General features: G+C 39.4%; 1 protein-coding gene across 1 annotated transcript; it reads left to right on the top strand.

Annotated features, from left to right (window-relative positions):
- The first annotated feature begins 39,501 nt into the window (after positions 1–39,501).
- Positions 39,502–40,122, top strand: LOC138870519 (uncharacterized). The gene has a single exon (XM_070148330.1). It carries the CDS (start codon positions 39,502–39,504, stop codon positions 40,120–40,122), a length of 621 nt encoding a protein of 206 aa, XP_070004431.1.
- The last annotated feature ends 31,967 nt before the right edge of the window (positions 40,123–72,089 follow it).

The raw sequence follows: 72,089 nt of genomic DNA, 5'->3' as shown, positions 1-72,089 counted from the left end.
GTGAGTATGGGGACTTTGGCATATATTCTAGTTGGGGAGAGACCACTAGCGATTTATGTTCCGGCCTTGGCCAATCGGTTCGTGAGGTTGGATATTTTGGAGCCTAGTCGGGTATTGGCTTGTGTGGTTTCTCGGTTTTCCTTATACGATCGAATCAGAGAGCGCCAGTATGATGATTCGCATTTGCTTGTCCTTAGGGATAGAGTTCAGCATGATGATGCCAGAGATGTGGCCATTGGTGATGATGGGGTGTTGAGGATGCAGGGCCTGATTTGTGTGCCCAATGCGGATGGGCTTCGGGAGTTGATTTTGGAGGAGACTCATAGCTCGCGGTATTCCATTCATCCGGGTGTTGCGAAGATGTATTAAGATTTGAGGCAACACTATTGGTGAAGAAGAATGAAGAAAGACATTGTGGGATTTGTAGCTCGGTGTCTCAATTGTCAGCATGTGAAATATGAGCATCAGAGACCGGGTGGCTTGCTTCAGCAGATGGTTATTCCTGAGTGAAAGTGGGAGAGGATCACTATGGAATTTGTGGTTAGACTTCCATGGACTTTGAAGAAGTTCGATGCTATTTGGGTAATTGTGGATCGGCTGACCAAGTCCGCGCACTTCATTCCTGTGTGTACTACCTATTCTTCAGAGCGGTTGGTAGGGATCTATATCTGAGAGATAGTTCACTTGCATGGTGTTCCGATTTCCATCATTTCAGGTAGAGGTACTCTGTTTACTTCGCAGTTTTGGATGGCCATGCAGAGAGAGTTAGGTACTCAGGTGGAGTTGAGCACAGGTTTTCATCCTCAGACGGACGAGCAGTCCGAGCGCACTATTTAGATATTGGAGGACATGTTGCGTATTTATGTCATTGATTTCGGAGGGTCATGGGATGAGTTTCTACCGCTTTCAGAGTTTACTTATAACAACAGTTACCAGTCGAGTATTCAGATGGCTCCATATGAGGCTTTGTATGGGAGGCGGTGTAGATCTCCAGTTGGTTAGTTCGAGCCCGATGAGGCTAGGCTATTGGGGACTAATTTGGTACATGATGATTTGGAGAAGGTGAAGGTGATTCAAGAGAGGCTTCGTACAACGCAGTTGAGGCAAAAGAATTATGCTGATAGGAAGGTTCGAGTTGTGTCCTACATGGTTGGCGAGAAGGTTCTGTTGAAGGTTTCACCCATGAAAGATGTTATGAGATTTGGGAAGAAATGGAAATTAAGTCCGTGGTTAATTGGGCCTTTTGAGGTGCTTCGGAGGATTGGGGAGGTGGCTTACGAGCTTGCTTTGCCACCCAGCTTGTCAAGTGTGCATATGGTATTTCATGTTTCTATGCTACGGAAGTATATTGGGGATCCCTCTCATGTTCTGGATTTCAGCACGGTTCAGTTGGATGATGATTTGACCTTTGATGTGGAGCCAGTACCTATTTTGGGTCGTCAGGTTCGGAAGTTGAGTGAAAAAGATATAGTTTCAGTGAAAGTGCAGTGGAGAGGTAGGACCATGGAGGAGGCTACCTGGTAGACCGAGTGGGAGATGCGGAGCAGATATCCTCACCTGTTTGAGACTTCAGGTATGTTTCTTGACTCATTCGAGGATGAGCGTTTGTTTAAGCTAGGGAGGATGTGACGACCCGACCAGTCGTCTCATGAGTTACCGCTCCGTTTTCCCTATTTCTTCTTTCTTATGCTTCGTTATACGTATTTTGTGGTATCGGGTTGGTCGGATCGAATCCAGAATGATTTTGGTAAGGTTTGAGTCACTTAGTCTCTTTTAAGGGAGTTTAAGTTGGAAAAGTCAATCGGATGTTGACTTATGTATTAGAGGGCTCGGACGTGAGTTCCGATGGTTCGGTTATCTTTGGGAGGTGATTTGGGACTTAGGAGTGTGATCAGAATTGGTTTTGGAGGTTTGGAGTAGTTTTAGGCTTGAATTGGTGAAGTTGATATTTTGGCGATTTTCGGTTGATAGGCGAGATTTTGGTATAGGGGTATTCGGTGAGTTGCAGTAGCTTCGTTGGGTCAATTGGGTTGTGAGTGCAAATTTTCGGGTCATTCGGATGTGGTTTGGTTGGGTTTTTGATCAAAAGCGGAATTTGGAAGATTTTAGAAAGTTTGGCTTGAATCCGATGTGTTTTGGGTGATTTAATGTTGTTTGAGGTGTTTTGATGATTGGAGTAAGTTTGAATAAGGTATTAAGATATGTTTGTGCTTTTGTTTAAGGTCCCAGGGGCTTCGAGATAATTTCGGGTGGTTGACGAAGGAGTTGAGATGTTATTGCAGTTGCTGAAATTTGCAGCTTCTGGTGTTTTCGCACCTGCGGTTTGGGGACCGCAGGTGCGGCACCGCAAGGAGAGCCGCAAAAGCGGTTTGGGAGAAATTGTCAGGAACCGCAAATGCAGTTGTGGGGTCGCATCTGCGGAGCCGCAACTGTGGAGAGTTGACCACAGATGCGGGTTTGGCCTATTTAGTGATTTCCGCAGAAGCGGGGGAAAGGCCGCATATGCGGTACTGTAGAAGTGGTTATTGTGCCGCAGATGCGGAACAACTGGGCAGAAGGTATAAAAAGGGTCTTTCGCGATTTTTGGGTTATTTCACCATTTTTGACTTCTGCCTTGAAGCTTTTTGGGCTATTTGAGAGAGGGATTTCAAGGAAACTCCATTGAGGTAAGGGATTTGGACTTAAAAGTCATTCCTATGCTATCATTTCATGGATTGGAGCTAGAAATTATGGAAATTAAGGGTGAAATTTGGGGAAACTAGGGCTTAGAATTAGAGACATATGATTGAGGATTTAATGGACCATTTGTGTTTGGATTTCTGAACTTTTGATATGTATGAACTCGTGGGGAGATAAGGAATCTATTGGTGTGAAAAATTCTGAATTTCGTGATGTGGTCCTGGGGGTTAGGTTTTGGTAATTTCGGAATTAGTGCCCTTTATTGATTGTTTTCGCTTGGGCTTTGTTCCCTTAGCATATTTTGACGTCCTCGTTCTGATTTTAGATAGATTTGACGTACGTGGAGGCCGATTCGAGGGGCAAAGGCGTCGCGAGCTAGAGTTTTAGCCGGTTCGAGGTGAGTAATGATAGTAAATGATGTTCTGAGGGTTTGAAACCCCGGATTGCACATCATAGTGCTATATTGAGGTGAGACACACGCTTGATGACGAGCGTGGGTTCGTGCACTATCGGGGATTGTGACTTGGTCCGTCCCGGTTGATGATTTTTACCGCGTATATGACTGAAACTTATTTGCTATCATCATGATTTGGGCGGAATGTCATATTTGGGCTTCGTGCCAACTATTTGAACCCTTCGAGGATTTTTATTACTATTTCCTCACTATTTTGACTTATTACTTGAACTCAGTCATGTTATTTTTCACTGCTTTACTACTCAACCATGTTCACTCAGTTTTAAGATTAAATGATATTTTAAATGATGTATGGGCTGAGGAACACTGTTTTACTATTGCCCGAGAGGCTTGTGATGATTTTTGACTGAGTAAGGCCGAGGGCCTACGTTGTGAGAAAACACTGATATTGATTTGAGGTCGAGGGCCTAAGATATGTACACCACGAGGTGGCTTGATTGATATGAGGCCGAGGGCATAGTTTTATTCCACGAGATGGCTTATTATTGCGCTTGGGCCGTAAGGGCCCCCTCCAGGAGTCTGCACACCCCGAGTGAGCGCGAGTACCCATTGTGATGTAAGATTGAGCCCGATGGACTGGTACTGTTCTGAGATGTTGCCCGAGGGGAGGATTTGTTGATACTGTGCCCGAGGGGTAAACTTCTATTTATTTACTTTCCTTAACTACTTATCAAATTACCTGTTCACTTGTTGAAAAAGGATTTTACTAAACTTTTCACTAGTTTACTGCTTCATTATAGAATGCCTTGTGCCTTACGTGTTTTCTTACTTTCAGTCGTTATTTACATTTGTTACTCACTGAGTTGGAGTACTCACTTTACTCCCTGCACCATGTGTGCAGATTCAGGCGTAGCTGGTTCCGCTCTCGAGTGTTGATTCCTCCAGCTTCAGGCAGGCGTTCGGAGATTACGAGATAGTTGTTGACGTCCGCAGCCCCGTGTCTCTACTCCTTTATTGCTTTTGCTCCTTTTCAGACAATTGTACTAGTTTATGGATTTAGCAAGATTGTAGTATGACTTATAGATGCTCATGACTAGTGACACCCCGTTTAGGGCTGTGTATGGGTGTTCTTCCGCGTATTTATGTTATAAATTGTCATTTAGGAGTTATTTTATCATGTTTAGACTCTTCTTAATGCTTAACTGCTAATAATTGGAAAATAAGTAGTGTCGGCTGGCCTTGTCTTTACGAGAGGTGCCATCACGACCGAGTCTGGGTTTAGGGTCATGACAAATTATTCCGGCTAATAAAGCTTCAATCTTGTCAAAAATTATAAATCAACCCAAAAGTCGACCCCTGGGCCCGCACCTTGGAACCCGACAAATTTCACAAAATTCGAACACCTATTCCGATACGAGTTCAACTATACCAAAATTATCAATTTCCGATAGCATGTCTTCCCTCTAATCATCATTTTACATTTTGAAAATTTTCTTCAAAATCCCCATTTTTCCTCAACTCAAAACACAAGTTTTATGATAAAAATAAAGATAGGATCATGGAATACAATAAATTCTAGCTGAAGAACACTTACCCAATTGATTATCTTAAAAAAAACCATGACGAATCACTCAAAACCGAGCTATAGAACTCCAAAAATGTTGAAAATGGCTAACCCTCTGAATATCATACTATATATTCTGCCTAGATGTTAATGCATCGTGATTGCGGAACATCACTCGCAGTCGCGAAAAAGAAAAATGAAGGCGGCCAAAATTGTGCAACGCGAATGCGATAGCAAGCTCACGAACATGGTGAACAAAACCTAGAACTTTCGCGAACACATATGTGCACACGCAAATGCAAAGAGAAATTGCATGATGCTCCAAATCTGCCTTAACTCTATGCGGCCGTGGACTCATTTGCGTGAACGTGAAGGCGAAGATTTTCCAACCTTCGCGAATGCGAGCCCCCCTTTGCGAATGCGAAGGGAAAAATGTTGTATGTCTCCAATAACACTATGCGAATGAGATTGCTTCATCGCGAACGCAATGAAGAACACCAGACACCAGCATATCGGCAGTCCAAAAATAGAAGGAAATGGTCCATAGCCCATCCAAAACACACTCGAGGCCCCGCTAAACACACAACAAGTTCCATAACCTAACATGGACTCAATTGGGGTCCCAAATCACATCATAAAATGTCGAAACTACGAATCGAACTCATGAACTTTCAAATCATCCAACTTCTAAAATTCGCGCCAAAACCTATCAAATTAACCCGGAATGGCGTCAAATTTTGCAGGCAAGTCCCCAATGATATAATAGAGTTGTTCCAACTCCCGCAATCATATTCCGACCCCAATATTACCATAGTCAAATCTTTGTCAAACCTGTCAATCTTCTCAAAACTTCAACTACCCAATATTTGCCGAAATACTTTAAATTACCATACGGACCTCCAAATCTAAATCCAGATGCACGCCTAAGTCCAAAATCACCATACGAGCCTATCAGAACCATCGAAACTCTAATACGAGATGACATAATCAAAAGTTAAATCTTGGTAAATTCTTTCGACTTCGAGCTTCTCAAATGAGAGTCACTTCTAAAATTCCTTTCAGAACTCCTCAAAAAACCTGAACCGATGATTCACGCAAGTGATAATACAATTGTGAAGCTACTTGTGACATCAAAGTGCCAAATCTGATGCAATTACTCAATACGACTAGTCGGGTCATTACATTCTCCCCCACTTAAACATATGTTCATCCTCGGACGTGCCAGGAGTCATTCCAAAGCTGTCAAATCACTACATAAGCTCACCATACATAGAACACAGGGTTATTCCCCATCACCCACACCTATGTAGGCCTGAAAATGCAACTTAACTAATGGTCTCACTTCATCCTTACTTCATAACCTTAGGACAAAACCTAACCCTCAACATCTGAATCTCATCATAGGATCCGAATCTCACATCCTCACACTGTATAAACATGAATAAGCTGAATCGTGACACAAATCCAACCCAAGGTACAATCACGTGGTGTTTCACAAAAACTCAATTGCCCGTAGTAATATCTTCTGACCACCATAGCTTCCCAAAAACATTTTCGATTTCGGCAATACTCTTCACATTGAATATAACCTTGTTTCGGGCCTCCACAATGCTGTCCAAGATGCAAGAAACATACAGAAACTCATTACCACACATGAACTTAACAAGCCAAGCAGCTTTCTCGTCCATCAAGGGCTATTGCCCAAATCTGAGTGGAAATAGCATCATCCTTCCAAATGCTCCTCACCCCAGTACGATAGTGAAAATCTCATGTCTAAGAACCTCATCTCATCCAATACAAGTAGCCCAACTAACAACTTGTCACGACCCTAAAATTGACCCGATCGTGATGGTGCTTGTCGTGAAACTAAGCCAACCGACACAACTCCCGAATTAACCATTTAATCAATAACAATCATTTTTAAGCCTTTAATTAATTAGATATCTCATAAAGTAAGTCTAAATGAATAGTGCAGAATAAATACACAATCCCGACATCGGGGTGTCACAAGTCACAAGCATCTACTAAGGTCTGAATACAACATGAGTCTAATAATGTACTAAATACAATCTAAAGAAAACAAGAGGGAGAAAAGCAGTGATGCGAACATCTGGCAGCTACCTTGCTAACTCCAATAACTCTGCCATTGAGCAATCAACACCCGCTACCGGGTTCAAAACTACCTGTATCTGCACACAATGTGCAGGGAGTAATGTGATTATGCTAACTCAGTGAGTAATAAGAGTAAATGAAAGCTGAGCAGTAAGGAAACACGTAATCCACGTCATAACACTACAACAAATGTAGATCATTTTCAAAGTAGTACACAAAATCATCTACCTCGTAAATCAAGCTTAGTTCCAGTAAAAACCTTTTTAAAATAACTTTCAATGTTTTCAAACGGCTGATAAAAACAGTGAATAAAAATGATAAAATATAAACAGCTTCTCGGGCAAAAATGTACCATCAACCGCCCTTCGGGCATAATATCAACAGAACCAGCCCATCGGGCTACCTCACAATCACTCGTAATCAGCCCTCGGGCATAACATGATTCAAGAACCTTCCATTGGGCAACATGGATCAAGAATAGCCCCTCCGGCTTCAATATGAAACAACAATAACCCCTAGGGCTACAACACATCACTCACACTAGGTACCCGCGCTCACTAGGGGTGTACAGACTCCAGGAGGGGCCCCTTACGGCCCAAGCGCAATATCAAGCCATCTTGTGGCATAATCAATAGGATCTCGGCCTCATATCAAGTCACCTTGTGGCGTACAACTCAAGCTCTCGGCCTCATAATCATGAATCAACTCAATACCGCTGCGGCGCGCAGCCCGATCCCATAATAACCTGACGACACAGGCCCTCGGCCCTACTCAGTCAGAAATCTCTAAAAGCCACTCGGGCATAGTAAAATATGATGCTCATCTCACAATATCATTTAAGATGTCAAAACAGTATAAACATGGCTGAATTATAAAAATAGTAGAATATAGCATGACTGAGTACAAGTATAAAGTCAAAATCATGAGGAATAGTAGTAAAAATCCCCTAAGGGTCCAAAATAGTTGGCACGAGGCCCAAATATGGCATTCAGCCCAAAACATGATTATAGCAAATAGTTTTCAGTCTAATACGAAGTAAAACAGTCATTAGGGAAGGACTAAGTCACAATCCCCAACGGTGCACGATCCCTCGTTCGTCATCTAGCGTGTCTGTCACCTCAACATAGCACAATGATGTGAAATTAGGGGTTTCATACCCTTAGGACAAACATTTACAATCATTACTTACCTAAATCCGGTCCAGACTCTAGCCCGTGATGCCTTTACCTCTCGACTCGGCCTACGAATGCTCCAAATCTAGCTAAAAGCAGATTCATAACATCAACATATGCTAAGGAAACAAAGCCCACTCGAAAATATCCAATTCACATCAAAAATCTCGAAATTGCTCAAACTTGGCCCCCGGGCTCACGTCTCGGAATCCGATAAAAATCACATCAATAGAATTATCATCCTCTCACAAGTCTACCCATATCAAATTCATCAAAATCCAACCTTAATTGCCCATTCAAATCCCCAAAAGAATTCTCAAATGTTTCTTCCATTTTTCCCCAATTCCCACTCTAATTTCTCAAATGAAATGATGAAATTCGAGACTAAATCATGAAATTAAACCAAATATGAGTGAAGAATACTTACCCCAATTGCTCCACTGAAATCTCCTCAAATTTCACCTTCTCCCGAGCTCTCTAATGGTTTTGTGATATTGGACTTAAACCCTTGATTTTGAACTTAAACATTCTGCCCAGATATTTTCTTCATCGCCAACGCGGCAACACCCTCGCGTTCGCAAAGCACAAAGCTTCACTGACCAAAATTCATTCTACATGAACGCAAGGACCCTCTCGCGAATGCGATGCACAACTAACTCACCTCTTCGCGAACGCGTAGAACAAATGCCTTGGTTTCCCAGCTATTCCACTTCCTTTACCCGAATGCGGCAAAACCCTCGCGAACGCGATGACCACTGACCTTAGCCCTTCGCGAATGCGGGACCACCTCCGTGATGCGAAGGCCAACTCCACTGCCTCACATATTTCACCTTCGCGAATGCGGGACATCCATCGTGAATGCAAAGGTCAAAAACCTGCAAAACGGATATTAGTTTTTTCTGCAACTTTTTCCAATATGAAATGATCCGTTCAACCACCCGAAACTCACCTGAGGCCCTCGAGACCTCAATCAATCATGACAACATATCTCATAACATCATTCAAACTTGTTCCAACCTTCAAAACGCTCAAGACAACATCAAAATACCAAAATTACATCGGATTCAGGCCTAAGAATTCCAAAAACCTTCAAATTCTTCTTTCGAACAAAAAACCTGTCAAAACTCGTCCGAATGACCTGAAATTTTGCACACACGTCACAAATGACACAAGGGACGAACTCCAACTTCCGAAATTCTATTCCGACCCCTATATCAAAATCTCACCTATTAACCGGAAATCGCCAAAGTTTCAAATTTGCCAATTCAAGCCTAACTCTACTCCGGACCTCCAAAACACATTCCGATCATGCTCCTAAGTCCCAAATCACCTAGAGGAGCTAACCAAATCATAAAAATTCAAATCCGAGATCATATACTAACAAGCCAAAACTTGGTCAAACCTTTCAAATTTTAAGCTTCAAACGGTGAACTGTCCTTCCAATTCCATTCCGATTACCTTGAAAACCAAAACTGACGATTTGCATAAGTCATAATACATCACACGGGTCTAGTCATGCCCGATAACTAGCGAACGAAGTGCAAAAGTTCAAAACAACTGGTCAGGTAGTTACACAACTCATCATGGAACAACACGAATTCTCACATAACACGGTCTGTACACCAAACGGGCAATAACCCAGGTATGTAGCAAAAATAGAGGGGAAAGCAAGGTATGAGGTTATATAACAAGTAAAACAAATATAACAACAAAAGTACAACTTCATTAGTTCATCCAACAAAGGGAAAACAAAACAATAAATAAACACAAAGAAAGGGTGTCCCACATAACATCCGTTGCGGTGTGTTGCCCGGTCCCAAATATTTCAATCCACAAAGGGAGTTGAAATTTGAAGACCAATAGAACAATATCATCGGGACATGTAGCGCCACCCCATAACCAGGTTGCGCTTTTGAGTTTAGAGCCTTCATATTCGCTAGACAATTTGTTACTTGTAGCTCATACTCTGTGAACAATTTTGGAGGCAACAAAGTTGTGCGTGGCTCCAGTATCAACCATGGTCACGACACTCTTTTTTCCGATTTTTAGATCCACATACATTAGTGTGGAATAAGCATTAGCCAAATTATCCCCCGTTGCATTCACGTATGCAACTTCTTCCTTGGCAACATTTTATTCATCATCCGTCGTAGTTACATTCCTTGGCGACAACTTCCTGTCCCATTCCTTATTTCTCCTCCTCAGCAAGAATAACATTTATCTTTGCTTGATTTGGATAGTTTCATGCATGATGTACAGGTTTGTGACATGTCCAACAAACTTTTTTTATCACCTGTTAGCCTATTTGTTTCATGACGAAGAAGCATCCATCTTCCCTCTGCATGTGTCATTTCCATCTTGTCTCCGATTGTTCTTCTTCCAGTCCTTATAGTGTGAGATGCAATTCTAAGAGAACATGGTACATTCTTTATCAAGAATATCATACAAATTTTTCCCTACTTCGATCCGTCATTACATGTTTTGTCGCAATTTACATGTGTTAGAGGGATTGTCATGAGAATCGGCTCATGTATGTTAAGACTATCCTTTCTTTCCTTTTGGCATGATTCATACTATACAAACAAAACGTGCAAATGTACAGCTTTCATAAATACCTCTATTCATAGAAGCTCTTCCTTTGCTCTTGATTCCCTATGTGTCTTATTATTTTATCTTCTGTTCATGGTTTTTAGAAAAATACATCGTTCATAAAGTTTATCCGAACACATATTAATCTTATGACATTCTGAGAAATCTTATTAAAGTACTTCTTATATATTTCATTTATTTATACATGTACATTGAGTCATGACCAAATGGCGTTATCTACACATATATTATATGTATATGGATATGGAAAAAGGATACAGTGTTATATACACACCACCACCTGATCAGTTGGTGTACATTGATGATTTCTCCCACAGAGGCCGAGATGATATGATGGGATGCCCTTAGAGGCTTGATGATATTATGTACACCTATACCTATGCCTGATACGACATTTATAAGCACATGCATGACATTATAAATGTTTTAGGATTCACAAAGTTATTTAGACTTACATGCAAATTCCTTTACTCCATGTTTCTTTTACGTCTTTCATGTACTGATTTTCATGCCTTACATACTTGGTACATTATTCGTACCGATGCCCCTATATTTCGGGGCCTGCGTTTCATGCCCGCAGGTGCAGGTAGACAGACTTATGGTCCCCCTCTTTAGGATCCTTGATCAACGAGAGTTGGTGAGCTCTACTTGATCTGGAGCTGTTATTAGTTCTAGTAAGCTATTTTTGTATGCAGATATGGGTACGACGAGGCCCAGTCCTGTCTTTTATACAGTTGTACACTGTATTAGAGGTCTGTAGATAGTGATGTATAGCTAGACAGTATATGGCATTATCGGCTTCCGGTTTTGGGTATATAGTTATCTATATCATCCTTGCCAGATCACCCTACCGTATTTTGCATGTATATGTATATATGTCTTTTGAATATGTTCTCCTTACACACATTATTCACGTAATTCAGCAGGTTATTGACAGATGTTGTTCATAACCAACCCTTAATTCATGTTTATATCTTAGACGCATGCTTAAGGATGTTCGACAGGTAAGACTTGGGCATTTGCAATAGACCATCGATTTGGGTCGTGACAACATCGACCACTTGAGAGAAACCTTTGATAAACTCAGATGATATAGAATGAAATTGAACACCAAAAATTGTGCGTTCAGCGTGGCCTTAGGAAAATTTCTAGGCTTTTTGGTATCACAATGGGGGATCGAGGTCAATCATGATCAAATCAAAGCCATCGAGGCAATACCAAAACACTTGACCACCAAAAAGCAACTTCAAAGGTTGACTGGCCGTATCGCCGCCCTATCAAAGTTCATCTCATGATCATCGAATAGGTGTCACAAATTCTTTGGCATACTTAAGAAGGATAATGGTCTTCAATAGACTTCTGAGTGCGTCCAGGCCCTGAAGGAATTAAAAGCATACCTGTCATCGACACCATTAATTTCAAAACCAGATCTAGGGGAACATCTACTCGTCTACCTCGATGTATTCGAAGTAGCTGTGAGCGCAGTCATGGTTCAAAAAAATAAAGGTACGCAATCCCTCATCTATTACATTAGCAAAACATTAGCCAACGTCGTGATGAAGTACCCTCACCTCGAAAAACTGGCTCTGACCTTAGTCATAGCATTGCGAAAGCTTAGACCGTATTTCCAATGCTACCCCATCTCGGCCGTCACGACTTTCCCTCTAAGAAGCATTTTACATAAACCTAAGCTATCGGGACGACTGGTCAAATGATCCATCGAGCTAAGCGAGAACGATATCATGTACCATCCAAGAACAATGATAACGTCACATGTTCTCAGCCACTTCAGCGCAAAAGTAATCCCCGAAGTTGAAAGACAAGCCGCCCAAACACAAGACCTATAGGTCCTGTACACCGATGACGCGCCAACGCATCATGGTCCAGACTGGGACTCGTACCCGAAGTCCAAACTGACGAAGTAATTTTCCAGTCCATAAGGTGCCTGGGTATGATTAACAATGAGTCGGGTTTGAGGCCGTAATTACAGGTTTGAGGCTAGCACTCAAGTATGGGGTAAAACGGTTAAAACTACGTTGTGATTCCCAAGTCGTAGTCAACCAAGTAATAGGGACTTTCCAAATAAAGGAATACAAATTGCAAAAATATCAGACTGAAATATGCAAGTTTCTACCCGGGTTTGACAAATGTCAGCTCGACCAAATTCCACGAGCAGAGAAGCTAAGGCAGATGGCCTCGCTAAGCTAGCCGCAACCACCATAAACACTACAACCGGAGATAGAACCATGGTCCACCTCCTCAACTCGTCGCTAGACCAAGTTGAGGTAAGAACTATAAACTTAACTTTGGATTGGTGCAATCGTATTATTAGATACTTGCAGGATGGCATATCCCAAATGACACAAAAGAGGCCAAAAAACTGAGAATGCAAGCGGCTAGATACATTATCAACCACAATGATCAGTATAAAAGAACTTACCTCTAGCAAAATTGTTGGGCCCAAACCAAACTCGACGCATCTTTGAAGAGGTCCACGAGGGCCATGGTGGAGCTTACTCCGGCAATCGGGCTCTGGTCATATGCCTTATCCGGGCAGGGTACTACTGGCCCACCATAAAAAAAGAGGTCGCACACTTCGTAAAAAGATGCAATCAATGCCAAAAGTAGGCCCAATGATTCACCAGGCGGGTGATCACCTCCACTCGGTAACCTCACCTTGGTCGTTCATCAAATGGATAATGGACATCATAGGACCCCTCCCGGCAAGACGAGGTAATGTACAATTCCTTTTGGTTTTAACATACTACTTGTCTAAATGGGTGGAAGCAGGAGCATTCGCCCAAATATGGGAACAGTAAGTAATCACCTTTATGTAGAGGAACATCATACGCAGAATCAGCCTCCCCAAAGAGATTAGGTGTGACAACGGACCCCAGTTCAAAGGAAAGAAAACCGATGTGTTCTTTGAGAAATAGAACATCAAAATGATACTCTTAACACCATACCACCCCGCATGCAACGGGCAAGCAGAGTCCTTTAACAAGTCGATACTGAACATCATGAAGAAAAAGCTTGAAGACGCCAATGGATTGTGGTCGAAAATATTCAAAAACGTACTGTGGGTTTATCGAACAACTCCGAAAACGAGCACAAAAGAGACACCCTACTCTTTGGTCTATGGGAGCGATGCAGTAATACTAGTCAAGGTCAGAGAACCCAGCCTAAGGTACTCCCATGAGAGCAATACGAGCAATATCGAAAGCAAAAGGCGGAAGCTTGACAAAGTCGAAGAGCAAAGAGATATGGCCTATTTAAGAATGATCGCATAGAAAGAACAAGAAGAATGGTATTATTGCAAGAAAGCAAAGGTCAGGCCGCTCAAAGTCGGGGACTACGTGGTAAAAGCTAAAATACAAGCGAGTAAAGACCCATAGGAAGGCAAACTAGGAACAAATTGGGATGGTCCGTACAAGATCACAGCGAAGGCAAATGAAGGATCATTCCAATTAGAAACATGGAAGGAAAATTACTACCAAATAACTGGAATATTAGCCTCCTCAAATACTTCAACCTTTAAAAGATAAAGCATCCCATAAGTCGTACTCTTTTTCCCTCACTTGAGTTTTGTCCTAGATGGGTTTTCTTAAGGAGGTTATTAACGAGGCGACGAAGGGAACACTTTAAGACAAGGTATGTGAGGATGACACCATAACTACTAATTCATTACTCGACCTCTCAAGCACTCTCCAAGTCAACCAATGAAGCGACTAGATAGACTGGGACAATGACTGGAACGCCAGCCAAAGCTCAAAGAACTTGTAAATCTCTCTAAGTCTGTAACCAAAGAAACAATACAGAGGCAATAAACTTTACGGTTATCAACATATCTTTCCAAAATCCAGGATATGTTCAACCTTATTCAAACCAACACCTACTGACCATCAGCCATAATTAAATGTAGGTTATGTTCGACCTTGTTCGAACTAACATCTACTGGCCCTCGGCCATAATTATATGAAGGTTATGTTCGACTTTGTTCGAACTAACACTTATTGGCCCTCGACCATAATTAAATGTAGGTTATGTTCGACCTTGTTCGAATTAACACCTACTAGCCCTTGGCCATAATTAAATTTAGGGTATGTTCGACCTTGTTTGAACTGACACCTACTAGCCCTCGGCCATAATTAAATGCAAGTTATGTTCGACCTTTTTCGAACTAACACCTACCGGCCCTTGGCCACAACTAAATTCAGGCTATAGCCGACCTAGTTCGAACTACCATATACCGGCCCCCGCATTCTTGAAAAACGACCATGTTCGACCTCGATCGAACAAATGCCTATCAACATTTTGGCCGCAACTCGCCATTAAGTGATCGTAGCCAATAAAAAAACAAGACAACCAAGTGATGGAATCAAAAAACATACAAATACAAAAAACAAACCACAAGAAGAAAAGCATATGCAAAACAATGAAGTTGGTATTTAAAACTTGAAACATTCTTTGCAAAGGCTCATGAAGATTCCACCAACTACAAAACAAAAGTTAACCAAAAAAGAGAAGAAAAGAAAAAATACTAGTCACCACCATTAGGGCCTTCCACGCCTCCACCAACCTGACTATCGACGTCCTCGCCATCTTGATCACCCCCGTATACACCTCCCACGCCATCGGTATAAGAAGTATCATACCAAGCATATTCTCCAAGATGGTCCACGACTTTATCATCTCCCTCTTTATCGACCTCAAGAGTAGCAGGATCATACCCCCAAGCGACTCGAGCTTCACAGGCTTTAACACAAGAGCTGCCTTAGAAATGGATCTCGCCTTATATAGATCTTGATATACATCCAATTGAGCTTCGGCATGAATCCATTCCTCATACTTGCCCGAAGAATGATGGGAAATCCCAAAGTATGGGAAGAAGAGGGATGCGCAAGCAGTTGAGCCTTCTCAACTTCCAATGCGACCACTTGACTAAGAAGGAAGGCGTTATCTTTCTCCATCTCTCTGACCCTTCCCTTTAATCGCTTCTCTATAGCTTTCACCATGGATTGGTCATTCTCCCACTCAGCATGAAGGGTGTTGTTGTCACGACCCAAACCGATGGGCCGCGATGAGTGCCTGAGTCCTATCTGTCGAACAGCTTTATGTATGAAACTAAGATATAAACTTGAATAATATCTGCTGAATTATGAGAGTAACATGCACGAGGAAAACTTGTCCAAAAGACATATATACATATACGTGCTAATTACAGTAGGAGAATCGACAAGGCCGCGATAGACAACTATATACCAATAACTGAAAGCCGGCAAGGCCACATAGTATCCAACTGTACATAACTTCTACAGACCTCTAGTAGAAATACAATTGTTCAAAGGTGAGACTGAACCACGTCATACCCATATATATAAGCATATCGTACCAAAATCAAACACAGCTCTGGATCAAGTGGAGTACTCCAACTCTCGCTGATCAAGGGTCCTATAAAGGGGGATCTTCGGCTTGCCTACCTGCACCTGCGGACATGAAACGCAGGCCCCGGGAAATAGAGCATCAGTATGAATAACGTACTAAGTATGTAAGGCATGAAAATCAGTACATAAAAGACATAGATGAAACATGGAATAAAGAGATCCATCTGTAAATATGAATAACTTGGTAAATTTTGAAACATTTATAATGCCATGCACATGCATATAAATGTCATGTCATGCATAGTTATAGGTGTACATAACATCATCAAGCCACTGAGAGCATCCCATCATATTGTCTCGTCCACTATGGACAACATCATCAACATATAACAACTGCTCATGTGGTGGTGCGTATATAACGCCGTAACCTTTTTCCCATATCCCATATACATAAATATATACATATAAATATGTGTATATAATGTCTTCTGGTCATGGGTCAATGAACATGCATACATGAATAAAATGCATGAAAATATGTTAAAAATCTCAATATTCTTTTCGGATAAGCTTTATCAACATTATTTTGAGACGCATGAATAGAAGTTATAATAATATGTCACATGGGAAATCAAGAACACAGGGACCCCTAGTATTTATATGAATAGAGTCGTTTATGAAAACTGTGATTTTGCTAGTTTCTTCTGTATAACTTGGATCATGCCAAAAAGAAAGAAGGGATGGCCTTAACATACCTGGAGTAGGAAAAAATCCTTATAATATTCTTGGAAAAGATTGCACCGTACTCCTTTAGAACTGCAAAAATTTTACATTGTTATGGTTCAAACAATTCTTGTTATAATTGTTTGCAAGAATTTCGTTGGAGGCTTTTTCAGTTGAAACATAGCGTCTGTGCTTGGATATTTTGAATTAGGAAGAACAAATTATAGTTCAACTTGTTATTCTCTGTCCAAATGATCCAAGCTTTTAAAAGATACCAGACATTTAATATACACCTTGAGTGTTTAAAGGTCTTACACGTGATATTAGATAGCCACAAATCTTAGGTGACTACTTAGTCATTAGTTTTGTTAGCTCCCTTTGCTGCCACATCTTATTCTCCTAATTTAATAATTAACTAGGTAATATCTTATTACCCGATAATTAACCAATTACCCGTATAATTAAGAATTATCTCAAATTTCTTAAACCACTACTCATTTTTAATATACTTGATACATCATACTATTACGGTCATATGATACCTTGTATGGTACTACTCCATAAATATCGAGTATTATAGCTCGGACCGTATTTTATCCTAAATCGGCTACCTTCAACGAAACTCGTTTTCTTTAATTCGTGTACCCTTTATCCTTCATGACACTTACTTATCGCTTGTTATAAATAGCATAAATATGTTAATCTTAAGATAATCTCATCCCCGAGTCTATGTCGATTAACTGAAGACGAAACTTTAACGTACGAAAATGCGAGATGTAACATCCTTACCCTCTTAGAAATATTCATCCTCGAATGTTTAACTCTCCGGGATCTATATAACCTTGGCAGATTCTCCTTTGTGACAATACTACTACCAACTTGTTGCTCCCAAACGCACATGCAAGTATACGTGGTCGACAAGTAATATAAGATTGTAAGTCCAGATATCGTACCCATAGGGACTTGTGATTAACTATAAACTAAATTAAACTAAGACAATTAATCTATTCAAGCGATTTTTTAAAATGTGATTAATTAACTACAACTAATCTAGAATAGCAAACAAAGAGATTAAAGGAACAAATTGGCAAATTACGGAGACGAATTCAATGTGAGTGAATATTCTAGGGCAATGGGTTAGCTAACAATCTAATTGAATTATTCACTTAAATAGTCTAATTAATTTATCTAGTTTATTGGTTGAGAGGGTTAATATTGCTCATAGCCTTCTCCCGAAGTACATCTCGCCTATTCAAGCTAATCTAACGCCTATATTCCTATGGAATTAGAATTAACAAGAACACATTTATAATTCCCGTATAGTAACCAAGCAAAGCGATTAAGTATATTCCTATCCTAACCGCAACCCCCCCTCCCCCCCAAGAGTTAAGATCTTGCTCTACTCAATCTTATATGTAATCTAGAATTCCCTCTCCCGAATTCAACTGGTGATCAAGCAATTAAATAATTAAGAGCAAAATTGAATAAATAAACCAATTTGATAAAATAATAAAGAATAAATCAAGCTTTAAACTACAATGTTCATGTAGCACCAGAAATTCTAGAACTAATAAACTATGAAATAAAAGAAAGAGAAGAGAAGAGAAGAAAAACTAGTTACAAGCCTCCTCCAAGAGTCGTGTGTCTTCCCCCACATGAATTCTCCTTCAAACTATGTTAGATATCTCCAAAGTGGTGTCTCTCCCCTGACAAATAAGTTTAGTCTTGCTTTTATACGTGCTGGGTAGGTCTAGGGCCGAAATAACCATGTCTCAGGCAAATTTGGAGAACTTTCATGTCACTGGAGCCCTGGCTGGCGCCAGGCGCCCTCCACAGCGCTCTAATATTTTTGATTCTTTTTCTGGCGCCACAGGTAGGGCTGGGTGCCACCTGTGGTGCTAAAATATGCCCTTTCCTTGTTTTCGGCCGTTTTGGCTCTAATTTTGCACATTCCGCCCCCGATTGCTCCCGGATCATTCCTACACATGAAAACACATCAAATTAACATAAATCAACACATTTCACATCCTAAATCCATGAAATAAAAGCAAGATATGAGGTAATATCCATACAAATATATATACTTTATGCACAACATCAACACCTCACACTTGGACTCTTGCTCGTCTTCAAGCAATGGGACTATAAAATAAACCCCAAACTACGTACAAGTCTCAATTATGGAGGAGCACTTTGACTTTTAACCACACACTATACACTTGACTATGATCAATACCGGCACACGAGCATGACCATATAAAATTTCACATTCTTCCCGTTTAAGCATGCCTAAGTATAATATTTCAATTCAATCAATTGCAACAACCTATTTGTTACCAACCAACATCAAAAGCCAACTTGTAACCACTAAGAACCCTCAACTCATGCACTCACCCAACAAAAAAGTTTACAACATTACCAATCATTCATGATATCATGTTCCCTTGCCAACAAATGAAAGAGTGAATATATACTAGTCCACACATTCAAATGTGTTTTTGATTATAGATTAAGGACATCACACAATTGAACAAAATTCGCTCACTCTCACAAAGAATTCATATGCATCCCATGGTTGTATCAAAAGCTTGCATGTAGTGTATATCTATACTAGTTTAAGCTAGCCAAATCTAGGGTCAATTAGGACTTTAAGGTTGTAATGTAGGCTAAGGGATGTTGATACCCAATTTTTCCCTATATATTTTCAATATGTAAAATAACATCAAAATAGCATAAATATGCATATATAAGCATGTCCAAGTATTTTATTATTTTTTCATAACTTTAAAAATTTTAAATTGATTTATTTTCCCCCTTTTTATCCATAAAATTTCAATAATTATTTTCAGAATTTATTATCTTGACAATTCATCTATTGGATTTTTTATATTTATGCGAAAATATGGCTAAGATAATTTTTACATATTTTTACAATTTTATTTAGCATTTTAAAGCTAAATTGCACATAATTGCAGTATTAGCCATTTAAAGATTTAATTGCGTTTTATATTCATAACATTGAGTCTTGTATTTTTATATTGTTAATTAGGTATTATAAATAATTTTAATACGTTGAATTTATTTTCAGAAAACTATTTACTATTTTTATAAATTAAAAAGGGGAAAAGCTGGCTATTTAAATAGCATCCCATTTGTATTTCAATTATAGCCTAAATTAGACCCCAAATTTCCCAACCCAATTCCAATTAAAACCCGCCCCTAACCCAATCAAATGCTATCCAAACCTGGATCCCCACGTACCCCTTTTAATCTAGGCCATTGATCAATAAGATCAATGGCCACCATTTCACCTTACCCTTTTTAACTCAAAACGACCACTAAACCTAAATCATTTTTACCAACCCGCCGCCCTTGAATCCCTTCTCCTTTCAAACTCTCTCTGGAACCTAAGGCTAACCCTAGTCGCCGCCAATACAATCCACCCTAATCCCCTTTGATTCTCACCTAATCCATGGACTCCCAAAGCTGTTTGAGAAGTGTATCGGTCTCCTATGGCTCCTGGTTGTTTGTTTTCGTGATTTCATGGACAGATCTCAAAGAGATCTAGTCCAGTCTTGGCTCAACTTCTATCCATGGCCTCTTTTTCGGCCATCAATGGCTGTTCAAGTTAGATCCTTGACTTTTTCGGCTAGATTGGTAACTTTTCGAAGTCTTTCTCATTTTTCTGGGTTCTCCAAAACCCTAACCTTAAAGGCTTTCGATTTTTCTTTCAGATCTGTCTTAGATCTGTGTATGTAATGAACCTATTAAATTTCTTCCTTAAAGTTGCTCTGATTTTTCAAAGTGACTCTTCGTTTTCAATGATTAGGGTTTTCTCAACCTCTTTTAGAAGATCTCTTCTCTGATTTTCAGTATTGTTTTATGATTCTACTATGTTCAAACGATTTGTTTATGCGTTTCTTCTACTTGATTCAGCATGTTGAAAACCCTAAATATTTTTGGTTTTATCCGAGTTTTGGAACTGTCTTTGTTTGTCGTGTATGAATACTGGTTTCGACTGAGTTCTTTGTGTTTAGATCCTTTTCTTTGTTTAACTTGACAGATTCTAAAGTTCTTACCTTTTTAACTCTGCTCTGTTAAAAACCTAATTCCTTATAAAATGTTTTCTTCACTTATTGCTATGAGTTTAAAGACTTTTCTTGTTTCTGTGTGTTGATCTCTTTTACTTGTTGCTATGTGCTAGACTATCTCCTTCATTTTTTGGTTCTATGGGACTACTTGACTTTGTCGACTACTACGCTTCGAGTAGGTTTCTTTTACTACTGAATCCTAGCCTACGCCTGCTACTACTGTATGTTTGTATTGCTTTTTTGGCAATATGGTTGACCTTGTAGGTCTGATACTCTTGTTCATTCTTCTCTATTTATATAGCAAAGTGCAGAATCATGATTCTTTCTTGATTGATCTTGATTTTCTCAAGTTACGACTGATTGCAAATATTTTCTCATAAATCCCTGGTTTCACTCGTTTTGTTTAAATCGACTGATTCCTTTCCTTTGCTGTGTTGTTTTACCTTTGGTGAACCCTTTCCCCAATTAAATATATTTTGTACTTAGACTCAATTATATACTCTATACTTTTACTATCCCTATATGGTCAGAAATCAATCTTTCTCAAATTGATTTCCTTTCATTAATTACCCCTGTTAGTATCCGTTTGAGCAGTAATTCCTTTATTAAAAGGAAATACTTGTATTAATGGGATTTTGATTGTGATTATTTCCATATTTGTGTTAAACCTTTACTTGTTACCTTATTTTTCAACTTGTTTTCAAATCTATAAATACCCTACCCTCTTTAATTTAAAGACATGAACAACTGAGTTTAGAACACACACTTACACACTCAAAGCTCTCTATTTCTCTACTACTACATGTGCTACTGCCTTGTCTAGCCGGCTAAAATCCAGAGCTGGACTTTGGAACTCTGATTACTCTTCTTTTCTGCACTTTGCTTCTTTAACTGGTATGTCCTTGTTTAATTTTAAAGCTCCAACAATAACATGCTGCGTTATTTGTTTCAGCTTCTTTCATTTTTGGTCGACTTCTTCTTGTGGTTCTATTAAGATGCATTACTAGCATGCTATAATGTATCCCTTTTCCATTTAGATTAATGCACTTCCCCTATGTGTATTTCAAGGCATACTTTGTCAATCACTTATTGTGTACTTGCTATCTTATGAATCCTAAACCCCTATCCCCTCTATGTGTTTGTGGTCTTTTGGCTGGTTTGTGATCATGCCAATATCAGCTATTGTTGTGCATGTCCAAACTAGACCCTTGTTGGGATCATGTGCTTACAGACAAATGTCTCCCCAAAATCCCTTGACCCCCCTTGTATGACTACTGATTCTATATGTGATCCCATCTTGGGAGTTTGAGTTTTGTTTACTACTACAACTGCTTTCAATCCCCTCTCTTACTGATTACTTTCAAAATGGACATGCCAATCCAGCTTTTTAAAAACAAACTCTTTTTGAAACTATGTCAAGCACTCTCACCTACTCTTAAAATCTAGGTTCTGCCCCTCTTGTGTGACCCTTGCTTTGTAACCCTTGAGCTCCCTCTGAACTTGGACACATAAAAGTTGGCCCTTCCACACTGCACTCATTCTGTTTGGTTATGCAAATCTGGGTGTAAGCACTGCCTGGGATCCCTTGAGGTCCTTAGGGAACTCTAACATAACCAGATATGAGAAAGGCTTTGGGACAATATTGGCTTTTGAGGTGGTTCATTACATAACTCAGAGAGGAATTCAAGATCAGGCTTCCTATGGTTGTAACTTCTTATTTTTGCACCTCTTCTTGTAATTCAACCATTTGGTGTGTAATAATTTGTAAACAATTATGGGCTTGGCTAGTGAAAAGGGATGAGAAATATGCATGCTTTAGCTATCAAAAGGGTAGAAAATATGTTACTAGGTTTACATTCCTACTTGTGCAATAGAAACCATGCCTAGGACTCATTTCATGCATTGGAGATCATGCTCCTTAGGATTTACACTTACTATTTTCAGCATGTCCATTTCGCTATCATATCACTTAGAAATTCCTGCGCTAAATGTGTTAATAACTAGTGTTTCTGCGATCATGCTCCTACTGCTATGCACACTTAGACATCCTATTTTAGGCTAAACAACACTAACAAACATATCATCTCTGCATATTCTGGGACACCTAGAATAGTAGAGCAACTAGAACAGTATGTCTTAGCTAATAATAATCTCCAAACCGTCGTAATGATTCTGAACAACTATTGGGTACTATTTACGCCCAGGCAAGCCTTAGGTAACAACTTAAATAAAAATTGGAATTCCCTTTTTTGATTCAGACTTCTTTTTTGAGTTTCATATTGAATTTGGTTCTGACTTGAACACCATGCTTTAGGATTTTTAAAATTCAGATCTTAATTGTGTTTAAGTCATGCTATTTATATGCATTATTTGTGGAGGTATACATGAGCCTTCTAATTGCTTATATGTTTCCCCCTCTAAATGTAGTCCAACTTGTTTTGTATGTCGCCTTAGCATTTTACCTTTAAACCTAAGAGTCAGCCTAGAATCTTCCTTCTTATAGGAATATGAGTCCCAAATTCCTCTGGGACTAATAGGAAAGGGACGGGTAATAGCATGCAATAGAGGTCGAGACCAATCCTTGCTTTAACACTTTCACGGGGTGGAAAGGGTAGATATGGATACGATGACTGGTGTGCTAATACCATGTGTATTCCCTCTTTTGAGGAGTGTCATACCGGGTATTGTATTGATGTGATCCATATTACGAACAAACCTAGGACACCCCTTTTATTTTTATGCTTAACTCTTTTCAAAACCTTACTTTTATTGCTTTCAAACAATTGTGTATTTAAACTCAAAATCCCCTCTTACTTGAGCCTTATTTGTTTACTTGCTAATTGTACAAATTCATAAAAACTATCTGGCCGGGAACCATACTAGTGGACCCTGAGGGATGCCTAAAACCTTCCCCTTGGGATAATTTCAAGCCTTTACCCTATCTCTGGTTATCAAAAATACTTGTAGTTGAACGTTATAGCTGCCCTAACGCACCTTAAAATCGTTAGGTGGTGACTCTTCAAATACCCAATTCCCAAAAGGAAATGAGTCATTACACCCCATGAACGTCGAAACCTGGAACTCCTCTCCGATGGGAGTAGAAAAAGCGGGCGCGACAGCGTGGCGACTCAGCTGGGGAGTTTTAGGATTTTACCATTTTAGATTGTTCTTGTGAATTTGTACCTCCCTATGTGCAATTACTTGTTTAAATTTATTTAAGCATTTAATTTTTTTTAAAAGTGAAACTGATATATCTTCTTTGTTTCCTTCATTTATTGCTGCTTTAAATTATAAAATTGTTGTATTTATCGCTTTCTTAACTTGCAAATACATGTCAACATGCTTTTAATTATTGCATAATCATGCTCAATATCATACTCCACTCATTCCAAACAAATACTATAGCAACGCTTTTAATGAGTGGTTGCGCTCTTCCTATATCATTTCCCCTAAATTCGGAAAGGCATATTTGTGGTAAAACTAGTCGATCAGCGGTGCAGTCGACAGTTCTGTGCCTTCCCCCTTGAGTTGTCTGCTCAAGGGTACCAGTCTTAAACCTCATAGAAACCTTACTCTATTTAAATTATGCATGCAACATGGTCAAACCTAGCTGGGTCAGTTATGTTGTCCACATAATGATCCTTTAAGATAGCCCTGTCCAAAGTCCACTGGGTTTCTCTAAACCCAAACGCACATCATCATGTTATGTTCATTTATTTGGAGAACTAAATGCTTCATACTGATTGTTGGTATTAAATAGTCCAGTCTGGTGGGGGTAAGGGCCTAACCTTATTTGTCTTGCAGAAATATAAGACACAAAGTCCCCAGACTCGGCATGGTCACCAACATCCACCCGAGATTGCTAAGCTGGTGGAGAGATTTACACTTTAGTGAGCAACTCTCGTCAGAAAACATCTGGGAAATCTACCATCCCTCATGGAGATCCAACCTAAAAACATGATCATAGAAGATTCCATATTGTGAAAGTGCCGTGTTCCGCTTTGGGGACATTGAAATGACACCTTTGCTAGAGGAGATAGGAGGACTGACCGGTCTAGTGTGGGAAACTCCGGGTTTACTGATGCTTGAGAACCGCAAAGGTAGGGGTTTTCTCAAAATAATGGGTTTGAAGAAGAATACAGAATTGACATGCCTAAAGGAATCATACATCCCTTTTGACTACCTGTATAAAAGGTACGATCACAACAAATCCTATCGTACCTACCCTTTTGAGTTTTCCATTACATCCTTGGGACACATACATCGTAGGGTTTTCTTCTTCATGATCTGTTTCCTAGGTCTGATTGTGTTTCCAAAATTAAGAAAGGGAGAATTCATACCAGGCTGGCTATGGTAACTAAAAGCCTAATGGAGGGGATTGGTGGGCAGACATTCAGCATTATGCCCATGATCATTGCAGACATATACCGCGCATTAGAGAAGTGCCAACGAGGAGCAAAATACTTCGAAGGCTGCAATTTACTACTTCAACTCTGGCTCATGGAACATCTTCATAGGGAATACCGACAAGAAGTTCAGCGAAGGGACTGGGATGATCAGATCGGTTTCCACCATCCAAATCTAATGAATTATATCCCTGACATGTTTGCTCAGCCTGAAAATGCCAAAGAATGGGTTGAGCTTATTTGATAATTTGACCAAAGAACAGGTCCAGTGGATGTTCGAATGTTTTCCGACAAAAGAATTTATCGCCCGATCCAGAGATGCACCTTTCCTGATACTGATTCGTCTGAGAGGAACATACCTTTATGTCCCTCTTCGAGTTATGAGGCAAGCTGGTAGGAAGCAAGTTGTAGCCAGGGTCGACCAGATGAGCCATTTCCGAGCTGACTTCCAAAATGATGACAATCCCTACAAGTGCCAAACCTAGCATATGTGGCATTGCAAGATCATAATGGGAGAGAGATACCGTCAAGCCAGACAGGTATCATGCTAGTTGTGCTCCTTTCTACTCATGTTGGTTGGAAGACAATCATGATGGTCTAGGCCAGCCAGGGTTTGTTCGAGGTCACAGAATTATAGATGAAAAGGCCGAGGCGCAAGTCAAGTACAACCAGCTGCGCAAAAGGATCCGTGAGTACGAGAGCGAACAAGGCGAGATACAGGAGTCCAACCAGAAGCTGATTGAGGAATGGAAGGACATGGCTGTCAGTGCTAACAAGAGGATAGGATACTTGGAGCGAGGCATAGTAGAATTGGAGAGAAAATTTCTCAAAAGGGTTGAAGATTATCAAAATGTTGAAGGGACCAAAGGCATACATCTAGCCAGAGCGTACCTGTTGCTGGGACATCGCGAGTTGGGGAAGCTGTTCGACAGAGCCAATGATGCTGAATCTGGGGAAGATCCTTCTGCGACTAAGTAGATAGGGGTTTGTCTTTTCACTTTATAAATTTAATAAGGCTAATGGCCATTAGTGACTTTTATTTCTTGTTTGTTTAGTGTTGATTTGGGATTCGTCTATTTTTATCAATAAGATGAGGCATTTAGCATTCTAAGTTCTCCAAATTAATTTGTTGCTAGGCCTACCTCGGGCACAAAGAGGTTCCCAAATTAGGACACATTTTGCATTCTGCACTATGTGTTTAAATACTGCAATACTTTTTATAATTCTCACTAACTTGATTACCTTTTGTTTTTATTTTTTATTTTTATTATTCCCCTCCCCAAAGGTTAGTTCGTGCACTTTGGCATCATCATCTTATTCCACGAGATCCATGGGCCCTCCACCCACTCTTCCTTTTAGTCCTGTTAAGAGCAAGAACAAAGGCAAGATGGATGATTTGAACAACGTCAGGAAGGAGAACCCAACTTCACGGGTTGAGGCCACTGATGGCCATAGTATTTAGGTTCCCAATGAGAATGTATCACAACTTGAACAGAAGCTACTGAAATTTCAAGAAGAGCTCGATCAGGTTCGAAATCTGGCAAGACTATCATTTTCCCTCAGCACCCGAGATATCAACTTCCCCAACACTCAAAACCCTGCACCTCCTCAAAATATCCCAAAGAAACAAAATCATCCCGCTCCACACCATCACGCTATTCCAGCAAAGACCCAATGCAGCACCTGCCATCCCCCAAACAACACTCCACTACTCATCCCAGAACCCCAAAACTCCACAAATGACCATATTCACACCTACACACCAGGCCACCATAACACTCCCATCTACGTGGAGACCATGCCACACTCCACCTAATCTATCTCAAACACACCCGAGTCTAATGAAAAGGATCTTCTTATCAGGAACCTGGCTAAGGAACTTAAGAAATTGACTAGCCGGATTTAGGGCGTTGAGGGAAGCAAAGGAATAGAAGGGCTAAACTGTGAGGATCTTTGCATACAACCTGATGTTGAACTTCCCGAGGGGTACAAACCTCATAAGTTCGAAATGTTTGATGGTACGAGTGATCCGAGGGTCCATCTGAGGACATATTGTGGCGAGCTAGTTGGAGTAGGGAAGGATGAAAGAATTCGCATGAAGCTGTTCATGAGGAGTTTGAAAGGAGATGCACTATCTTAGTACATCAGCCAAGATCCCAAGAAGTGGTCAAGCTGGTTAGGCATGGCGTCTGACTTTATGGACATGTTCAAATTTAATACAGAGAATGTGCCAGACGTATTCTATATACAGAATCTAAAGAAGAAGCCCATAGAGACGTTTCGCGAGTATGCTACTCGCTGGAGGTCCGAAGCTGCTAAGGTCAGACCTACCTTAGAAGAGGAACAAATGAACAAGTTCTTTGTCCGGGCTTAGGACCCACATTATTATGAACGGCTGATGATGATTGAGAACCAAAAATTCTCCGACATTATCAAACTGGGGGAAAGAATTAAAGAAGGTATCAAAAGCGGTATGGTTACAAACTTCGAGGCCTTACAAGCTACAAATAAGGCCTTACAGTTTGGTGGTGTGTCCAAGAAGAGGGACGTAGGGGTCGGGATGGTTGCACAAAGGACTGAATCTCCCCTTAAATACTAAACTTACCCAACATCTCCACTCGTATATCAGCCAAAGCCAAATTACCAAGCACCCTCACCTTCCTACCAAGATCCGCCACCAACTTATTAGTCACCTCCACCTCCTATATATCAACCTACCTCACCCAGATACTCCCAACCCACTCATGTCTAACAAACCTATAATGCTCAACCATCTCATTATCAATCACCTCATGCACGTAAAATGTGGCAAAAAAGCCCACTCCAAATGTTCGCAACAACCCTCTGCCAGACCATAAGGGTGGAGGTATCCACATGATTGAAATAGAAGATGACTGGGATCCCGAGGGATCAATTGGTTTGATCGTAGAAGGTGATCACCCAAAGAAACCAGCAATTACTCTAGATCCAATCATAGTCCAGATTCAACCATCTGAGGATGCTGAGGTTAATATGTCTGTACCACTTGAATTTGAAGCAACATCATCCGCAAAGACACCGGCACCAATTGAGGTTGAATTCGTGTCTCCAGCAAATGCACCCGCACCATTTGAGGTTACAGTTTTGCCGCCCAAGGCACATGTTCCATTCGGAGTAAGGATAGCCACACCGATACCAGTGGCGATGTCAACCACGACACCATTCCATACAAAGTTTGTACCCTGGGACTATACAGCCGAGGCGAAGAGGAAATTCAAGGTCAGAATCGAGGAAACTGTCGCAACACAGGGTATGACAAGAACTGGTAGAGTCTATACCCCTAAACCCCTAGCTGAATCTAGCAAGCAGACCTCCAATCGGACACCCCTCATTGAGACAGGTCCGGATGACATTTGGAGGAAAATACAGTCCAAGGAATATTCGGTCATCGACCAGTTAAACAAGACGCCAACACAAATATCCATTCTCTCTTTGCTGCCGAATTCTGAGGTGCACAAGAATGCTCTGTTAAAGGTGCTGAGTGAAGCATATGTACCAAGTAACATCACTGGCGGGGAAATGTCTAACATGGTAGGACAAGTGCTGGAGAGCCATAAGATTACCTTTCATGAGAACGAGCTGCCACCTGAAGGGTTGCAGCACAACAAGGCATTGCATATCACTATGCAATGCGAAGATTATTTAATCACTAGAATTTTGATCGATGGAGGTTCCAGTGTCAATATTTGTCTACTGGCAACACTCAAGAAGCTGGGTAAAGGACTGCACGAGATAAAAAATAGAGCTATCAATGTGAAAGCCTTCGATGGTTCTTAGAGGTCCACCATTGGTGAGATTATTTTATGCTTGCAGATGGGACCAACATGGTTCGATGTCAATTTCCAGATGATACACGTGCCAACATCTTACATCTTATTGCTGGGACGACCATGGATTCATGCTGCTGGGGCCATAGCATCAACACTGCATCAGGCAGTAAAATTCGAATGGAATCACCAGGAAGTGATTATTCAAGGCGACGATAGCAGCCCTATATATAGTCGCCAGACCATTCCGGCGATCGAGGGGAGAAGAAAGTTAGGTGGAGAAACTTACCACCACATCGAACGGGTCAACGTTGTCGACAAAGACAAATGGTGGGATAACAAAAATCGAGAGTATACTGAATTGCAGTGGGTATGAACCTGGCAAAGGGCTCGGCAAGAACCTCCAAGGAATCTCTAAGCCCATAAAACTCAAGAAGGATGGCACTACATTCGGTCTGGGATATGATTACAGCTGAGAGGAATTTAAAAAATGGTCGCCTCCATGGCGCGGTCCTTACTATCCACTAGAGCATCCAATACCGCATCTGGAGAGGACTTTCCAACAAGCTGACATTATTTATGGATCAGATAAAGAAGAGGCACTTGCAGTGGTGAAGAACTTGTTCCTAGAAGAAAATGACATGGACTGTTGTTTTGTTCTCGAGGAGGGGGGGGAGGAAGGCCCTTCCATACAGGCTATGAGAAGAGGGGCACTTCTCAATAATTGGACCATCAGGATAACCAAAGCTCAACAAGCTTCAAGGTAGCAAGGCTAAAACAAGCATCATTCACTTTTTTTATTTACTAAATAATTTTCTTTTAGCATTATCAATTCCCGCAATAAGATCTTCGATGTTCAAAGTAGTTTATCAAAAGCATTTCTAATTTTTCTTATGAATTAATATTTATTGCTATCTTTTTCTTTCCCTACTTTACCAATATAGCATTATTATTACTTATCTTGATGAACTAATGACTGTGACATGCAATGAGACAACACAACAAACGTACATTGATTCAGAAGAAGATTACATACCTGACGAGATTTTCAAAGAAGTTGAGAACTTTGAGAATAGACCTAAGTCCAACCTGGATGAGACCGAAATTGTCAACCTAGGAGATGCAGAAAACATCAAGGAAACAAGAATCAGCGTTCACCTATCGCCATCAGAAAAGAAAGAATACACAAAATTTCTATAAGAATATAAGGACATATTCGCCTGGTCTTATGATGACATGACTGGTCTAAGTACGTCAATTGAGTCTCACAAACTGCCAACCGATTCGACGTGTCCACCGGTAAAGCAAAAGCTCAGAAAGTTCAAACCTGATATGTGTCTGAAAATCAAGGAAGAAGTCACCATGCAGGTCAAAACTAAGGTTCTCAGGGTAGTAGAATACCCGACATGGTTAGCCAACATTGTTCCAGTGCCAATGAAGGATGGGAAGGTCAGAGTCCGTGTCAACTACTGGGATCTCAACTGGTCTAGTCCGAAACACGACTTCCCTTTGCCGAATATACACATCCTGATTGACAATTGCGCCAAGCATGAGCTGCAGTCATTTGTATATTGCTTCGTTGGTTATCATCAGATATGGATGGATGAAGAAGATGTTGAGAAAATGGCTTTCACTATGTCGTGGGAATGTACTGTTACAAGATGATGTTGTTAGGCTTGAAGAATGCATGGGCCACCTACATGAGGGCCATGACTACCATTTTCCATGATATGTTACACAAGGAGATAGAGGTATATGTAGATGATATTATCATCAAATCTAAGAAGGCTACTTATCACATGGAAGATCTGAGTAAGTTCTTCAATAGACTACGGAGGTACAACCTGAAAATAAGCCCCGCAAAGTGCGCATTTGAGGTTCCTGCTGAGAAATTGCTTGGGTTTATTATGAGTCGCCGAGGAATAGAACTGGACCCGTTGAAATTCAAAGCTATTAAAGAATTACCACCGCCAAAGAACAAGAAGGACGTGATGAGTTTCCTAGGAAGTCTTAACTACATTAGTCGATTCATAGCACAGTTTACAGTTATTTGCGAGCCAATCTTTAAGATGTTAAAGAAGGATGCTGCTACCAAATGGACCGATGACTGCCAAAAAGATTTTGATAGAATCAAGGAGTACCTGTTAACACCACTAGTCCCGCCCGATCCAGGTAGACCCTTACTACTCAACCTTGCAGTGTTAGATGGAGCTTTCGGCTGCGTTCTGGGACAGCATGATGAAACGAGGAGGAAGGAGCAGGCCCTTTATTATCTCAGCAAGAAGTTCACCCCGTACGAGGCCCGATATTCTCTATTAGAGAACACATGTTGTGCTTTGACTTGGGTAGCTCAAAAGTTAAGACATTACTTCTGTGCCTACACTATATATCTCATATCAAGGATGGATCCTTTGAAATATATCTTTCAGAAGCCCATGGCCACCGACAAACTAGCCAAGTGCCAAATCCTGTTGAGTGAGTTTGATATTGTTTACATAACTCAGAAAGTAGTCAAGGGACAAGCACTGGCAGACCACCTCACTGAGGATCCCGTGGATGGAGAATACGAACCCCTGAAAATGTATTTTCCTAATGAAGAGGTATCATTCATAGGAGAAGACATCGCAGAATCCTATGACAATTAGAGAATGTTCTTCGATGGAGCAACAAACTTCAAAGGAGTTGGCATAGGAGCAGTCCTAGTATCAGAAACCGATTAGCATTATCCGATGTCTGCCAAACTAAGGTTCTCGTGCACCAACAATATGGCCGAGTATGAAGCCAGCATCTTAGGACTCAAAATGGCCATTGACATGAACGTTCAAGAGTTGCTAGTGATTAGAGATTCAGACTTGCTTATACATCAGGTACAAGGAGAATGGACAACCAAGAATTCCAAGATACTCACGTACCTGCATCATGTACAGGAATTGAGAAAGAGGTTCACCAAGACATAATTCCAGCATGTTCCCAGAATCCAGAATGAGTTCGCCGACGTATTGGCTACCCTATCATCTATGATACAGCATCCTGACCAAGAATTTCATTGATCCTATTCCAGTATAGATACATGATCAGCGAGCTTACTGTGCCCATGTTGAAGAAGAAGTAGACAGAAAACCTTGGTTTCATGATATCAAGGAATATTTGGCAAAAGGAGATTACCCAGAGCTTGCAAATCCTACTCACAAACGCACATTTTGGAGATTGTCCAACAATTTCTTTCACAGTGGAGGAATCCTGTATAGGAGTACACCCGATTTGGGACTATTAAGATGTATTAACGCAAAGGAAGCCTCCAAGCTACTAGAGGAAATTCATACTGGGACCTGCAGTCCACATATGAACGATTTTGTCTTAGCAAAGAAAATACTCCGGGCTGGTTACTTTTGGATGACTATGGAAACGGATTGCATCCAGTATGTCCGGAAATGCCATCGCTGTCTAATTCATGCAGACATGATAAAGGTACCTCCAAACGAGCTCAACGCAACAAGCTCCCCGTGGCCGTTCGTCGCCTAGGGAATGGACGTTATTGGACCAATCGAGCCTGCCGCTTCCAACAGACACAGGTTTATCTTAGTAGCCATTGACTATTTCACCAAATGGGTCGAAGCAGCATCTTACAAAGTAGTAACTAAGAAAGTTGTGGCAGACTTTGTCCGCAACCACATTGTTTGTCGATTCGAACATCTAGAGTTAATCATTACTGACAATGGCTCCAACCTCAACAACGACTTGATGAAAGCTATGTGTGAAACTTTCAAGATCAGACACAAGAATTCCATTGCCTACAAGCCTCAAATGAATGGAGCTGTAGAATCCACCAACAAGCATATCAACAAGATATTGAGGAAAATGATAGAGAAGCATAAAAAGTGGCACGAGAAATTATCATTTGCTCTATTGGGGTATCGCACCACAGTTCGCACATCAACCGAAGCAACCCCCTATATGCTGGTCTATGGTACAGAGGCTGGCATTCCCACAGAGGTAGAAATTCCTTCCCTAATGATCATACGAAAAGCTGAGATCGATGACGCATAGTGGGTGAAAAGTCGTTATACGAAACTAGCTCTTATAGATGGAAGAGAATGAATGCAGTTTGCCATGGTCAACTCTATCAGAATAGAATGTCCAAAGCCTTCAACAAAAGAGTCAAGCTGAGACAGTTCACACCAGTGCAGCTGGTGTTAAAGAAAATTTTTCCGCATCAAGACAAAGCCAAAGAGAAGTTCTCTCCCAACTGGCAGGGTCCATACATGGTTCACCGGGTTCTCACAGGGGGGAGCCCTTATACTTGCAGAAATGGATGGAGAAGTCTGGCCAAAGCCGATCAATCAGATGCAGTTAAACGTTACTATGTGTAATCTTTATGCTTCCCTTATATATGATGTAAATTGAACTATGCCTGACCCGATTTCCATTTAAGAGGGGATACGTAGGCAGCCCTATGGGTTCGGTCACAATTCAATACAAATTTCATTTCCCCCGCAATGAAACTGGGGTAGAATTTTGAGGACACGAGCAACAGTTAGAAAGGTCAACCCATCAAACTGCGATAGAATTTTGAGGAGGACCCTAAAAATTCCATTAGCAAGAGATGTTGCAATGTCTTGAACTATTTCGCTGTCGTCGGTTCATCTAAAAAATTATTTTAATTATACACTAATGTCATATCTTTACAAAATCATGCATGATTACTATTGAAATTTCTTTGTTTAATAGTGCTACCTCAATGATATAGACGATATCACCGGATCAAAGCCGAGCAAGTCAAGCAAAGCCAGCCGGGATACGAACTAACCTTCCCCCTTACAAAACTCACAATTTTTCTTTGGATGCAGGCACTAGGATTGCAAAATCATTAAACATTCTATACGCCCATGAGTACGACTCTCCGAATCATCACACTTGCCGACATTTGCTACCAGCACACACAAGTAATGCTCCGTAGTCATAGTGCTCGTAGTAATTACAATGTTGCAATCTGCTATCAGCTAAGAAAACTCTACTATCATTCTTTATTTTATTTTCTTGAATAAGGCTACCATTCTGCCTTCCGAGACTAAACGCTGTCTTTATCTGCGTTCCTACATAAGGCTACCATTCTGCCTTTCGAGACTAAACGATGTCTCCATCTGCATTCACATTGCATAAGGCTACCATTCTGCCTTTCGAGACTAAATGTTGTCTCCATCTGCTTTCACATTGCATAAGGCTACCATTCTGCCTTCCGAGACTAAACGATGTCTCAATCTGCATTCACATTGTATAAGGATACCATTCTACCTTCCGAGACTAAACATTGTCTCCATCTGCATTTGCATTCTTGCATAAGGCTACCATTCTACCTTCCGAGACTAAACGTTGTCTCCATCTGCATTTGCATTGCATAAGGCTACTATTCTTCCTTGCAACTTGCATAAGGCTACTATTCTGCCTTCCGAGACTAAACACTGTCTCCACCCGCATTCACATCTGTGGATAAGGCTGTCATTCTACCTTCCGAGTCTAAGCTCTGCCTCCAATTTTCTTCGAAACTAAGCGCCATCTCAAGCACTATTTATTTCGCTTTTTATGGGCTAAGCTCTGTCTTGTCCACATCATGTTACTGCATCTTTCGTGGGCTGAAATATCGCCAATTTGTCCAAAGGCATCATCGTTCGGAGGCACCATCTTCATAGCCAGAGAACACCATGTCATGTCCTGAGGATGTCTTTCAATCTTTTGCATATCATTATTCAAAGTCATCATGGTTTGAAGGAACCATCCTCACAGCCCGAGAGCATCATTTCATGTCCTGCAAATCCTTTATCATACGCTTCATGGACCAGGACATCATGGTCTAAGGATGTTATCCTAACCGTCCAAAGACAACATTCATGGTCCGACGAAAATTTGCATCATGTTTAAATTTATGCACAATATACGCTTGTATTATTTCTAATTACAGGTAAACCGGCGAGCAACAGCCATCCCGGCAGGAGCTATCCCGCTCGAGTTCCCGCATCCATACCAAACCTGACAATTTCCGTAAACCTGCCACTCACCCCACCCTAGATATTGTTTCCGTTTTTGAAATATCTTCATCAGCACACTCCGCAGGTGAATCCTGAACTACATACGGCCTAATTCCTATAAAAAAGGGATATGTAGGTATCTCAGAAGCCAGGGTGCGGCCTAAACCTGTTAAAGCCATTTCGCTCGGTCAAAATTGGTCATCATATCTTTACCTGACAACTCTTTCATCCTTTCCAGGTAAAGAGGGGCAGCTGTTGATACCCAATTTTTTCCTATATATTTTCAATATGCAAAATAACTTCAAAATAGCATGAATATGCATATAGAAGCATGTCCAAGTATTTTATTATTTTTTCATAATTTTAAAAGGTTTAAATTGATTTATTTTCCCCATTTTTATCCATAAAATTTCAATAATTATTTTCAAAATTTATTATCTTGACAATTCATCTATTGGATTTTTATATTTATGCCAAAATATGGCTAATATAATATTTACATATTTTTATGTTTTTATTTAGCATTTTTAAAGCTAAATTACACATAAATGCAGTATTAGCCATTTAAAGGTTTAATTGTGTTTTATATTCATAAAACTGAGCCTTGTATTTTTATATTTTTAACTAGGTATTATAAATTATTTTACTACTTTGAATTTATTTTCAGAAAACTATTTACTATTTTTATAAATTAAAAAGCGGAAACTGGCTATTTAAATAGCAGCCCATTTGTATTTCAATTATAGCCTAAATTAGACCCCAAATTTCCCAACCCAATTCCAATTAAAACTCACCCCTAACCAATCGAATAATGGTCTTTACCCGGATCCCCACCTACCCCTTTTAATCTAGGCTGTTGATCATTCAGATCAACGACCACCATTTCACCTTACCATTTTTAACTCAAAATGACCCCTAAGCCTAAATCATTTCTACCAACCCTCCCCCTTGAATCCCTTCTCCTCTCAAAATCTCTCGGGAAACCTAAGGCTAAACTTAGTCGCCGCCACCCAAATCCACCCTAATCCCGTTTGATTCTCACCTAATCCATGGACTCCTATAGCTGCTGAGAGGTTTACCGGTCTCCAATGGCTCCTGGTTGTTTGTTTCCATGATTTCATGGACAGATCTCAAAGAGATCTAGTCCAGTCTTAGCTCAACTTATATCCATGGCCTTCTTTTCCGGCCATCCATGGCTGTTCGAGTCAGATCCTTGACTTTTCCGGCTTGATCAGTAACTTTTCGAAGTCTTTCTCATTTTTTTGGGTTCTCCGAGATCCTAACCTTAAAGGCTCTTGATTTTTCTTTCAGATCTGTCTTAGATCTATGTAAGTTATGAACCTATTAAGTATCCTCCTTAAAGTTTCTCCGATTTTTCAAAACAACTCTTCGTTTTCAACGGTTAGGGTTTTCTCAACCTCTTTTAGAAGATCTCTTCTCTGATTTTCAGTATTGTTTTATGATTCTACTATGTTCAAACGATTTGTTTATGCTTTTCTTCAACTTGATTCAGCATGTTGAAAACCCTAAATATTTTTGGTTTTATTTCTAGTTTTGGAATTGTCTTTGTTTGTCTTGTATGAATACTGGTTTCGACTGAGTTCTTTGTGTTTAGATCCTTTTCTTTGTTTAACTTGACTGATTCTAAAGTCCTTACCTTTTTATCTCAGCTCTATTAAAAACCTATTTCCTTATAAAAAAATTTCTTTTCTTATTGCTATAAGTTTAAAGGCTTTTATTATTTCTGTGCATTGATCTCCTTTACCTGTTGCTATGCGCTAGATTATTTCCTTCATTTTTTTGGTTCTATGTGACTACTTGACTTTGTTGACTACTATGCTTCGAGTAGGTTTCTTTTACTACTGAATCCTAGCCTACTCCTGCTACTATTGTATGTTTGTGTTACTTCTTGTGGCAATATGGTTGACCTTGCATGCCTGATACTCTTGTTCATTCTTCTCTATTTATATGGCAAAGTTCAGAATCATGATTCCTTCTTGATTGATCTTGATTTCCTCAAGTTACAACTGATTGCAAATATTTTCTCATAAACCCCGGGTTTCACTCGTTTTTGTTTAAATTGATTGATTCCTTTCCTTTGCTGTGATGTTTTACCTTTGCTGAATCCTTTCCCCAATTAAATATATTTTGTACTTAGACTCAATTATATACTCTATACTTTTAATATACCCTATATGGTCAGAAATCAATCTTTCTTAAATTGATTTTCTTTTCTTAATTACCCCTGTTAGTATCCGTTTGAGTAGTAATTCCTTGATTAAAGGGAAGTACTTGTATTAATGGGATTATGATTGTGATTTTTTCCATATTTGTGTTAAACCTTTACTTGTTACCTTATTTTTCTACTCGTTTTCAAGCTATAAATACCCCACCCTCTTTTTTTTTAAAGACGAACAACTGAGTTCAGAACACACACTTACACACTCAAAACTCTCTCTTTCTATACTACTACTTGTGCTACTGCCTTGTCTAGCCGGCTGAAAGCCAGGGCTGGTCTTTGGAACTCTGATTACTCTTCTTTTCTACACTTTGCTTCTTTGACTGATATGTCCTAGTTTAATTTTAAAGCTCCAACAACAACATGTTGCCCTATTTGTTTCAGCTTCTTTCATTTTTGGTCTACTTCTGCTTGTGGTTCTGTTAAGATGCATTACTAGCATGCTATAATGTATCCCCTTTCCCTTTAGATTAATGCACTTCCCCTATGTGTATTTCAAGGCATACTTTGTCAATCACTTATTGTGTACTTTCTATATTATGAATCCCAAACCCCTATCCCCTCTATGTGTTTGTGTTCTTTTGGTTGGTTTGTGATCATGCAAGTATCAGCTATTGCTGTGCATGTCCAAACTAGACCCCTGATGGGGTCATATGCTTACAGACAAGTGTCTCCCAAAAATCCCTTGACCCCCCTTGTATGACTATTGATTCTCTGTGTGATCCCATCTTGGGAGTTTGAGTTTTGCTTACTACTACAACTGCTTTCACTCCCCTCTGTTACTGATTACTTTCGAAATGGACTTGCCAGTCTAGTTTTTTTAAAAATAAACTCTTTTTCAAACTATGTCAAGCACTCTCACCTACTCTTAGAATCTAGGTTCTGCCCCTCTTGTTTGAGCCTTAACTTGGGACCCTTGAGCTCCCTCTGAACTTGGACACATAAGAGCTGGCCCTTCCACAGTGTACTCATTTTGTTTGGTTATACATATCTGGGTATGAGCACTGGCCGGGATCTCTTGAGGTCCTTAGGGAACTCTGACACACCCAGATATGAGAAAGGCTTTAGGACAATTTTGGCTTTTGAGGTGATTCATTACATAACTCAGAGAGGAAGTCAAGATCATACTTCCTATGGTTGTAACTTCTTATTTTTGCACCTCTTTTTGTAATTCAACCATTTGGTCTGTAATAATTGTTAGGTCCAGTTTTAATGATGCAAATAATATACATGTGCAGGAAATCAATTACAAGGAATCAATAAAATACTACAAGATCGTTGGAGTCAATCTTGATGCCTAAAGAAAAGAAATCAATCAGCAAGGATTACAATCCAATCAGCAAATCTGGATGCCCAAGGAAAGAACTCGTAAATCTGGATAACTAAGGAAAGAGCTCAATCAGCGACCAGCAGCGATAGAGAGAATCAAGCAAGCCCAAACTTAAGGCATGAATCAAGGCCAACATCCCGGAATATCAAAGATCATTACGCGACTAATTTGGGAAGAACCAACAATCAAGGAGCAAGCCTTCATTACATATATCTGCTGAAAGAAGGAAATCAAGGAAAAGCAATGACTAGCTATCTTATTTTTGGAAAGAATCAATCTCTTTCCAAGGATCAAATCTCTTAGGTTGTCAAGCCTCGACCTTCATCAAAGTATTTATACCCTGCCTTAAACCTTAGTCAGATATACTTTTATCGAAAAAAAAATACCTCTCTTTGTTCTACTGCAAACAAACATTGTAATTCACTAAGATCTGCTGTGTAACAAGTCAGAGAAAAAAAGAGTATAACACTGGTGAGGCATTGTATCAAAAAGAAACGAGTGTTAGAGAAACTGTGCTATCAAGTCATTTCAACTGTACTCGGAGAAACACATTCACTAAAGAGAACTCACTTGCAACCCAAAGGGATTGGACTAGGATTCACATTGAATCCGAACCAGTATAAAATTTTGGTGTCTTTAATTCCTGCATTTACTTTCTGCATCTTACTTTCTGTTATTATAACTGTTAGGTTATTATATCTAGTCGACTACTCGATTAACTAGTCAACTAATAAGTGATTAAGTTTAAATATTACAATTCACCCCCCCCCCCCTCTTGTACATTCGAGTGGTATCAGAGCAAGGCTCACATTCTACTTTTGCTTAACATCTTGTGAGAAAAGATCATGGAAAATCAAGTTATCATAGGAGCTCTCTTTCAGGAAGGAACTTCACAAGTTAGACCCCCATAATTCAATGGACAACACTTCTCCCATTAGAATGTGCAAATGGAGATCTTTGCCAAAGCTTATGACGTCAAAGTTTGGAGAGTCATCAAAATGGGAAACTATCCCTTACCAGCTGCCACTCCATCACTTGCTGATCCTGAAGATATAGATTCATATACAAAAGATCAAATGGAAGTGGTACAAGTTAACAACAAAGCGAGAAATTTGATCCAAAATGCTATAAGTGGTGAAGAACATGAGAAAATCTCAAGTTGTGACACAACCAAAGAAATATGGGACAAGCTTGAGGTCACATATGAAGGAACCAGCAAAGTAAAGGAAACACATATCAACATGCTGGTCCATAATTACGAACTTTTTTCAATGAAAGAAAGAGAATCTATTAAAGAGATGTTTTCCAGGTTTAGCAAAATAATTAGCGATCTAAAGGCATTTAGCAAGCCTTACACCAGTGGTGATCAAGTTAGAAAAATTCTCAAGAGTTTGCCAACCACTTGGCAGACCAAAGTAGTCACACTGGAATCTCAAGATCTAAAAAAATTATCCTATGATGAACTAAAAGGAAAACTCATTGATTTTGAAAAGACGCATCTCAAGAAGACCAGTCAAGAAGAAAAAAAGAAAATAGTCACATTCAAAACCTCTACTAAAATAGTTTAAAACGAAATTGATGATGATCCTGAAGATCTGCAAGAAGAGATTGCTATGCTATCAAGAAACATGGATGGATTGATGAGAAGATTCAAGAACACAAAGAAAGGAAGAATTCCACCAAGACGATCCATGCAATACAACGAACCGGACAAAAATGATGGAAAGTGCTATGAATGCAGAAGATTTGGGCATATTCAAGCGGAGTGCCCAGAACTGAAGAGGAAGATCTCTAGAGGCTTCAACAAGAAAAAATCCTTCAGAAGCTGGAGCGATGAGGATAATTCATACCATGAAGAGATAGCAAATCTCTGCTTCATGACAATTCTGGAAAATGAAATAAACAAATCTTCAGGATGCTGGACAGACGAGCACACTTCAGATGAAGAAAATGAAAACTGTTTCTTGGAACGAGGTGAAACTAGTGAGGTAAGATCTTATAACTGTGAAAGATGCAATGAATTGCAGGATATTCTTGATTTAACTTTGAAAGAGTCTCAAAAAATGATGAATGAGCTTAAGAGACTCACTAAGGAAGTTAAAGATTGGAAACTCAAACATGAAGTATGTGAAATTGAAAATTAAGTACTTCAAGAAGAGTTTGAGGAATTGCAAATGCAACTCAATGGCATGCGCAAGTCCACCAGTCACAGTTCTATTAGGTCAAACCAGATGACTTACAAGTCAACTACAAAAGGACTAGCCAGAACCAAGTCAACTAGTACTAACACTAGTGAAAGACCTAAAAGTAGGTCAGAAGTTATGTGTCATTACTATAACAAAAGTAGGCATAAATATTCCTTTTGTTATTTTTGTAAAACAAACGTTTCAGGATGGGTTTGGAAACCAAAAAGCAATTTTTGAACCTGGTAACACTAACCCTACAGGTCCCAGGCAAGCTTGGGTACCTAAAAGAAAGTAATCATCTTGTTTTGCAGGAACACCATAGAATAAGCCCCAAAGAAAAATGGTATCTAGACAGTGTGTGTTCCAGTCATATGACATGTGACAAAAACCTGTTCAAAGAAGTTACAAAAATTGATGGAGGAAGTGTTAAGTTTGGGGATGATTCAAAAGGTAAAATAATTGGCACTAGAATAATTTCCTTCAATAACAATTGTGACATCACTGAAATTTATCTTGCTGATGGCCTCAACTACAATCTCTTGAGCATAAGTCAACTCTGCGACTCAGGATATGATGTAAATTTTAAGAAAACATGATGTTATATTGAAGATGAATCAGGTAAAATAGTCCTTCCTAGAAAAAGGTATGGAAATGTTTATATCCTTGATAGTTTTAAAAAGATAGATTGTCATATTTGCTTATCCTCTATGTCTGATGATCCATGGTTGTGGCATAGGAAACTTGGTCATGCTAGCATGCATTTCATAGAAAAATTGTCCAAACATGAGTTAATTGTTGGTCTACCCAAACTGAATTTTTCTAGAACTCATATTTGTGATGCATGTCAAATGGGTATGCAGACTAGAAACTCTTTCAAAAATAAAGATATAGTATCTACTTCAAAACCTTTACAATTACTTCTTATGGATTTATTTGGGCCTACTAGAATTGTTAGTATAGGAGGAAAGAAGTATGCTTTTGTTATTGTTGATGATTATTCACGTTTCACTTGGGTAATTTTCTTATCTCATAAGGATGAAGCATTAAGAAATTTTGAATTTTTCTGCAAAAAGCTTGAAAGAGAAAAAGGACATCTGATTTCAACAATTCAGAGTGACCATGGAGGAGAATTTGAAAGCAGAGTATTTGAAGATTTTTGTAATGATCAGGGATACACACATAATTTCTCTGCACCGCGCTCACCACAAGAAAATGGGGTTATAGAAAGAAAGAATAGAACCCTCTAAGATATGGCAATAACCATGTTACTAGAACATTCACTGCCAAACCACTTCTGGGCAGAAGGTGTAAGTAAAACATGTCACATTCTCAACCGTTGCCTCATAAGGCCTATTCTGAAGAAGACGCCATATGAATTATGGAAAGGTAAACATCCTAGTATTAGTTACTTCCATCCCTTTGGAAGTAAATATTTTATCCACAATAACAATAAGGATAATCTTGGAAAGATCGATCCAAGATGTGACGAAGGTATTTTTCTAGGCTACTCATTAAATAGTAGATCTTTTAGAGCCTATAATAAACGCACATTATGTGTGGATGAATCTGTACATGTTATATTCGATGAAAATAATCCCTTGGTCGAGAAAGGAATTACTGCAGTTGATAAAGATCAAGCTCAATAAACTCAGGAGACAAGCAAATCTCAAGAGTCGACTAATATATCTGTTGCGCCAGATTCAACTAGTGAAGACATGAGCAATGTACCAGATCAACCAATCGAGTCAACTATGAATGTAGCACATCCAAATGAATGGAGAAACGAGCCTAAATATCCTCAGAAATTTATTATAGGGGATCCAATGAAGGAATGAAAACCAGGAGAGCTCTAAAAAAGAAAGTAAATATTGAATTAATCTTTTAGATTGAGACAAAAAAGATAGAGGAAGCACTAAAAGATTCAAGCTGGGTACAAGCTATGCAGGAAGAGTTAGATCAGTTCAGTAAGAATCAAGTATGGAATCTGATACCCAATCTTGAAAATGTGTCTGTAATCGGAACAAAGTGGGTTTTAGAAATAAATTGAACGAGGATGGAAAGGTTATAAGAAATAAAGCCAGACTAGTTGCTTAGGGATACTCACAACATGAAGGAGTCGACAATTATGAAACTTTCTCCCCAGTAGCTCGTTTGGAATCTATACGAATTCTTCTGTAATACGCACCATTTAAAGGGTTCAGGCTATTTCAAATGGATGTTAAAAGTGCCTTTTTGATTGGCTTTATCGATGAAGAAGTATATGTGAAACAACCTCTAGGATTTGTAGATTCAAAATTCCCATACCATGTATACATGCTCACTAAGGCTCTGTATGGGCTAAAGCAAGCTCCATGTGCTTGGTATGATTGACTGAGTTCATTTCTTGTTGATCATGGCTTCACAAGAGGTAAAATAGATACTACCTTGTTCATTAAGAGATCATCGGGAGGTAACCTCATTATTCAAATTTATGTTGATGATATTATATTTGGTAGAGCTAACCCTCTCATGTGCAAGGAATTTTCAAATCTTATTCAAAGCGAATTTGAAATGAGTATGATGGGTGAGCTAACGTTCTTCCTTGGACTACAAATTCAACAATCTGAAGAAGGAACCTTTATATGTCAGACCAAATACACAAAAGACCTGATTCAAAAATTTGGTATGAGCAATGCAAAATCCATCGGCACTACAATGAGCCCTTCTACAAATCTAGACAAAGACGAACAGGGTATTCATGTTGATGAAACTAAATATTGTGGAATGATTGGATCACTGTTGTATCTGATAGCAAGTCAACCGGATATTATGTTCAGCGTATGTTAATGTGCTAGGTTTCAGTCAGCTCCTAAGATCACATTTGACCGCCGTAAAAAGAATCATTTGATATCTCATTCGAACTGTATCTCATGGACTATGGTATCCTCACTCTAACTCTTTTACATTAGAAGGTTTTTCAGATGCTGACCTTGTAGGTGATAAGGACGATAGAAAAAGCACAAGTGGTACATGTCAATTACTGGGAAAGGCATTGATATCCTAAAACAGTAAAAAATAAGCAACAATTGCATTGTCTACTACTGAAGCTGAATACATTGCTATTGGACAATGCTACACACAACTACTGTGGATGTTTCATCAATTGGGTGACTATGAACTTTCGTTTAAACCTATACAAAGTTTTTGTGACAATTCTAGTGCTATTTGTCTTTGCAAAAATCCTGTGCATCATTCTAGAGCAAAGAATATAGATATCAAGCATCATTTTATTAGAGATCATGTTCTTAAGGGAGACATAGAAATATCTTTTGTTGGAACCACTGATCAGTTAGCTGATATTTTCACTAAATCTTTATTAGAAGAGAGATTCTATGATTTAAGAAAATTACTTGGTATTACTTGCATTACTAATAACCCTTAGGGCCTATGTGTATTGTTAATTTTTTTTGTAATGATTGTCCTTTACTCATGCATTAATTACGCCTCCGTTTTCTCTCTCTTTTCTCTTCTTTCACATCAAATCGTCGTTTAAAGTTGGAAAGCCAATCATCGCATCCCTTCAAGTGACAACTTTTTCTTTTCTGTATTCAACCATCAGAAAACCTCTTCTTAAAGAGGAGAACCCTTTTCAATCACTTTCATTTTTATCTCCTCTCCAAAGCTCCGATCAACCTCCTTCCATACAATGGCCAAACATCCTAGAAATCCCTTGGCCTCTACCAGAAAAAGCACTCGTTCCAAAGCAAACCCACTTCTATACCCCAGTACAAGTAGACCTAGGGTCTGATCACTCTGAGGGTTTTGCCTCTTTTCAGGGAGATTTCTCTAAACACTCTCAACTCTTAGGAGAAAAAGATTTGGGAAAGCGTCCCATGGAAGAACCCCCTATTTCGTCCACCCCAAATAAAATCCAAGGTTGATTTCTCTGACTCTCTTAAATCTGACCTCAATTTTTGGGGTTCCCCAAATAGGGATTTCTTCATTGCTTTGGAAGACAAGCCCATTGCTCATGGAAGGGTTGTCGACCTTGACAACATGGAAGCCCTCAATTGCAAGGTCAAAGAACTTTTCTTTCATCAAGGTTGGGTTAAGTTCTTCTCTATTCCTATGCCTAAGGTATAAGAACCCCTAGTAAAAATGTTTTATGAAGATCTTCGTTCTAGTAAACCTAATAGGTTGGAATCTTTAGTGTTAGGTAAGCGTATTGTTCTTGACTGCGCCCTATTCTATTTAGTGTCGTTGTTCTGGTTTTCCTATGCTGTTTAAAAACACCTGGCCTGATGACTTTGAAATTTCCTTTGACCAAGCCAAACAGTGTATTGCTCAGTGTCCCTCTGACTCCCTTCTAAACCAGTTAGGTCCCAGTGATGTCGGTTTTGAAACTCGGGTTCTGGCCCACATTGTAGCAACTACTTTGCTTCCCCGTATTGGTTCCTTTTCAACCTTCTCTTAAAAAGGCACCTTATTCGTCTATTGCCTCGTGACCAAACTCAAAATCAAGCTTTTCTCCTGGGTTATCAATTTCATGATCGAGAGTGCTGAATATCCCACCAGTCTACCCTCTGGCATGGCAATCACTCACATTCTAGAAGCTCATAAAATTTCCTTGTCCAACTATCCCTTCATCAGTGTCTCTAAGTCTTACAATTCTAGAGCCTTTGCTAGTATGGGATATGTGAGTTTAAAGGGCTCCTAGGTTAAGAAGCACGATAGTGAAGCAAAGCATGACCCTATAGAGCCCAAACCTTCACCCTTTGTCCCTCATTCCAGTCTTAATAGTTCTGATCTTGGTGACAAGCTTCATGACATAGACTCTCAAATCTTTGAAATCAAAAATCTTCTCACAGCCACTCAATCTACTGTTGGTGACATTCATGCCATTTCCAAGGAAATAGGGTCTGATGCCTCTAAAATTAGTGTTGTTGTTCTCAGAGTTAGGGAGAATGTTGTCAAAGCCTTCAGGGAGATTCATGATAGCTTGGATGGAGTGAGCATCTCAGCCAATGCAATCTTTGAACAATTGAAGGATGCCATCTGCAACACCATTACTTATTTTCTGCACTGTTACTGTGGTTTTTCTAAGACAATTTTTTTTCGCTCTGCTGGTTTTGGGTTGTGTTTTCAACCTTTGGATAATTTTTTTGTTGTGCTATTTTTGTGGGTTGTTTTCTCAGCCATTGGATGCTTCCTATAACTCTCCTGTTTAAATGTTATATATTCTATTTAGTTCTTTCTTGTTCCCTCTTTGCTAATGCCAAAAGGGGGAGAAAGAGTATATGTTATATCTGTATAGGTACAGCTTGTGGCAGGAGTCGACTCTACCGGAGACTACCATAGACTAGTCAACTGCATACATTGAGGGAGAGACTACCATAGACTAGTCAACTGCATACATTGAGGGGGGTATCATGGACTAGTCAACTGCATACAATGAAGGGGAGTAAAACACAGGGAAGTCAACTGGTGTTTATATTTATATATTATTTTATCATCATCAAAAAGGTGGAGATTGTTAGATCCAGTTTTAATGATGCAAATAATATGCATATGAAGGAAATCAATTACAAGGAATCAAGAAGATACTACAAGATCGCTGGAGTCAATCTTAATGCCTAAGGAAAGAAATCAATCAGCAAATATGGATGCCCAAGGAAAGAACTCGCAAATCTGGATAACTAAGGAAAGAGCTCAATCAACAAATCAATCAGCGGCCAGTAGCGATGGAGAGAATCAAGCAAGCCCAAACTTAAGGCATGAATCAAGGCCAACATCTCGGAAGATCGAAGATCGTTACGAGACTAATTTCGGAAGAACAAACAATCAAGGAGCAAGCCTTCCTTACATACATCTGTTGAAAGAAGGAAATCAAGGAAAAGCAACGGCTAGCTATCTTATTCTTAGAAAGAATCAATCTCTTTCCAAGGATCAAAGCTCTTGGGTTGCCAAGCCTTGACCTTCATCAAAGTATTTATACCCTGCCTTAAACCTTAGTCAGATATACTTTGATCGAACCAAAAATCCCTCTCTTTGTTCTACTACAAACAAATATTGTAGTTCACTAAGATCTGCTGTGTAATAAGTTAGAGAAAAAAAAGAGAGTTTAACACTGGTGAGACATTGTATAAAAAGAAACGACTGTTAGATAAACTGTGTTATCAAGTCATTTCAACTGTACTTGGAGAAACACATTTACTAAAGAGAACTCCCTTGCAACCCAAGGGGACTGGACTAGGATTCACATTGAATCTGAACCAGTATAAAATTCTGGTGTCTTTAATTCCTGCATTTACTTTCTGCATCTTAATTTCTGTCATTGTAACTACTAGTTTATTACATCTAGTCGACTACTTGATTAACTAGTCAACTAATAAGCGATTAAGTTCAAATATTTACAATTCATCCCCCTTGTACTTTCAATAATTTGTAAACAATTATGGGGTTAGCTAGTGAAAAAGGATGGGAAATGCATGCTTTAGTTATCAAAAGAGTAGAAAATATGTTACTAGGTTTACATTCCTACTTGCGCAATAGAAACCATGCCTAGGACTGATTTCATGCATTAGAGATCATGCTCCTTAAGATTTACACATACTGTTTTCAGCATGTCCATTTCGCTATCATATCACTTAGAAATTCATGTGCTAAATGTGTTAATAACTAGTGTTTCTGCAATCATGTTCCTACTACCATGCACACTTAGAGATCTTGTTTTAGGCTAAATAACACTAACAAACATATCATCTCTGCATATTCTGGGAACCATGTTTAAACACTGTAATACTTGTGCATATAGAAATCCTGCTTAGGATTCTGCATATACATCATTCTGCATCTCTGTACATTAGATATCATGTCTTCAGGATTTCATTTACATTCTCTTAAGCACGCTTAGGCTAACCATGAATGCATAAAAAAGGGATAAAACAATTTTCTTAGTCTTTACAACCAACTTGCAATAATTCTATATGCTTAACACCTAGAACAACATGTCTTAGGTAATAATAATCTCCAAACCATCTTAATGATTCCGAACAACTACTGAGTCTTGTTTACGCTTAGGCAAGCCTTAGGTAACCACTTAAATAAAAACTGGAATTCCCTTTGTTAATTATCAACTGCTACAACCAACAGACATGCCTGATTTAGATTTCTTTTCTGAGTTATATAATGAATCTGGTTCTGATTCGAACATCCTGCTTTATGATTCTAAAATTCAGACCTTAACTGTGTTTAAGTCATGCTATTTATATGCATTATTTGCGAAGGTATACATGAGCTTTCTAGTTGCTTATATGTTTCCCCTTCTAAATGTAGTCATAATTGTTTTATATGTCACCTTAGCATTTTACCTTTAAACCTAAGAGTCAGCCTAGAACCTCCTTCTTATAGGAATGGGAGTCCTAAATTCCTCCGGGACTGATAGGAATGGGACGGGTAACAGCATGCAATAAAGATAGAGACCAATCCTCACTTTAATACATTCACGAGGTAGGAAGGGTAGATATGGATATGATGACAAGTGCGCTAATACCACATGTATCCCCTCTTCTGAGGAGTGTCATACCGGGTATTCCATTGATGTGATCCATATTACGAACAAACCTAGGACACCCCTTTTATTTGTATGCTTAACTCTTTTCAAAACCTTGCTTTTATTGCGTTCTAACACTTGTGTATTTAAACTCAAAATCCCCTATTACTTGAGCCTTATTTTTTTACTTGCTAATTGTATAAATTCACAAAAACTATCTGGCCGGGAACCACACTAGTGGATCCTGAGGGGTGCCTAACACCTTCCCCTTGGGATAATTTCAAGCCCTTACCATATCTCTAGTTATCAAACATAGTTGTAGTTGAACCTTATAGGTGCCCTAACGCACCTTAAAATCGTTAGGTGGCGACTCTTCAAATACCTAATTCCCAAAAGGAAATGAGTCATTACACCCCATGAACGTCGAAACTCGGAACTCCTCTCCGGTGGGAAGGGAAAAAGGGGGCGCAACAATGGACGGGCATGATATATTTAGACATAGCAACTAACCCCCGTAAGTACTTTAATACACTACATTCACAATTCAAACACATATTCTTCTCAACCAATTCACTTGCCACAAACCATATGCACATAGCCCTTACTTTCATTAAGCACTTCTATACTCCCACTAGCACAAATTATTAAGAATTGGAGGTGTGAACTTTTTTACATACTTTAACTATCATTTTTTCTTTTCTTTTTCTTCTTTTTTGTTTTTTCTTCACACACTCCATACATTAAAGTTCATCGGCTAGTGACTTTTGATTTCAACTTTTAGTGCATCAACGGGCCTTTCCATGGTTTCACTCAAAAGCTATTCCCCAATCTCTAACCTTACTTCTTTTAGCGACTAAGTGACTTAGTAGGTAAAGTTTCAATCAATCTCAAACTATGAACAAAATAGGAGTATGGCTTGTAATATGGTTGCCAAAGAAAAGGTCTATGGGCTCAAAGGGGCTAGCAACGGATTTTTTTTATGTGACAAGCACATCCATGACCAAGAAAGAAATGCCTACATCATCTCCTAAATTATCAAAACTTATAATTTCGCTTCGATTAACATACAAGGCAAGTTTTAGACTAAACAGAATAGCATAGAAAACCACAAATCCTCACACACACGTTGCACATGACTCAATCAAGACGGTTCTATTCAACTCTCAAGTCAAGCAAGCACACATAATTGAGAAATTTAAGCAATATTACACTATGTGGCATACGAGTCAAACAACTAAGAAAAGGCGTCATAAAATAGGCTATTTACTTTACTTAGGCTTCACAATTCAAACCAAATACACGAGAAAACAGAATGTATGTCATAGCCTAATGTTCCAGCATCAACCATGTCAATAAGTATCTCAGTGTGACTCAGTTTCTTCCTAAACTACTCTTAAAAAAAATAAAGTACCCTGCTCGAGCTACATCTTTGGAAAAGAATAGGTGCCAAAAGAAAAACCAAGGAATACTACCTAACTATTCTAAATAAAAAGAAAAAAAATCTTTTTGGTGATTTTAATCAGACTTTATCCCTCAAGAAAATTATCCAAAAGATCCATCGTCGGGAAGAGTCCGAACTTTTTCTATATTTGTTTTCATTTTTCATTGTTTTTTTCCTAGACTATGTCTACTACGAGTTCTAAAAGAAAAACTAAATATAAAAAAATAGTTTTATACAAGTATACTTCAGAAAGTAGTTTCCCCACCCCACACTTATATTATGCATAGTCCTCGATGCATGATCATAGTGAAAATATTAAAAAAAAAGGGTGAGAAATACTCCCTGAGGCCCTCTCGGGCCTAGCTCGGACATGATCCTCAATATTAAGGGTCGGGACGACCTCACACTTAAGCTCAAACATGCTCCTCAGCTTCAACTTCGGGTACTCAGACTTCCCTACTCTTCAAAACAAAAACAACACAAAACTTGACACTATATAAAAAACAAATTAAAAAAAAAATTAAAATATAGGATGGGTGACCTCCCAACAAGCGCCTTATTTATAGTCGTGGCATGACTCTATCACCTTTCCTTCTACTTTGAGGATATAAATTGCGCCTCCAATTTCGCATCAATTTTTCTGTCATGTTCCTGGGGCGGTGGTGTAAAAATAAAGGAACCAAGCAATAGATATCGCATCTTGCACTTCTTGACCCTTAAGTGAGGAATGTTATTTTGCATCCTTGGTATGGCAAATTCCAGAATATAAACACTTTGTTCCTCATCCATTGACTCCTCTATATGCTCGACAAGATCAATTCCCGTGTCACCAACCAAACACAATTTTGAAAAGTATTTAAAATGAGGTCCAATACGCTCCAACTCCAAAATTGCATTATTTTTGACGTCCTCAATTTTGCACTCTTCGTCAACCTTGGCATCATTAATAGTATTTTGGTTGAATTGTTGAAATTCGTCTTTCCACTCCATAAGTTGGCCAGTATCTATGACAATTAGTTCTAGGGCATCAGACGCCTCAAACTTTTTATTCAATTGAGCCTGCAGGTCATATATATCTGATCCAAATTGGTCTATCTCTTTCTTGTGCTCAATTCTTCCTTCTATTAGTTGTTCTATCATATTTGAAAGACCATCACGGAGAACTCTTGAGATTTAATTAGTTGAGCTTGTTCCTTCAGCCAAGATTGGCTCACTACATCTGCTTCTCCAAAATTTTCCTCGTGCTGGTACTCGCTCTCTTCATTTAGTTCTTCCATATTGGCATTCATTCTTGTGATTGCTGCCCTCATTCTTTTCATATATTTTTTGAGTTCATCCTATTGCTCTACTACATGCCTCAAAATATCCCTAATATATGCATCAGGTTTTATATCATGCACTTCATTACCCCTATCAAACTCACAAATATTATTAGAAACATCATAATAAGAGTTCTGAGAAGGATAATAAGAATTAGGCCAACCATCCTAATGTCCACCTTAACCACCACACATATGACAAATATTCCACCCATAAGATTGAGATTCATAATTTTGCCACAAGTGTGGTCCTTCCCAATATGTAGAAGGATCACCATAATAAAAATAACCCATATTCGACCAATTATCATTCCAAGATGCCATATCAACAAAGATAGTAAGTAGTAAACTAAGATAAAAATAAGAAGGAAAAAAAATTGAGTTAACAAAAAGTAAAAATCTAATCTAGTAGACTAGTTAATTTCTAAGTCCCCGGCAACAGTGCCAAAAACTTGTTGCTCCCAAATGCACATGCAAGTATGCATGGTCGACAAGTAATATAGGATTGTATGTCCAGATATTGTACCTACAGGGACTTATGATTAACTATCAACTAAATTAAACTAAGACAACTAATCTATTCAAGCGATTTTTTAAAGTGTGATTAACTAACTACAACTAATCTAGAGTAGCAAACAAAGAGATTAAAGGAACAAATTGCCAAATTACAAAGACGAATTCAATGTGAGTGAATATTCTAGAGAAATGGGTTAGCTAACAATCCCATTGAGTTTTTCACCTAAATCGTCTAATTAATTTATCTGGTTTATTGGTTGACAGGGTTAATATTGCTCGTAGCCTTCTCCGGAAGTACAACTCGCCTATTCAAGTTAATCTAACGCCTATATTCCTATGGAAGTAGAATTAATTCCCTCTCCCGAGTTCAATCCTAGATTCGTAGATAGTATTCAATTGGTGATCAAGCAATCAAATAATTACGCGCAAGATTTAATAAATAAACCAATATGATAAAACAATAAATAATAATTCAAGCCTTAAACTACAACATTTGTGTAGCACCCAAAACTCTAGAACTACTAAACTATGAAATTAAAGGAAGAGAAGAGAAGAAAAACTAGTTAGTAGCGTCCTCCAAGCGTGGTGTGTCTTCCCCCACGTGAATTCTCCTTCAAAGTATGTTAGATATCTCCAAAGTGGCGTCTCTCCCCTGAAAAATAAGTTTAGTCTTGCTTTTATACGTGTTGGGTAGGTCTAGCGCCGAAATAACCATGTCCCGGGAGAATTTGGAGAACGTTCATGTCACTGGCGCCCTGGCTCGCACCAGGTGCCCTCCACGGCGCTGTAATATTTTGATTCTGTTTCTGGCGCCATAGGTAGGGCTGGGCACCACCTGTGGTGGTGAAATATGCCCTTTCTCTGTTTTCGTCTGTTTTGGCTCTAATTTTACACATTCCGCCCCCGATTGCTCCTGGATCATTCCTACACATGAAAACACATAAAATTAACATAAATTAACACATTTCACATCCTAAACCTATGAAACAAAAGCAAGATATGAGGTAATATCCATACAAATATATAAACTTTAAGCACAACATGACAACTCTTCCTGTAGAGACTTAATAATTTAATACCACATAGGAGCACAATCATCAATAACGACAAGGGCCTCACACGACCAATGACAATAACTGACACAAGAATCCATACATGTACCTTAAGGTTATGACGTCTCAGTCGGACCATTCTCTAGAGGAGTAAATAAGTAGGGATATCTATACTTAATGTCTTCCTCGGCCTCCCAAGTCATTTCTTCCACGTTGTTGTTTCTCCAAAGTACTTTCATCGAAGCTACGTCTTTAGTTCTCAATCTCTGAACCTTTCTGTCTAGTGTAGCAATTGGAGTTTCTTCATATAATAGCTGCTCTATGACCTAAAATCGTCGCTGACACAATTCTGGAAGGATCTCCGATACATTTATAGAGTATAGACACATGAAAGACTGGATGTACAGACTCCAAGTCCGAAGGCAAGTCCAACTCATGTTCTACCTGGCCTACCTTGTGTATGATCCTATATAGTCCAATATACTGAGAGATAAGTTTTCCCCTTTTTCCAAACCTCATAACACCTTTCATCGGTGATACCTTTAAGAATATCCAATTGTCAACCAGAAATTCCAAGTCTCGCCGTCGATTATTCGCGTAAGACTTCTGACGGCTTTGAGCTGCTAATAGCCTTTCCTATATAAGCTTAATTTTCTCAATTTCCTGTTGTACCAATTCTTGTCCTACTCACGTAGCTTCCCTAACATCGAACCACCCTATAGGCGATCTACACTTTCGTCTGTAAAGAGCTTCGTATGGAGCCATCTAAATACTAGAAAGGTATCTATTATTATATGCGAACTCAATAAGCGGCAGATGGTCATCCCAGCTACCTTTGAAGTCTATCGAATAAGCTCGTAACATATTCCCCAGTGTCCGAATAGTACGCTCAGCCTGTCCGTCTGTCTAGGGATTAAATGATGTACTAAGACTTACTTGAGTCCCCAATCCTTTTTGGAAGGACCTCTAGAAGTTTGTTGTAAATTAAGCTCCTCTATCCGAGATAATAGATACACGGACGCCATGCAGTTATACTATCTCCTTGATATAAAGCCTTGCATAATCCTCTGCGGAGTATGTAGTCCTAACGGTCAGAAAATGGGCTGACTTTGTAAGCCTATCAACAATCACCCATATCGAATCGAACTTACGCTGGGTACGAGGTAATCCTATGATGAAATCCATATAGAATACTTCCCATTTCCAAGTCGAAATCTCCATAGCCTACTATAATCCACCGGGTTTCTAATGCTCAATCTTAACTTGCTGACAGTTAGGACACTGAGCAACAAAATTTGTTATATCCTTTTTCATTACGTCCCACCAATATATTTCCCTGATATCATGATACATCTTTGTCACTCCTGGATGGATAGAATAGCGAGAATAATGGGTTTCTCCCATAACCTGCTGACGCAGCCCTACAACATTAGGGACTCATAATCATCTTCGATATCAAAGGACCCCATTCTGTAACCTCATACGGTGTCTTCTCCTTCTGAGGGGTGGTATCCCTATAATGAACTAACACAGGATCCTCGTACCGGCGTTCCTTCACTTCAGTTACTAAAGAGGATGTTGCCGTATCCTAAATAGTAATTCCAATATCACCTGAGTCTAGTAACCGAACTCCAAGACTAGCTAGCTGATGAATCTCATGGGCTATTCCCCTTTTTTTCGGCTGTACATATAACAGTCTACCATCAATCTTTGGTTGAGGGCATCAGCTACCACATTCGCCTTCCCCCAGTGGTATAAAATATCAACATCATAGTCCTTGAGTAGCTCCAACCATCTTCTTTAACGTAAATTCAATTCCTTTTGCCTGAAGATATACTGGAGACTCTTATGATCTATATAGTTATCAACATGAATGCCATACAAGTAGTGCCTCTACATCTTTAGTGCATGAATAATTGCGGCTAACTCTAAATCGTGGGTCGGGTTATTCTTCTCGTGCTTTCTCAGTTTTCTAGAAGCATAAGCTACAACCTTACCATGTTGCGTCAGTACACAAGCCAACCCAATGCCCGAGGCATCACAATAGATAACATAACCATCGGTTCCTTTTGGGAGTGTTAGAATTGGTGCTAAAGTTAATATGTCCTTTAACTCTTGGAAACTCTGTTTGCAAGCGTCAGTCTATTGAAACTTTGCTCCCTTCTGAGTCAACTTTGACAAAGGTGCTGAAAGGGAAGAAGATCCCTCTATAAATCTCCTATAATAGCTTGCCAAACCGAGAAAGCTACGAACTTCGGTCGGTGTTATGGGTCTAGGCCAAGTCTTTACTGCCTCAATCTTTTGTGTATCCACCCGAATGCTTTCACCCAAAATGATATGCCAAAGGAAAGCTACAGAGTTCAACAAGAATTCACATTTAGAGAATTTTGCATACAAATTCCCTTTTTGTAGAACTCTGAGCACAATACGCAAATGATCTGCATGCTCAGCCTCTAAAAGAGAATACACCAATATATCGTTGATAAATACAATTACAAACAGATTTAAAAAGGGCCTGAACACACTGTTCATCAAGTCTATGAATACCGCTAGGGCATTGATCAAACCGAACGACATAACACGAAACTCAAAGTGCCCATATCTGATTATGAATGTCGTCTTCAGAATATATTACTCCTTAACCCTTACCTAATGGTACCCGGACCTCAAGTTTTTTTTTCAAAAACACTTGGCACCTTACAACTGATCAAATAAATCGCCAATCCTCGGGAGCAGGTGCTTATTCTTGATCGTCACCTTATTCAACTATCTATAATAAATACACATTTGTAAGGAACCATCTTTCTTCCTCACAAATAACACAGGTGCCCCCTATAGTGATGTACTAGGCCGAATAAAGCCTTTTTCAAGCAAGTCTTTTAGTTGTTCCATTAACACTTTCAGCTTTGCGAGGGCCATTCTATTGTGAGGAATGAACATTGGATTAGTATCTGGTAGTATTTCAATAGCAAACTTAATTTCTCACTCTGGAGGAAGACCTGGAAGTTCATTAGGAAAAACATCGGGAAACTCATTAACCACAGGGATAGACTGAATGGTTAGTGACTCTACTTCCATATCCTGAACCCGAACTAAGTGATAAATACAGCCATTTCTGATCATCTTCCTTGCCTTGAGATAGGAAATAAATATACCTCTCTGCAATGCCGTATTACCTTTCCACTCCTAAACAGGATCCCATGGAAATTAAAATCGGACTATCTTTGATCTATAATCAACGTTGGCATGACAAGAAGCCAACCAATCCATACCCATGATAACATCAAATTCTACCATATCTAACTTGATTAGGTCCGCTACGGTAGATCGACTATGAACTACTATTATACAACCCCTATATACTCGCTTAGCTATCATTGAGTCCCAAACAGGTGTAGACACCTCTAAAGGTTTAACCAATTTAGGTTTTTGTTCAAACTTACTAGCACCCAACGAAGTAACAGATGATAAGGTTAAACCCAGGTCAATTGGTGCATATACATCATATGAGGAGACTGATAATATACCTGTAACAACATCAGGCATGACTCCTGATCCTGTCGTCCTGCCAATGCATAAATGCGGTTCTGAGGACCGCTAGAGCTAGATGCTCCGCCTCCGCCTCTACCGTGACTCATTGGTTCTTTTGAACCATGCCCAGGGGTCGTATTGATGATGATGAACCAGCTACAGATTTCTTTGGTTGAGCTATACTTGCATCACCTTTTGTCGGACAATCCCTCATAACATGGCCCGGATAACCACAAATATAACAAACACCCAATCCCATACGGCACTACCCGAAATGCTTCTTACCACACTGAGTACATTGTGGCAAGGGCGGACCCATCTGACTTGACTCACCCCTACACTGAGAATTTGAGGCCCTGAATATATGGAATGATCAAATCGCTTATCGCCAAACTTAGGGGGTGAGCCAGCCGATGGTTGTGCTAGATATTTTAGGTGCTGCTATCTCTGACCACCTCAAAACTCACTAGAAGGACCCGAAGACGTTGCTCTCTTATTATGGGCCCTATCATGCTCACGATTGGCCCCCTCTTTCTATTTACGCTCCTCTATACCATAAGCGTATGCCTGAATAATAGAAATATCGATGTCTAGATGAAGTGAGACTGACATACAGTCGTTAAGCAAGTGAGGCTCTAATCCCATCATGAACTGGTGAACCCGATCATCCATCTTAGATACAATAGTGGGAGCATACCCAACCAATGAATCAAACAGAAGACTGTACTCCCGAACACATATGTTACCCTACTGAAGGGTCAAGAACCTATCAACTATGGCCTGTCTAAGCTTTGGTGGCAGATAATGATGAAAAAAGCTTCTGTAAACTTTTGCCATACCACTAGAAGGGAATCCTCATCTCTGGACAATTCCCAAGACTCGAACCAATTAACTGCAACATCTTAGAGTCTGTAGGAAGGTAGCTCAACTGACTCAGTCGCAGTGGCCTTCATTACCCGTAACGTCCTCTACACTCTATCAACAAATACCTAAGAGTCATTTGGATCTTCTCCAGTGAATACCGGAGGGTCTAAATTATTAAACTCATGAACCCTCACACTCACGGACCTATCTGCATGACCAATACCTACTTCATGAATAACATCTCTCATCTCCAAACCCGGTACATCTAGTTGAGGAGCTAGACGTAGAGAGGCGGGTGCTGGAGCTGGTTCCCCTTAGAGCTCTTCTGGAAAAGGCGGGGTATGTGAAGTCTGAGATGGAATCTCCTTATAAGACCCTCCCAAGCCCTGGTAACTTGTGGCGCTGGACTAGTAGTCTCGCCAGCCACAAACTTTCCCTTCTGGCGGATGCATCACTAAAAACGTAACATATTGTTAGGAACATGAATTCTTATATTGCACAATCTAAGATAGAAAGAGAGGATAACATCATATATTTCCGGTAGCCTCCTGTCTATAAGTGTGGTGCACAACACACCCATAAACATGACTATGTTATACACGGTTTGTAGACAACCCTTGGACAAAACTACTCTGATACCAATTTTGTCACAACCCAAATCGATGGGCCACGACGAGTTCCCGAGTCCTACTTGTCGAACACCCTTATGTATGCGACTAAGATATAAAAATGAATAATACCTGCTGAATTATGAGAGTAACATGCACGAGGAAAACATGTCCAAAAGACATATATATACATATATATATATACACACGCGCCTATTACAGTGGGCGAGCCGACAAGGCCACGATAGACAACTATATACCCAAAACTTAAAGCCGAAAAGGCCATATACTATCCAATAGTACATAATTGTCTACAATCCTCTAGTAGAAATACAATTGTATAAAGATGGGACTGATCCAAGTCATACCCATATCTATAAGCATATAAAACCAAAATGAAACACAGCTCCGGATCAAGTGGAGTACGCTAACTCTCGTTGATCAAGGGTCCTTAGAAGGGGGACCGTTGGCTTTCCTACCTCTACATGTGGGCATGAAACGTAGGCCTCGAGAAATAGGGCGTGAGTACGAATAATGTACTGAGTATGTAAGGCATAAAAATCAGTACATAAAAGACGTAAATGAAAGTTTGAATCAAGAGATCTATTTGTTAATCTGAATAACATGGTAAATTCTGAAACATTTATAATGTCATTTTGAAACATCTATACTTGCATAACATTATAAATGCTTTAGAATTTACAAAGTTATTCAGATTTACAAATGAATTTCTTAATTCCATCTTTCATCTATGCCTTTTACATACTGATTTTCATGCCTTACATACTCAGTACATTTGACACCCTATTTTACGGGGCATGCATTTCATGCCTGCAGGTGAAGGTAGGCAAGATGACGGTCCCCCTTCTTAGTATCCTTGATCAGCGAGAGTTGGCATGCTCCACTTGATCCGGAGCTACTTTTAATTTTGGTACGATATATTTGTATATATATGGGTATGATGTGGCTTAGTCCCATCTTTATACAGTTATATTTCTATTAGAGGTCTGTAGACAATATGTCTAGTTGGATAGTATGTAGCCTTGCCGGCTTCCAACTTAGAGGGACATAGTTGTCTATAGATGCCTTGTCAGCTCGCCTTACGTATGTTGCATGTATATTAACATATGCCTTTTTGGGCAGGTTTCCTTCATGTATATTATTCTCGTAATTCAGCAGATGTTATTCAAGTTTATATCTTAGATACATGCTTAGGGGTGTTTGACAGGTAGGAATCGGGCACCCGTCGTGTCCCATTGGATTAGGTCATGACAAAAGTGGTATTAGAGTAGTTCTGTCCTAGGGTTGTCTACAGAACGTGTCTAGTAGAGTCTTTTTTATGGGTGTGTTGTGTACAACACTTATAGACAGGAGGCTACAGGACATATAGGATGATATCCTCTCTTTTTATCTCAGATCATCCGAGGTAAGAATTCATGTTCCTAAAAATATGTTACGTTTTTAGCGATGCCTCCGAAGACTACAACCACCCAGAAGGGAAAGTTCATGGACGGTGAGACTACTAGCCGAGATCCACGAGTTACCAAGGCTCGAGGAGGGTCTCATAGTGAGATTCCATCTCAAACTTCACATACCCCGCCCTTTCCAAAAGAGTTTCGAGGGGCACCAGCTCCAGCGACCACCCCTGTACATCCAGCTCCTCAGCCAGATGCACCGGGTCAGGAGATGAGAGATGCTATTCAGCTATTAACCCGCACAGGCTCGACATCAGAAAGTAGGTATTGGTCATGCAGATAGGTCCGTCAGTGCGAGGGTTCATGACTTTATTAATTTAGACCCTCTGTTATTCAATGGGGTAGATCCAAATGAGGACCCTCAAATATTTATTGTTACAATGCAGAGGACGTTAAGGGTAATGAATGACACTGCGACTGACTCAGTTGAGCTAGCTTCCTATAGGCTCCGAGATGTTGCAGTTAGTTGGTATGAGTCTTAGGAATTGTCCAGGGGTGAGGATGCCCCTCCAGCAGTATGGCAGGAGTTTACAGAAGCTTTTCTTCATCATTTTTTACCACCAGAGCTTAGAAGGGCCAGAGTTGGAAGGTTCTTGACCCTTCGGCAGGGTAACATGAATGTTCGGGAGTACAGTCTTCAATTTGATTCATTGTCTAGGTATGCTCCCACTATTGTATCTAAGATGGAGGATCGAGTTCACCGTGCAATGGAGAAGATAATTATGTACCAGAAGTACAACTGGAATAAAGATACCAGCATAAAAAACAAAGGAAGACAAAGACAGCAGACAGCTATGGCAAACAGAGTATGTAAAAAGTCGTAAAGTAAATAGTACGAGTCATATTCATGAACAGTAAAGGTCGTTCATTCAGACGGGTGTTAAATGTTTTTTCATAATATTTTACGGCTTAACCTTGAAATTTCTTTTATATTTTCTCTCGTGTATTCTAAGTATTGGATATCTTGGATTTTTTGATATTCTTTTATATTTTCATAATATTTTACGGCTAGCGGAATTAACCTTGAAATTTCTTTTATATTTTCTCTCATGTATTCTAAGTATTGGATATCTTGGGTTTTTTGATATTCTTCTATATTTTCTCTTAATAATTTTTCTAATAAATTTATATTTTCTAAAGTTCTTAACCAGTATCGAAGATATTCGTAGAATATTTTCTACGATCACCAGTTAGTGATGGGAATAGAGCCGCACTTGCTTAACGATTATATGTCTCTTACATCTCGCATTTTTTGTACGTTAAAATTTTGTTTTAAGTTAACCGACATGGACTCGTGGATGAGGTTATCCTAAGGTTAACGTATTTACGGTATTTGTAACAAGTGATAAATAAGTGTTATGAAGGATAAAGGGTACATGAATTAAAGAAAATGAGTTCCGTTGAAAGTGGCCGATTTAGAATAAATTACGGGTTGAGCGATAATACCCGATAATTATGAACTAGTACCATGCAAGGTACCATATGACCACGTTAGTATACATATAAAATATATATGAAGTATTTTAAAAATAAATAAAATTTTAAGTTATTTGTGGTAATTTTTAAATTATGCAGATAATTGATTTATTACCGGGTAATAGGACATTACCCAGTTAACTAATAAGTGGACAAAATTAATAAATTAACCCTCATCGCCCCCAAACATGTCAAGAATCCACAAACCTAGAAAATGACTAAGTAGTCATAATTCTAGGTGGCTATCTAAGAATTTTTTTGAATTTAATAAGCAAAATTCTTGATTCCTCTCATTTTGGACAAAAAATCAACCAAGAACGTGTAAGTTCTAAAGCAAGAAACATTTTACAAATTAAAAGCTAACTGTCATAATACACCAAGACGTGAAAAGCAGGAGCAATTTCGTTTAAAAAATTTCAAAGGATTCAAGCAAATTCTCGTTCAACATATTTCACTGACGCAAAAGCTTCATTTCATTCGAATACTTCCAGGAATAGCTATGTTAAGTCCCTTCCTTCTTTCTTTTGGCATGGTCCAAATTATACTGATGAAACTAGCAAACACATAATTTTCATAAATTACTCTATTCATAGAAACAGTAGGGGTGTCTATATTCTTGATTTCCCATGAGAATTATTATTATCTTCTGTTCTTGGGTCTCAGAATAATACGCAGTTGAAAAAGTTTACCTGGAAGGAATATTGAGTTTATTACGTATTTTTTATGCATTAAACTCATTTATACATGTGCATTGACCCATGACCAGATGGCGTTATATACGTGTATATATGTAAATATATATGTATGGAATATGGGAAAAGGTTACGGCATTGTATACGCACCACCGCCTGATCAGTTGGTATATATTGATAATGTTGCCCATAGTAGCCGACACGATATGATGGGATGCACTCAGTCGCTTGGTGACATAATGTACACTCATACCTATGCATGGTACGACATTTATATGCACATGCATGACATTATAAACGTTCCAGAATTTAAAAAGTTATTCAGATTTAAAGATGTGTTTCTTTATCCCATGTTTCATTTATGTCTTTTACGTACTAATTTTCATGACTTACATACTCAACACATTTTTTGTACTAATGCCCTATTTCATGTCACCTGCATTTCATGCCTACAGGTGCAGGTAGGCCAGCTGGCAGTCCCCCTTCTTAGGATCCCTGATCAACGAGAGTTGGCGTGCTCCACTTGATCCGGAGCTGCTTTTGATTTTGGTACGATATGTTTGTATATATATATATATATATGTATGTATATATATATATACATATATGGGTATTGTCACACCTCCATTTTACCACCCGAGGGGGTATATAAGGGAGTTTATCTAATTAAAGTGACATTATTCGAAATGGAGTTATTTATTTAATTCATAGTCGCCACTTCGAATAATTATGGTGTCCCAAGTCACCGATTTATTTTAAAATCACAAATCGAGGAAATTTTCTACTTTATTTTAAAAGCCCGAGAACCAGAAATTCTAAGTAAGGAATTCTGTTAACCCGGGAGAAGGTGTTAAGCATTTCTGGGTTCCATGGTTCTAACACGGTCGGTTAAACTATTAACATTTGCCTAATTATCTGATTTACTCCACGTTTTAAACCTATTGTGAATTTTTAACTTTTAAAAACCAATTTTAATTATTTTAAACCTCTTTTAGGAATATTCAACATTATTTAAACCATGCGTTGAACCACGCTACATGAAATCCACCCGCGGTTCGCGACAAGTTCTATTTAACATTGCTGAGAATTGAAATTGGGTCACATGAAATGTACACCCGAATATAGTAATTGAAAACTACAACTACGTCACGGGAACCGTGCCCATAGCTATGATGAATTATTCAAAGAAACGCGCCTAAAGCAACTACGAAAGTTTAAATTGACAGTAATTATGAGGGCCATGGAGAGTTCAATTGATGGCACACCTCAATTTTACAAGGTTTGAATTAAGTTCATGAGGGCCATGGGTTATTAAAGGGAAAATGGCACGCCACAAATTTCTACAAGAGTTAACTAATTATATAAGGGTCATGAGCTTAAGAGTTTTATTTGGCATGGCACGCCTCAAAAGGTTTTAAGAGTAAATAAACAAGGCCATCTAAGGGTATTGTTATTTGAAACTATCTTAAACTTAACAAAGGTTAATCGATTACCAACGGATTTAAACGTTTGGGGGGAGGGGAATGGGTCAGCAACGTCCTTATACTTAAACAATTCAACTTTTAAAAGTTGTCTTTGGGCCTACGAATTGGCCTAGAAATTAAAAGGGGCTTAAGACCATCATTGCTGAATTTGAACCAAGCAGCCCACGTTGGGCTTAAATTTAGGCAGGCCCAGGTGATATAAGCATTTTATTTTGGCCTATCTACCTCTAAAACTAACAGGAATTAAACATCAGTTTATCCCTATAGCCCAGGTTGGGTTCAGGACCCAGGCCCAATAGCCCAGGTTCAGACTCATTTCGCAGGCCAGGTTTGATTGGGCCACATGTTTATCCCTATTTCACCCTTGCAGATTGTGGCTCCAAATTTAGCCCATTGTGCCGTTGTACTTTATGAACAGAAAAATATGATAGTGCCCAGATACACTCTTCATGCTATTGACCCAAACATTAGTAAACAAAATTAAAACCTTAAATTATTACAGTCCTTAAAATAAGATAAAAATTTCTCCAAATCAATTCATTGCAACCTATTAATACATAAATACTATGCTAATAATTAATCTATTACAAATTTTGCATGACTGATATCCTGAAGAATCTTGCCTCTTTTGGACATTGTTTGTCCATTAGAGTTTAGTCCCTCCTTGTGCTAAGGCAGTAGTATATGAATGTCTGCTTTTTTCCCACTAATTTGGTCAATTAATGACCAAATCCGTAGGTATTAAGCCCCTAATTAGCTAACAACCTTACAACTATTCTTATACCTAAAGCAACAACTATAACTCACAGATTCAGTACATTATCTATTATCATATATAACTCTAGGCCTTAATACATGCTGTTTGGGCCAATCGATGGCCCAAATCTACAAGTCATAGCCTACTTAATTTCAAACAAAGCAAGCATTACACCAAAGTTATTTAAAAGCATGAAGGGTATGAATAACCATTAAGAGAAAGTTGCAACTGATGCAAGTGCATATTTCAACATTTTTTCTAAGAAGACTATACAATCAAAACCCACACAAGTGTTCATGTTAAGACACTCATAGTCAGGATAGCTAAGGTCAAGGATATTCATCAAGTAACATCAAGAGAGTACTCATTCATCATACATTTCTTTGCAAATTTTGACATTTATAACTTATATAGAAATTACATAAGATCTGAAGCAGTACCTTGAAGAACACTTAGATATCAAACAGCTAAAATAAAGGAAGAAAACAGCTACTAGAAGCTTCAGAATCAATGAAATAGCAACTGTAATCAACACAGCTTCAATAACTTAATAGATCCTAGGATTCCAAAACCAAAATACTTGAATACCAAAAAAACCCTAGTAAATAGTCCTTAGAAAAACTCTCTATTTCAAAGCCATTTCCAACTTGTAAAGAATCATAAACAAAATGAGGAGTTTTTGAGTTTTCAAGTTTTCTAAAAATTATGATGTATTTTCAAAGATTTTTGTGCATAGTATTAAGGTTGAATCTATGTATTCTATATGGGAAAAGGCACTATATATAGGGATATATAATGCCTTATGCTGAAGGAATTATTCCTTAGGCATAAATAGCATATTCCAATATAATTGGGACAGCTGGTTTTCCCCCATTGGTTTCAGTACTTTGTACTAACCAAATGAGGCCAACTGCCCCTTTTTCTAGAGTATTCTAATATTTCCAATTAGAAAAAATCCTAAATTTACCTTTTGAAGCCTGCTTATTACATTCTACTTGAACCCTTTTACCTGAACCCTAACAATTCTCTAATAAAAACCAAAGGCAAACTGAATCGAAGGGCATCAATAGGTTTTGAAATCAGAAACAATCCAATCATTCACCAATTGAAACTTACATTTAACAAGTAACAAACAGTGAATAACCTATTTCAACCATTGAAACAATTAAATCAGCCAGCTAAAAACAGGGAATCGAATGATGCTAATATGTTGATTTTAACTTCATTGAACACCAACAAAACCAAATTGAAAAGGAAACTGAAACCCTGATGGCAAACTCGAACATTAACCCTAAACTAAATGATTATTATTAGATCAAGTACAGAAGCATAATTAATAAACTTAAAACCAGAAAAACTAGCCATGCAATTAAAGCAAAATAAAAATAATGAAGAATGAAAGAAGAGGAGAAAATCAGAGGGAAACGAATAAAACAAAAGAGGAGAAATAACCTTGTATGCTTTGAAAATCTTTCATGAACTTGGATGAACTCTTCAAAGAAATAAAGTGAACCTTCAACCGTCATTAATCAGTTGTCCTTAACAGGGGACAATCGACTAATGACGGTTTGGGGTTCATCCGACCATTCACTGACCAAGAAAAGAAGAGGGGAAGACCTAGGGCTTTTCCGGAATCTAAGATTTGGAATTTGAACAAACTGAGGTTGATTTGAGGGGTGCTAAGGGTGGTTTGGGGCTTAGAGAGGGGTAAGAGTCATAGGGTGTGAGTTTGAAGCTATTTGGAACGATTAAAGTTTTGGCTGGATTTTTTGCTTTAAGATTCGAAAAGCTCGGGCATGATTTGAAGGAAAAGGACTAGGGATATGGATTAAGGAGGTGAAGGGGAGTTTATGGTGTTATTTTGGGGATGATTAGACCACTGGAACCTCCGTGAGGCGATTTCCGACGGTGGTTTATGGTGGAGGCGACATGGAGTATTAGGGCAACTAGGGTTTATTGAGAGAGAGATGAGAGTGATGAATGAAGAGGGTTAGAGGGGGGGAAGGGTTCTCTTTAGGACAGTTATATGTAAAAGAGGTGAGCAGTTCGGAGCCGTTGGATCAAAGGAATCCAATGACCATGATGAGGTTAAGATGAAACGAGGTCGTTTGGTGAATGGGAAAACTGGACCGGGTTTGGCAGGGATTGGGCTTGGGTTTTGGGAAAATTTTTGGGCTGATTTGGAGATCAAAATTGGTCAAATTCCAGAAAATTGATTCTCTTATATTCCTCTTGGGCTGATTTTATAGGAGTATTTCGTATAGGGCAAAAATCACATCCTCACAGGTGCCCCTCTTTGCTCGGAAACACGAAGGGTTTTCGGGCAAAGATAAAATGAGCAATTACGATGTATTTAATCCAATTTGAGACTCCGTGAGAAGATTTTTTTGAAAAATCCTAACCGAACCTTGCTTCGGAGGTTGCCTACATATCCTTGGCTACAAAGGAATCAGGTCTGTGTAGTTTTGGAAGTTTGGGTAGCTAGGAGTACCGGAAAACTGTGATTTCACTGCTGTTGCTGTTGTTTCTACTTGCTGAGCTCCTTATATACCAAAATAAAAGATGATGTGCTTAACTAGCTAAGCCTATCAACTACGAGTTACAAGATTACTATCTATAACCTTCTAAAACTTGATCTTGAGTCTTGGCCGGTTCTTCCTGCAGACTCTGATCTGAATCTTCATGCTGCTAGCTGCAACTACTGGTTCATTCTTCTTCAGCTTTTCGGATCAAGGCGGGACATGCGAAGCTTGTGACTTAAATCAAATTTGAGTAGTCCGCATCTTTTCTCCGCTTCTGCATCTTGAGTTCAACTTCTTTTCTTGTTTCTTATTTTCTTTTATTTGGGTTAAGACTTCTTCTTTTGGTCATCTCAAACCTTGTGCCTCATGATGAAAACCTGTTCAGGCAACCAAGCAAACGAACGAACGAAATTTTATGCCCCAGTTTTCACTAGAAAAATTTCGTGAGTTATTGTAATAAAATCAAAACTATTTCTTCAATGAAAGCAATAAAAGTCAGGATGGTTTATCCTCGGGAAAAAGAGACTAGGGAATGGAGAACCTATATTTAAACTAAAAATCAACTAGGGAGTGGAGACCCTAGATTGGAAAAACGACTAGGGAGTGGAGACCCTCTGTCTAAAATAAAATCAACTAGGGAGTGGAGACCCTATGTTGGAAAGGCGGCTAGGGAGTGGAGACCCTATGTCTAAAAATAAACTCAAATAGGGAGTGGATACCCTATGTTGGAAAGGCGAGTAGGGAGTAGAGACCCTATGTCTAAAAATAAACTCAACCAGGGAATGGGGAACCTATGTTGGAAAAGCGACTAGGGAGTAGAGACCCAATGTCTAAAATAAATTCAACTAGGGAGTAGAGACCCTATGTTGGAAAAGCGACTAGGGAGTGGAAACCCTATGTCTAAAATAAAATCAACCAGCGAGTGGAGACCCTTTGTTGGAAGGCGACTAGTGAGTGGAGACCCTATGTCTAAAAATAAACTCAACTAGGGAATGGAGACCCTATGTAGGAAAAGCGACTAGGGATTGGAGACCCTATGTCTAAAATAAATTCAACTAGGGAGTGGAGACCCTATGTTGGAAAAGTGACTAGGGAGTGAAGACCCTATGTCCATGATAAAATCAACTAGGGAGTGGAGACCCTATGTTGGAAAAGCGACTAGGGAGTGGAGACCCTATGTCTAAGATAAAATCAACTAGGTAGTGGAGACCCTACATTGGAAAAGCGACTAGGGAGTGGCGACCCTATGTCTAAAATAAACTCATCTAGGGAATGGAGACTCTAGGGAGTGGATACCCTATGTTGGAAAAGCGACTTGGGAGTGGAGACTCTATGTCTAAAAATAAACCCAACTAGAGAGTGGAGACCCTATGTTGGAAAGACGACTAGGGAGTGGAGACCCTATATCTAAAAATAAACTCAACCAGGGAGTGGAGACTCTATGTTGTCAAAGGCAACTAGGGAGTGGAGACCTTATGTCTAAAAATAAACTCAACTAGGGAGTGGAGACCCTATGTTGTAAAGGCGACTAGGGAGTGGAGACCCTATGTCTAAGGTAAAATCAACTAGGGAGTGGAGACCCTATGTTGGAAAAGCGACTAGGGAGTGGAGACCCTATGTCTAAAATAAACTCAACTAGGGAGTGGAGATCCTATGTTGGAAAGGCGACTAGGGAGTAGAGACCCTATGCCTAAAAATAAACTCAATTAGGGAGTGGAGACCCTATGTTGGAAAGGCAACTAGGGAGTGAAGACCCTATGTCTAAAAATAAACACAACCAGGAAATGGAGACCCTATGTTGGAAAAGCAACTAAGGAGTGGAGACCCTATGTCTAAAATAAATTCAACTAGGGAGTGGAGACCCTATGTTGGAAAGGCGGCTAGGGAGTGGAGACCCTATGTCTAAAAATAAACTCAAATAGGGAGTGGATACCCTATGTTGGAAAGGCGAGTAGGGAGTAGAGACCCTATGTCTAAAAATAAACTCAACTAGGGAATGGAGAACCTATGTTGGAAAAGAGACTAGGCAGTGGAGACCCAATGTCTAAAATAAATTCAACTAGGGAGTAGAGACCCTATGTTGGAAAAGCGACTAGGGAGTGGAAACCCTATGTCTAAAATAAAATCAACCAGGGAGTGGAGACCCTTTGTTGGAAGGCGACTAGTGAGTGGAGACCCTATGTCTAAAAATAAACTCAACTAGGGAATGGAGACCCTATGTAGGAAAAGCGACTAGGGAGTGGAGACCCTATGTCTAAAATAAATTCAACTAGGGAGTGGATACCCTATGTTAGAAAAGCGACTAGGGAGTGGAGACCCTATGTTGGAAAAGTAACTTGGGAGTGAAGACCCTATGTCTATGATAAAATCAACTAGGGAGTGGAGACCCTATGTTGGAAAAGCGACTAGGGAGTGGAGACCCTATGTCTAAGATAAAATCAACTAGGTAGTGGAGACCCTACATTGGAAAAGCGACTAGGGAGTGGCGACCCTATGTCTAAAATAAACTCATCTAGGGAATGGAGACCCTGGGGAGTGGATACCCTATGTTGGAAAAGCGACTTGGGAGTGGAGACTCTATGTCTATAAATAAACCCAACTAGGGAGTGGAGACCCTATGTTGGAAAGACGACTAGGGAGTGGAGACCCTATATCTAAAAATAAACTCAACCAGGGAGTGGAGACTCTATGTTGTCAAAGGCAGCTAGGGAGTGGAGACCTTATGTCTAAAAATAAACTCAACTAGGGAGTGGAGACCCTATGTTGTAAAGGCGACTAGGGAGTGGAGACCCTATGTCTAAGGTAAAATCAACTAGGGAGTGGAGACCCTATGTTGGAAAAGCGACTAGGGAGTGGAGACCCTATGTCTAAAATAAACTCAACTAGGGAGTGGAGACCCTATGTTGGAAAGGCGACTAGGGAGTAGAGACCCTATGCCTAAAAATAAACTCAATTAGGGAGTGGAGACCCTATGTTGGAAAGGCAACTAGGGAGTGGAGACCCTATGTCTAAAAATAAACACACCCAGGAAATGGAGACCCTATGTTGGAAAAGCAACTAGGGAGTGGAGACCCTATGTCTAAAATAAATTCAACTAGGGAGTGGAGACCATGTGTTGGAAAAGCGATTAGGGAGTGAAAACCCTATGTCTAAAATAAAATCTATTAGGGAGTGGAGACCCTATGTTGGAGTAAATGCAACAAGAGATTGGGGACTCTAGGCTACCATTTTTTTGAATTTTCTTATTATCTCCTTTTTTGTTTTGTTTCTTACTCTTTTTCTTTTCTTTTTCTTTTTAAAAGAATGAGTGAATGCGGGAAAGAAATTTGGAGAGGACTTCCCTTTTATGGATTGTTGCTGCAAAGCTCTTTTTTAGCCCTTGAGCATTTTCTTTTCTTTTTTTTGATTGCCCCTGCTTTTTGCAAGGTTGCTTTGGATTGCACCTGTTTCATGTTTTCAAACAAAGAACAATTGTTAGTTTGAAACGGTGGTTGGTTTTGTGGCCTTGATTGTTTCTGATCACTTGATCTTAGCCCAACTCGTTGATGAACATCTCTGTTGCCTGCTGGCTTTTTGGAGATCGATCTCTCATCTAAAACCAGAGATTTTGACTTTCCAAAACTTCCAATACGATGGTTCAACCCGTGCAGAGTTTTCGCCTTTTCCTCTTATTTCACCTTTATGGGCATTTGACTTTGGATTTCTTTCCCTTTTCAATAAATTTGAACTCGGAGCATCGGCCATCATGGCCAGTCGAGATCGACTTGATGCACCTGCTGAGGCTGGGTGATTTTCTTTGAATTTGGCCTTTGTTAAGTAAAATCATATAAAACTAGTCTTGCCATCTTTTCTTTGTATCAATTTCAAAGAGGGATTAGAGCAAAAGGGACTCAAAGAAAAGTAATCAAAGGACAAGATAATGAATTTAATGAGAAGCATCCCTTTTGGGGAAGAGGAAGAAGGACTTATCTGGAGTGCATGCAGACTTCAATAGACTTGACATGCTTCTTGGACTGGATACCCGATCTGCGCAACTATCCAACTTTTTATAAACCCATTATGACTGGTGTTTTAAAATCAAGAAACCTTGCCAGGACTCTTTCAGTGCCAAAGGTTGTAAGGGATTCCTTTTTTTCGATCAACGACGCCCGATGCAGGTTTTCGCCAATTGACCTCTCTCATTTCTCTTCTCGTTGTCGCCTTATAGTGCTCTTTACGAGTTTTCACTAACAAGACTCTCTCATTTTCTAATTTCTCTGCTTACCATTGCCTTACGGTGCCCATATGGGTTTTCACCAATAAGACTCTCTCATTTTATTTCTCTCATCTTGATTGCATCGGATCCAAGTAGCTGCGTTCTCCCATTCTTGAACACTCTCAGTGATTGATCAGAAGTACTTTAATAGGGTTTGGGGTAAAAGAAATTAGGATCGAATTACAACTTTGGAACCACTCAGGCGGAATCAGTGCCGAACCATTACAATATCTGCCCCAGTTACACTTTTGGGGGAAATTGGATTTTTGATTTGGTGTGACTGAAATCCAGAGAGAGGCTGCCTACGTATCCTTTAGGAATCAAGTCTAACATAGTTTAGGGAAACTTTTGTTTTATTACAAACATTTTCAGGTTCCAAAAAGGGTACTGAAAGAAGGGTAACCGGCTCAAAGGGTTAGCAAATGATTGGAGTGTTTGGGGTAGCATGAATGAAAGCCTTCGTCATCCCAATCAGATAATATTGGTACCACAAATGGGTTAAACGTAGTACCTTTTGACTGCGTTTGCATTTACTGCTGTTTCAGAATCATTTCTTTCGATGTCACCCAAGTACAATGCCCCTTTTGGCAACAACTTTCTTATATTGTACGGGCCTTTCCAGTTGGGAGCGAACTTTCCTTTTGCTTCCTGGTGGTGAGGAGAATACGCCTCAAAATTAGCTGCCCCATTTCAAAGTTCCTAGGCCTCACTTTCTTGTTGTAGGCATGGGCCATCCTTTGTTGGTAAACTGCCCATGGCAGACTACGGCCATTCGCTTTTCATCAATCAGGGTTAACTGTTCCAAACGGGCTTTGACCCACTCACTATCCTCAATCTCAACTTCTACAATGATCTGAAGAGAAGGGATTTCAACTTCTGGAGGTATTACAGCTTCAGTACCATAAACCAATATATATGGGGTTGCTCCAACTGATGTGCGCACAGTTGTGCGATATCCCAATAATGCAAATGGTAACTTTTCATTCCATTTCCTGGAACTTTTGATCATCTTTCTCAGAATCTTCTTGATATTCTTGTTTGTTGCCTCAATGACATCATTAGCTTTGGGCCGATAAGGGGTAAAGTTCCGATGCGTTATCTTGAATTGTTCGCATATCTGCCTCATCAAATGAGTGTTCAATTTTGCAGCATTATCCTTAATGATAGTTGCAGGAATACCAAAAAGGCAGATGATATTAGAGTGCACGAATTCTACCACTGCTTTCTTAGTGACAGCTTTAAGAGTAATTGCTTCAACCCACTTTGTCAAGTAGGCGATGGCAACCAATATGAATCTATGCCTGTTTAAAGCCTTTGGCTCAATTGTCCCAATGACATCCATGCCCCAAGCAATAAACGGCTATGGTACTGACATAGGATGCAGTTCTGTAGGTGGTGCATGAATCAGGTCACCGTGTACCTGACACTGATGACATTTCCGGACAAAACTGAAAAAATCTTTTTCCATAGTCATCCAGTAATAACCTATTCGAAGGATTTTCTTTGCCAGGACGTACCCATTCATGTGGAGTCCACACACTCCTATGTGCACTTCATACATGATTCTTCCTATCACGACCCAAACCGATGGGCCGCGACAAGCATTCGGTACCTTACTTAACCGAGTACCAATGTAACGTATCTTTCTTATTGCATGATCATATACACGTCATATACACGTGACATACGAGCCTAATAGGCCAACGTAATAATTTATAAACTCAAAACATAGGCCGACAAGGACGTACAATCTTTCACGTAGACGACATATGTCTACAAGCCTCTAAGAATACATAAATATCATAAAGGTCGAGACAGAGTCCCGC

The sequence above is a fragment of the Nicotiana sylvestris genome, chromosome 1, assembly GCF_000393655.2.
Source record: "Nicotiana sylvestris chromosome 1, ASM39365v2, whole genome shotgun sequence".
Lineage (NCBI taxonomy): Eukaryota > Viridiplantae > Streptophyta > Magnoliopsida > Solanales > Solanaceae > Nicotiana > Nicotiana sylvestris.
Note: the sequence above shows the minus strand (reverse complement) of the source record. Positions and strands in the feature narration are given on the sequence as shown.

Bases quoted from the DNA above. Each gene is read 5' to 3' on its own strand.
- LOC138870519 (XM_070148330.1), top strand. From the start codon at position 39,502: ATGGAGATCTTTGCCAAAGCTTATGACGTCAAAGTTTGGAGAGTCATC.